General features: G+C 45.6%; 1 protein-coding gene across 1 annotated transcript; it reads right to left on the reverse strand.

The window, feature by feature from the left end:
- Window positions 1-14,119: 14,119 nt before the first annotated feature.
- On the reverse strand, window positions 14,120-58,080 carry LOC122935692. Its single transcript, XM_044291521.1, has 3 exons — window positions 57,936-58,080; window positions 54,497-54,618; window positions 14,120-14,861 (listed from the first exon to the last, which is right to left on the reverse strand). The coding sequence occupies exons 2-3, from the start codon at window positions 54,610-54,612 to the stop codon at window positions 14,300-14,302; spliced, it is 678 nt and encodes a 225-aa protein (XP_044147456.1). The 5' UTR covers window positions 54,613-54,618; window positions 57,936-58,080; the 3' UTR covers window positions 14,120-14,299.
- Between the last annotated feature and the right edge of the window lie 14,009 nt (window positions 58,081-72,089).

Here is a 72,089-nt window from a genome sequence, read left to right on the forward strand (position 1 = left end):
TATACTAATGCCAGAAGCCTGACTAATAAAACTGGTGAACTGGAATTGGTGATGTGTGAGGAGGACTATGACATAGTGGGAATAACTGAGACATGGCTGGATGATAGCTATGACTGGACAGTTAATGTACAGGGTTACAGTCTGTTTAGAAAGGATCGTCAAAACCGGAGAGGGGGAGGGGTTTGCCTTTATGTAAAGTCCTGTCTAAAGCCCACACTCATTGAAGATATAAGTGAGGGACATGAACATGTGGAGTCACTGTGGGTAGAGATACATGGAGCTAAAAACAACAATAAATTACTAATAGGAGTTTACTATAAACCACCTAATATACCAGAGTCCACAGAAAATCTACTACTAAACGAGATAGACGAGGCGGCAAATCATAATGAGGTGGTTATTATGGGGGACTTCAACTACCCAGATATAGACAGGGAAACTGAAACTTGTATATCTCATAAAGGAAACAGGTTCTTGGCAATAATCAAAGGCAATTACCTCTCCCAACTGGTTCAGGACCCGACTAGAGGGACGGCCATACTGGACTTAGTATTAACCAATAGGCCTGACAGAACAATAGACGTGCAGGTTGGGGGACACCTGGGAAATAGTGACCACAAAGTAATGACCTTCCAATTATCTATCAAAAAAGCGTTTCTACAGGGAGGAACAAAAATACCAAACTTCAAAAAAGCTAAATTTAGCCAACTAAGAGAGGCCATAGGCCGAACTAAATGGGATAAAGTCCTCACAAATAAAAATACAGCCACAAAATGGGATATCTTTAAAAGCATCCTAAAATCTCATTGTGAGAGGTACATACCGTATGGGAATAAAAGGTTAAGGAACAAAAAGAAACCAATGTGGATAAACAGAACTGTAAAGAAAGCATTAAATGACAAAAAGAAAGCATATAAAACACTAAAACAGGAAGGTAGCACGGAAGCACTGAAAAACTATAAGGAAAAAAATAGAATATGTAAAAAACAAATAAAAGCGTCCAAACTAGAGACCGAGAGATTAATTGCCAAAGAGAGTAAAACTAACCCTAAAATATTCTTCAATTATATAAATGTTAAAAAGTATAAATCTGAAGGATGTTGGCCCTTTAAACAGTAATGAGGGAGGAGTCGCAGAGAGCGACGAGGAGAAAGCAAAGCTGTTAAATATTTTTTTCTCCAATGTATTCACTGAGGAAAATAAACTGTCAGATAAAATGCTAAATGTTGAAATAAATTCCCCATTAAAAGTGTCCTGTCTGACCCAGGAAGAAGTACAACAGCGACTTAAAAAGATTAAAATAGACAAATCGCCAGGACCGGATGGCATACACCCTCGTATCCTAAGGGAATTAAGTAATGTCATAGCCAGACCCTTATTTCTGATATTTGCAGACTCTATACTGACAAGGAGTGTCCCACATGATTGGCGCATGGCAAATGTGGTGCCAATATTCAAAAAGGGTCCAAAAACAGAGCCTGGAAACTATAGGCCGGTAAGTTTAACATCTGTTGTGGGTAAACTGTTTGAAGGTTTTCTGAGAGATGCGATGTTAGAGCATCTTAATGGAAATAAGCAAATAACGCCATATCAGCATGGCTTCGTGAGGGATCGGTCATGTCAAACTAATTTAATCAGTTTCTATGAGGAGGTAAGTTCTAGACTTGACAGCGGCGAATCAATGGATGTCGTATATCTGGACTTCTCCAAAGCATTTGACACTGTACCACATAAAAGGTTAGTATATAAAATGAGAATGCTCGGACTGGGAGAAAACGTCTGTAAGTGGGTAAGTAACTGGCTCAAAGATAGAAAACAGAGGGTGGTTATTAATGGTACATACTCAGATTGGGTCACTGTCACTAGTGGGGTACCTCAGGGGTCAGTATTGGGCCCTATTCTCTTCAATATATTTATTAATGATCTTGTAGAAGGCTTGCATAGTAAAGTATCAATTTTCGCAGATGACACTAAACTGTGTAAAGTAATTAACACTGATGAGGACAGTATACTGCTACAGAGGGATCTGGATAGATTGGAGGCTTGGGCAGATAAGTGGCAGATGAGGTTTAACACTGACAAATGTAAAGTTATGCACATGGGAAGGAATAATGCAAGTCACCCGTACTTATTAAATGGTAAAACACTCGGTAACACTGACATGGAAAAGGATCTAGGAATTTTAATAAACAGCAAACTAAGCTGCAAAAACCAGTGTCAGGCAGCTGCTGCCAAGGCCAATAAGATAATGGGTTGCATCAAAAGGGGCATAGATGCCCGTGATGAGAACATAGTCCTACCACTTTACAAATCATTAGTCAGACCACACATGGAGTACTGTGTACAGTTCTGGGCTCCAGTGAACAAGGCAGACATAGCAGAGCTGGAGAGGGTCCAGAGGAGGGCAACTAAAGTAATAACTGGAATGGGGCAACTACAGTACCCTGAAAGATTATCAAAATTAGGGTTATTCACTTTAGAAAAAAGACGACTGAGAGGAGATCTAATTAATATGTATAAATATATCAGGGGACAGTACAGAGATCTATCCCATCATCTATTCATTCCCAGGACTGTGACTGTGACAAGGGGACATCCTCTGCGTCTGGAGGAAAGAAGGTTTGTACACAAACATAGAAGAGGATTCTTTACGGTAAGAGCTGTGAGACTATGGAACTGTCTGCCTGAGGAGGTGGTGATGGTGAGTACAATAAAGGAATTCAAGAGGGGCCTGGATGTATTTCTGGAGCGTAATAATATTACAGGCTATAGCTACTAGAGAGGGGTCGCTGATCCAGGGAGTTATTCTGATTGCCTGAGTCGGGAAGGAACTTTTTATTCCCCTAAAGTGAGGAAATTTGGCTTCTACCTCACAGGTTTTTTTTTGCCTTCCTCTGGATCAACTTGCAGGATGACAGGCCGAACTGGATGGACAAATGTCTTTTTTCGGCCTTATGTACTATGTTACTATGTTACTATGACATGGTGGAAGCAATATTCTTTGAGAGACTGAATCCGATTCCATCCTGGCTTGCGGATGTCCGGGAGTGAATGCACACGCACAGGAAGGGGATTAGCCGTTGTCCCCTTACTGGATCCGGCTCTTTGAAAGAGAGATTGTTCCAGGAAGACAGTGTACAGCGTGTGGGCAGAAGTCTTATTATCAAGCAAGGCCGCACGGTTGCTGAGAGGTTGGTGGCCATCTCGGGTAAGCGGCATCCCCGGGCCCAGAACGGACGCAGGTCAGTACACCTGGTTACTGATTGTATTCTACTGTGTGGCGCCTGAAGTAACAGAGACTAGCCTAGGCCTTATAGTAGTTAGATAGTTAGGGTTATATGTTTTGCTAGGCCTTACTGTACTGGACCGCGGTGCAGTATTTGACTTGCAGGCTCTGCTGCGTCCGCCACCGGCTAGGTGTGTCCTTTTTAGCGGCACAGCACGACTTGCAGGCTCTGCTGTGTGCGTCATCGGGCTAGGCCTGGGGTATAACTTAGTTGGTGTATACTTATATTGTTGTGTTTTCACTATTGTTAAAGTAAAGTTTCTGTTCTTGCATATAAAGCTGGTGTCAGTGTTACTTTTCTTGTCTGTGACTTCGGTGTATCCTGGGGAGCCCACCCCGGGACACGGCTTACATAGTGTGTGGCTTTCTGTGACATATACAGTAAGCCATCCGAAAAATGTTTCTTTAGCGTAAATCTAAATAATATGGGGCCGGTCCTCATCTACTGTCTCTGTAGTGTGTGCGTGTAATACACATCCATGACATATACAGTACTCCATCTGAAAACTTTTTTTTTAGCGTAAATTCCGGTAATCTGTGCATAATCTAGTGTCCATAGTTTGTTGTTTTCTGTGACATATACAGTACGCCATCCGAAAACAGTTTTTTTAGGGCAAATTCCAATAATCTGGGCCTAATCTAGTGTCCATATTCTGTGGGTTTCTGTGGCATATACTGTCTTGCATCCGAAAACTGTCTTTAGTGACAAAACCATTACTATGAAGAAGGCGAGCACTAAGGGACGGGGAAGTGGGCGTGATGCTGATGGTGCACGCAGAGGCCGTGGCCCTGGGGGCAATGGAACTGTGTCTGCTGCCAGTGCACCAAAAAAAATAAACATCCACTGTAACTGTACCCAGCTTCATGTCCAACTTAGCTGGGTGGTGCAGGACAACACTTTCCAGGTCGGACCAGTGTAAACAGTTGGTCGGTTGGATTGCTGAAGATAATGCTTCCAGTTGGTTAAGCACCACCCTCTCTTCCACCAAGTCCAGTCTCTGTAGCCAAGAGTCTGGTCAACCGAATCCTTACTCTGATCATCCTTCCTCTCACTATGGAGAGTCTTGCCAAACGAGTGATCCCACACTCAGCTATTCCAAGGAGTTATTTCCAGCGCCAATATTACATTTGGCCCTCGCTCCCAGCATGCTTGAAGAGGGACCTGAGATATTGTGCCCTGATTCCCAACCTCTTGAGCCTTCACAGTCTCAAGAAGATGACGGTGGTGAACGCAATCACTTGTTTAAGAGGTGGATGATGATGAGACACAGTTGTCAATCACTGAGGTTGTGGTTAGGTCAAGTCAGGAGGATGAGCAGAGTGAGGAAGTGGAGGAGGTGGTTGACGATGAGGTCACTGACCAAACATGGGAAGGTGAAAAGCCAAGCGAGGACAACAAAACAGAGGGGGAGGGATCCACAGCACCACAACAGGCTGGAAAAGGCAGTGGGGTGGCAAAAGGGAGAAGCCGGCCCACACCAAACAGGCCCGCAACCGTTACACTGAGCACCCCCATGCGTAAATCTACCTTGCCAAGGGGTAGGTGTTCCGCAGTATGGTGCTTTTTTGAGGAAAGTGCAGACGACAAAAGTGTGGTAGTTTGCAACCTGTGCCGTACCAAAATGAGCCGGGGCGTGAACACTAGCAACCTCACCACCACCAGCATGATCCGCCACATGGCATCCAAGCACGCTAACAAGTGCGAGAGAGAGACATTTAAGGGAGGTATTAAATCTACTTTATTCCCCCCTATGCCGGCCGGCAGTGGCATCGACATCTTCCATAAGCGTGTGGTGAGAGACATTAAAGCCCAAATATATCCCACAATTAATGATAATGTTCCCAACCAGCCAATTTATTGAAGAAGCACTTACCTTTATTCTTTCCAGCAATGTCTTCATGTTTTGAGATCAATGGTACAGGCAGAGACTAGGAACAGCAATGGGTACGCCTGTATACAGTACATATGCTAATCTTTTTCTGACCGTTTTTGAGGACAGATACGTTTTTACTACAGATAACCCATATTTACAGTATGTACAGCTGTTTCCGAGATATGTCGATGACGTATTTATGATTTGGCGGGCACTGAGATGCAATGTGGGGAGTTTGTCTCTTATCTGAATAATTGTAACAATATGAACATGAGATTCACCCTCAATTTTGGGGGTCATTCTCTTGAGTTTTTAGATGTGCACATAGAAGCTGGAGAAAATGGCATGTGAACTAGTGGCCAACGCAACCCTACAGCCACAAACTCCCTACTGCATCACAAAAGCTTCCATCCAGATAACGTCAAGAGGTCAGTACCCTATGGCCAATTTATACGGCTAAAGCGCATAAATAATACTGAGGAGGGGTACAATAGACAATCAGAAGAATTAAAAGGTAGATTACTTAACAGGGGATATAGAGAAAAGGACGTAGAAACAGCGAGAAAAAGAGCAGGATCCTTCACTCAGCAGGAGTTGTTATATAGAAATAGAAGAAATGCCCATGATAAAATGGAAAGATTCTTATTCATATACAAATACAGTCCAGCAGCTGAACTTATCAAACGCACGATTTGTAATAATTGGGATATTTTGAAAAATGAGGAAGGGTTAGAAAGGACTGTAAATAATAGACCACTGATAGCCTTCAAAAAATGCCATACCATTAAAGACAAAATAGTGAGGAGTAGATTTAGGAACAAAAGGGCAAGCAATTGGCTGTCATCGAGCAGACCCGTGGGCAATTATAAATGTGGCAATTGCTCCTTCTGCAGCTATAATAATTAAAAAATAAATACCTGTCATTTGGTGGGGTTACACACTTGGTGACATAATTTATTACCTGCAGAAGCAACTATGTTGTCTTCTTGGTCACATACCATTGTGGTGCCTTTTATATAGGGAAAACCATTCGTCCCCTATTTGAAAGGTTCAGAGAGCACTTGTATTCTCTAAAGACAGGTAAAGGATGCACCATGCTTGTTGAACATGTCCGCAATGCGCATGGTGGAAATCCGCAATGTATTTCCTTTGCTGGGATAGAGCAGGTGCCATTTATGCCCCAAGGCGGGGGACAGGCACCGCACACTCCTGCAAAGGGAATTAAGATGGATAATTAGAGCCGATGCCTTAGGTCCCTTGGGACTAAATGATATAAATGACCTAAGTGTTTTCATTTGACCTGTTCAATTTGATACCTATTGACCGCATAGATGCGATTTTATTAAGCTGTGCTAGCACATACTCATGGATACAAGGGAGATTAGCGTCTAGGTTGCCTAAGCAACCGGATGCATTGACGTCTATAAAGTGCGCGTGATAGCGCAATGAGGTCATTGGCCTGACAAAGCGGACGTCACCACCTACTCCTTTTGTGTACACCTGCACTGTATGCTCTAGCCCAGGGTTCCCCAACTCCAGTCCTCAGGGCCCACTTGCCGGTCGGGATTTAGGAGTATCCCACAGAATGAATACCTGTGGTAAATCCTGATGCAGGGACACTAATTATATCAGCTGCCCAATACTAAGGAAATCCTAAAAACATGACTGGTAGGTGGGCCCTGAGGACTGGAGTTGAGGACCACTGCTCTAGCCCAAAGATTTTACACATGAACGAATAAAGCATCTTTTTATCTACACTGGTGAGTGCAGCCTTTTCTACTGTTCTCTTCTTGGTTGTTATACCTGTTTTTTAGGCTGTGCACCACTGTATGTGTTCTTAAAGAGACAGGTAGTTGAGGAATTTTCCTCTACTATTGCTGTTTCATGACTTCATGTTAGGCTGCCTTTCCCGCGACCCACGCGTATATGCATTTTAGACAACACAGATTACTGGTTGTTCACCCTTCTCGACCCCCGCTCCAAAGAGAACTTCTCGTCTCTCATTCCTTTGGTGGAGAGGACAAGCAAAACGGTTCTATACCAGAAAGTCCTTGTTGAAAAATTACTCCAAAGTTGATAGGGCAAACATCCAAAAGGATTGTCGCCGTCACGGGGACGTGCGATCGCCTAGAAGTTATCTAGAGTCCACAAAGCGGCAGAAGGCCTGGTCAACACAATCCTCACCATGATGGCACACTGGGTGAACGTTGTGGAGGCCTGGAGCAAGTTGGCTGCTGGCACCAGACTTGCCCTTCAATAGATCCTCATTAACGGAAAGTGTACTCATTCCAATAAAAGGGCAGCTTAGAAGTGCTGTATTGTTATTTATCGTCACTACCTCCCCGAGTCGGGAGTGGGCAATTGCCGCGCGCCTGCTGCCTTCCTTCGATGTTTCTGCTTTAATATCTTGACCCACCCTCTCCACCCAATCAGATTTCAGCCATTGACCTCCCTTGGATGTCATATCCCTTTCTCAAGCTCCCTCTCCGGTATCGAACCCTGATTGCCCGTTACCCGTGATCACCATGGTAGGCGCAGAAAAGAACATCGAAATTGATAGGGCGGACATCCAAATGGATCGTCGTCGTCACGGGGACATGCAATCGCCCAGAGGTTATCTAGAGTCACCAATGCGGCAGGGGCTCCAGATGTTTTTGAGGGTCACCAGCAGGCCATCAATCATAATTTTTCAATGGTGTGTATGATGCCCTCCTTTATGTGTAACAAAGGGTGATTTGGAGTGCCGGTTCCTTGTAATTTTTGGCAGCCCTTTCACTTAGTGCATAGGCTTTATGAGTGTAGGAGTCCAACTACCTGAACAATTGCACCACAATGTGAATGAGGCCCTCCTTTATGTGATATACAGGTTGTATCGGAGTGCCTCTTGCTTGTAATTTTTTGCAGCACTTGCACTTTATATACAATTGAATATACAGGAAAGAATGTTTCCTAACAATTTTTCCTGTAAAATTTATTTTTTGGGGGGTTTTGTGCGTATTTTTGTCAGTCTGTAAAAGTGGCGTACAACTAGGACTATATGGTTCCCAGCAGCGACCTGGGAGTCCAAGATGCATCCAGACATCGTCCCCATGGTGTTCCCGATCCATTTCGGTGGTGTTTCTGTCACTTTCTGACCTTTTCCAATAGACCAGGCACCTTCCCCTCTTCAGAGCAGGGGGTGCCTGGTTGTCTCCCATTGACATTATACTCGGGTGCTCGGAATATAGCAATGTGTTCTGCCCGAACACCCGAATACTTTGGTGCTCGATGATCACTAGTTATATCCTCTATGACTTATAGCAGACATATTTTATGCTAGGAGCATAGCTTTCTGCCTCTATGTGCCGTCATACAGCTTCCATACTCATGTCCCTGTCCTGCCATGGCTCTAAGCTTTATTTCTATATAGGCAAAGCACATTATAATAAAGTGGTGGCTGATGTGATGGACACCAAGCTCTTGTGCTTTGTCATTGTGATGATGGGACTTTTTACTAAATAGATCCAATACCGCAGGTAAAATCCTTCAATCTTTATTTAAATCCATGGAACCGACCAGAGTCACAGAACTGTCAGCGGGTTTCGATGTGTTGTCCTAATCATGTCCTGAACGTTAACTGTTCTGTGACTCTGGTCGGTTCCATGAATTTTAGAAGCATGAAATAAAGATTGAAGGATTTTACCTGCAGTATTGGATGCTGGAAAATAGCTTTTTACATATGCCATCCCAGGTCCACGGTTCCCGTGCACATACTGCTGGAAGCTTAGGTAAGGTGACACTTTTGTTTACTTGTCAGCAGTCGATGTTAGTGTTGGGCGAGCATGCTCGGCCGAACACCATTTTGACTCGAGCATCGCGATGCTCGGCACATCGCGGTGTTCGGCCGAACACCGCATGTGCTCGAGCGCGATGCTCGAGTCTCCTCCCCACATGTTTTGTGGCTTCTACGCAGCCAATAAATGTCCTGTGAAGTACTGCCACTCACTGTAATGCCATAGCCATGTTGGTTACTGGCATTACAGTGATTGACTGGCTGTATAGCACCCGATGACACGTGGTTCGGCTCAGTCTTAGTCAGGGAGAGCTGCAGCAGAAGGGACAGATAGTATAGGGACAGGAATATATTTTTTTTCTTTTTAGGCAGGGTTTAATGTTGAAAGGTGTTAGAGTTCCAAAAGTCCTTTTAAGGAGTATTGTCTTATCTGACTGCAATATATATTATTAGCGCAACCTAAATTGCATGCAATTGTTTGGCCGCTACTGACACAACCTCTGCTACATCTGTTGTGTTACATTTGCGCATCTTAAATATCTGTGAGATTCAGCGCAATTGTTTGGCCGCTGCTGACAGTGACATTTCCTGCGCTACATCTCCTGTATAACGTTTGCGCATCCTAAATATCTGTGACATTCAGTATATTTTTTTCTTAGCCGCTGCTGACACTGACACAACCTCTGCTACATCTGTTGTGTTACATTTGCGCATCCTAAGTATCTGTGACATTCAGTGTAATTTTTTCTTAGCCGCTGCTGACAGCGACATTACCTGCTCTACATCTCCTGTATAATGTTTGCACATCCTAAATATCTGTGACATTCACTGTAATTTTTTCTTAGCCGCTGGTGACAACGACATTACCTGCGCTATATCTCCTGTATAACGTTTGTGCATCCTAAATATCTGTGACATTCAGTGTAATTTTTTCTTAGCCGCTGGTGAGAGCGACATTACCTGCGCTACAAGCAGAGGCCATGGCCCTAGGCACGGTGAAACAGCGCCTTCTGCCAGAGCACAAAAAAAAACACTCATCCACGATACCTGGCTTCATGTCCCAGTTTGCAGGGTGGTGCAGGACACCACTCTTGAAGTCACACCAGTTACGGTTGGATTGTAGCAGACAGGCTGGAAGAGGCAGTGGGGTGGTAAAAGGGAGAAGGCGGCCCACAATAAACAGGCCCGCAACTGTTCCCTCGGGCACCCCCTTGCGGCAATCTCCCTTGCCAAGGGCTAGGTGTTCAACAGTCTGCCGCTTTTTTGAGGAAAGCGCGGAAGATAAAAGAATTGTCATTTGCAATCTGTCCCGTACCAAAATGAGCAGGGGCATGAGCTCTAGCAACCTCACCACCACCAGCATGATCCGCCACATGGCATCCAAGCACTCTAATAGGTGGCCCGAATACCTGAGTCCACAATCAGTGTCTGCGGGTCAACCCACTGCCTCCTTTTCCCCTGTGTTACGTGCTGGCCAATCCGCTGTCCAAGATGCAGGCCCGGATGCCTCCCGCCCTGCACCTGGACCTTTGCAAGCACCATCAGCTAGCACATCCACTTCTGTGTCCCAGCGCAGTGTACAGATGTCCATACCCCAGGCCTTTGAACGAAAGCACAAATACCCAGCTACCCACCCACAGGGCATAGCACTAAATGCACACCTTTCCAAATTGCTGGCCCTGGAAATGTTGCCATTTAGGTTTATGGACACTGAGGCTTTCCGCAGCCTGATGGCGGCAGCGGTCCCTCGTTACTCAGTCCCCAGCCGCCACTATTTTTCCCTGTGTGCCGTCCCTGTGTTAGACTAGCTTGTGTCCCGTAACATCACCCGTGCCCTGACAAAAGCAGTTATTGAGGTCCACTTAACGACTGACACATGGACAAGTGCTTTTGGCCAGGGACGCTACATTTCCCTGAAAGCACACTGGGTGAACATTGTGGAGGCCAGGAGAGACTTGTACCCTGGGATGGCACAGGTGCTATTAAAGCCAAGGATTGCGGGCCCTACTTCCATCAGGATTTCCGCCATCACCTACATTAGTGGCTGCAACTCCCCCTTTTCCTCCTCCACCTCCTCCTCCACTTCCACCTCTGAATTCTCATTTTGCAGCACCAGTCAGCCACCAGTCAGTAGCTGGAAGCAGTGTAGCACTGCAGTGGGGAAGCGGCAACAGACCATGCTGAAACTAATTTGCTTAGGTGACTAACAGCACACCGCCGCAGAGCTGTGGCAGGATATAAGGGACCAGACTGAGCTGTGGCTCTCGCCACTCAACCTACAACCAGGCATGGTTGTGTTTGATCATGGCTGTAACTTGGTGGCGGCTTTGGAGCTCGGCAAGCTCACACACCTCCCATGCCTAGCCCACGTCTTTAACTTAGTGGTTCAGGGGTTTCATAAAACCTACCCTAATTTGCCTGAGCTACTGGTGAAGGTGCGCCACATGTGTGCACATTTCCGAAAGTCATCTACAGCTGACGCCGATCTAGCAACACTGCAGCAGCGCTTGCAATTGCCAGCTCACCGACTGTTGTGCGAAGTGAGCACGCACTTGAACTCCACGTTCCACATGTCGGCCAGGCTTTGTGAGCAGCAGAGGGCAGTAGTGGATTACCAGCTTCAACATGGTCGTCGCCTTTCCAGTCAGCTTCCGCTCTTCACAAGCGACAAGTGGGCATGGATGTCTGACCTCTGTGAGGTTTTACGCAACTTTGAGGAATCAACACAGATGGTGAGCGGCGATAATGCTTAACCATCCCACTTTTGTGTCTATTGACTTGCTCGCTGCTCACAATGAAGTCAGACGCTTTGCATGTGGAAAAGGTGGAAATGGGAGAAGACAGTACACAGGGTGATAGCCAGACCACCCTCAGTTTGTCTTCTCAGCGCGAATTGGATGAGGAGGAGGAGGAGCTGGAGTCGGTTGCGTCCGCTACAGAGGGTAGTACCCATGGCTGGTTTATTCCATCTGTTCAGCGTGGATGGGCCAAAGAAAAGGAAGAGAATGAGGAGATTGAGAGTCATCCTCACCCCTATTGTTTTAGACGAGCAGCAGACCCTTACTCCTAATTTTTTAGATGGTCAGCTCAGCAGCAGACCTCCACCCCGCCTCCTCGGATGTGTCTCTGCCGCCTTGAGGGCTCATCATCATCACTAGATGATGAGGAGAATGAGGATGACAACAGGAAAGTGGGGCTCTCTGAGTCAAAGAGCAGCTGGGCATATGCCTCCTCGGCCGAGAACATCCGGCGGGCCATCCTCTAAAGCTAAAGGGGAGTGTGTGTGTGTGTGTGTGTGTGTAAAACTTTATTTAGTGTGTGTATGGGGCGGGGGACGGTTTGTTTTTACGTATACCCTACCCTAACCCACCTTAACCTAACAGAAAAAAATATATAAAACTAAATTTAAAAAAACGCAAGCCCCAAAAAGTGGTACAAAAAAACCCCGAAAACGCTTCAACCCCCGAAAAGTTGCTTACACCCCAAAAACTCGCTAATCAGCGGTACCAAGCTGATCAGTGGTGGGGTGGACGATGCCCTAACAGTGGCCGGACGCTCTTTTATGGCTAAGCGTGCCGGCCACAGTCAGCGCACCTACAAAAAGAAAAAAAAAGCGCTTGCACCCCAAAAAATGTGGGGGAGGGCAAGCTGCAGCACCCCTGGGGAGTTGGGGGTCTCACAGCTGAGGGTGCTGTTAACCCCAGACACCCTCAGATCAGGGTGCTGCAAACTTTTTTTTTTCACCCTTCCTGCCTAACTAAAGCTCTCCCTAAATGTTTATGTGCCAGATGGCACTTTATGGTGGCTCAGCGGCCACGGATGGCGGGGGATCGTGTGGAAGGCAGAGGGACCGACATGGGGCTCCTCTCTCCTTGCTCACACTGAAGTCTGTGGGCGGGGAGAGTGGAGCTCTGGGACGTTATCCCCCCGTCCATCCATCCATCCAGTCACAGGTGATCCTGAGAAGTGGCGTCACCGCCACCTCACAGGATCTACAGAGGGTGATTGGTGGTGTATATTACACCACCGATCACCCTCCTATTCCGGGTAATAGGGTCACCGGAGACCTGAATGACCCGGAAACGCTGCAAACCGCAGGTTTGAATTGACCTGCGGTTTACTGCGATCGCCGGTATGGGGGGGTCACAGGACCCCCCTCGGCATTGTTACATGGAGCCTGCTGAATGATTTCAGCAGGCACCCTGTCCCGATCACCGCACGCCACGCGGCGGTGATCGGAAATACACATGGCGTACATGTACGCCCTGTGTAATTAAGGACTCAGACATCAGGGCATACATGTACACCCTGTGTCCGTAAGAGGTTAAAGGCTATGTACACCTTTGGGGGCAATCTTTTAAGATTATTATTGCATTATACTTATTTTGAGCTAAAAATATTTTTTTCAGTTGGTCTTTATTGGAATCCTTTTTTCTGTACAGAGCTGAGATGCTCTACTAGCTGCCTGTGGATTTTCTCTCTTTTCCGTCAGTTGGGGAGCTGACGGGCTCCTTATTTCTGCTCTCTGACAAAATAAACACTAATTACAGCTCAGTTCTTATCTTACTGATAAGAATATGGCTTAAATAAGTATTTATTACCTCTTTTTAGTTTATAGATATGGGTAATTAGATGACTGGCACAAAGTGAAAGTGAAAGTAGCACTCAGTTAGAAAAATAGTTAACCCTTTGTGACTGAACAGCTCATTATTTTTTATAAAGGCCAATTGAAAATATGATTTTTAGCCAAAAATAAGTTAAATGCAATGATAAAAAATGTTTTACTCCAAAGGTGTACATAGCCTTTAAGGGGGTTATTTATGAAGACCGGCCGTTTTTAGACGCTGGTCTTAAAAACCCCTTTAGCTGCCGGTGGATCTGGCGGAGTTATGAAGAGGCGCTGTCAGTTTTAAATGTAATACAGCTTTCTTGCTGTCTTACATTTAGACCATTTTGTACGCCTAAAACAGGCAAAGAAAATGATGAATAAAAAAGGCCTTCCGGCCCGACCCCTCCGCCGCCACTCCATGGCCACTTTTGTTTAGACCTGGTTGGGAAAAGTCACAGATTGTGGCGTAAATAACCTTTTTCGCTGCAATCTCTGCAGGAAATACGCCTAATATAGGCACATTACTGGATACTAAATGACCCCCTAAGTGCAGTGAAATGGAAATTAAACATCAGAGATTTTGAGATTCAAATTTCAGCAGTTTATTTTCAGCATAAGGTATTCATTTATGTATTTATTTCATTTGATATACAAAAAATGCTAAATTAAAAAGGAAAAGCAAATCTTATAGTTAATATGCTACTGGGAAGATGTGTAATAGTTATAAGCAAAGCAGCAACGTAATCTGATCATCTAGACTAATCCTTATAGCAGGCCTCATCTTTTACTCTATTATTAAAGCATTTAATGCAGTTATTTCCGCTACACCGAAGTAAAGTCATTTTGTCATTGAGAGCTCCCCAGTTTTTCCAAACCTCATCTTCTGGTTTCTTCTTATCCTTGTCGAACACTTTGGTGTAAGCGAAGGCTCGGCTCGTGGGAAGGTCGTGTTTATTAAGTTTGTCGATAATGTTGTACTTCCCCTTGGGATCAGTGCAGGTCTGTACACAAGGGGAGTTCAGGGAGAAAAATACAACACAACCAGCGGCAGGGGTCCCCTCCAGTAGTTTGCTGATGGGAGACTTTATAGGATCAGGGTTTAGTAGGCGAGATTCGGCATGTATGTCAAATTTCTTCTCCTTTATGTAGGATGCGGCCACCATTCGAACTCCATTATAGATTTCTTTATCAACCACTTTTTTACTTATGCCGGCAGATTTATCCTCTTTCAGAATCACGTCAAAATCTTTGGTTTGTAAATCTTTGTTGCATTCTTCATCAGTAAACTTAACAAAATAGGCATACTGATCCTGCAAACCCCTGCCAGATAATAAAACAAACCAGATTATATACTTAAAACCAATTTTATATGTAAAATTAATAAAATAGTAGTGATGAGCCATATTCGATTGAATAGTCGTCTTATATTCGTCAAAATCGAATATTCGTCATTATGCTATTTATCGCAAATAATATGCAATTTAATTAATCGCGTATTGCGATTTTGTGTATTTTACAAATATTCGCCATATTGCTATCTATTCTTGTTTTAGAATATGACGAATATTCTAAAAAACAAAGTTATAGCAATATAGCGCATATTCGTAAAATACACATATAGACTGCAATTTCACTAATGTAGTGCTATAATCTTTTCTTTTTTTTTTAAGTCTAATGAATCAGAAAGAGACAAAAAAATTGACAAAAAAAATGATTATAGCACTACATTAGTGAAATTTCAGTCTATATGTGTAATTTACAAATATTCGCTATGTTGCTAAATATTCTTGTCTTACAATATGACGAATATTCTAAAAAACAAATATATAGCACTATATCCCAAATATTTGTTTTTTAGAATATTATTTTTTTCCCCCAATTAGTACAGTTATTGCCCTTCGGCATACTCCTCCCCGACAAGCGTCCCCGTCACCATGGGAACGCCTGGTGATTAGAATATACCATCGGATCTGAGTTTTCATGAGCTAACTCAGATCTGATGGTATATTCTAACCACCAGGCGTTCCCATTGTGTTGGGGACGCTTGAAGTTAGAATATAATGCCAGGGCACTGTGATCCGCGCAATTAACCCTTCAGGTGCGGGTTAATTGCGTTGATCACAGTGCCCTGTGCGCCCGATCGAGTCCCAGTGTAATGGCCAGGCTTCGATCGGTTACCATGGCAGCCAGGACGCTACTGAAGTCCTGGCTGCCATGGTTAGTTAATCACTCAGCAGCATTTACTTGCGTGCAGGGCTCTCCTCCTTCTGAGAACTCACAGGTCTATGCGGCGCATTGCTGAAGGCATATGCGGCGCATAGACCTGTGAGTACTCAGAAGGAGGAGAGCCCCGCAGGTAAGTAAATGCTGCTGAGTGAAACTGCCTGCTGCCACCAATGACGGAGGGGGGGGAGGAAGGGGGACCCTGTGGCCACTGCCAGGGGGGGAGGGGGACCCTGTGGCCACTGCCACCAATGATTTTAATACTGGAGGGAGGGGGGGCTAGGGCGCACTGGCCACCAATTATTTTAATACTGGGGAGAGGGGGGCACACTGGCAACCAATTATTTTAATACTGGGGAGGTGGGGGGCAGAGCGCACAGGGCACTGTGATCAGCGCAATTAACCCGCACCTGAGGGGTTAATTGCATGGATCACAGCGCCCTGGTGGTATATTCTAACTTCAAGCGTCCTCATCACCATGGGAACACCTGGTGGTTAGAATATACCATCGGATCTGAGTTAGATCGCGAAAACTTAGATCCAATGGTATATTCTAACCACCAGGTGTTCCCATGGCGACAGGGACGCTTGTCGGGGAGGAGTATGCAGAAGGGCAATAACTGTACTAATTGGGGGAAAAAAAAAGAATATTCAATAAAAATGAATATATGTGATATAGTGCTATATATTCGTTTTTTAGAATATTCATCATTTTTTACCATCTAAACTCATGATTCCTCCCTGCTTCTTGCTTGTGGGCCAATGAATCATTGGCCCACAAGCATTTTAAGCAGGAAGATATCAAGTGTTCAGATGGAGAAAATGACGAATATTCGATATAATAAATATATAGTTCTATATTCCCAATATTGGCGAATTATCGAAGTTGCGATATTCGCGATTAATATTCGATATGCGAATATTCGCGCTCAACACTAAAAAATAGTACAGTAATTACTGTTAAAAGTAAATTTTATTTCATACTTCTTACAAGTTAAATTATTTTGTATAATTCAGAGCTGCACTCACTATTCTGCTGGTGCAGTCACTGTGTACATATATTACATTACTTATCCTGTACTGATCCTGAGTTACATCCTGTATTATACTCCAGAGCTGCACTCACTATCCTGCTGGTGCGGTCACTGTGTACATACATTACTTATCCTGTACTGATCCTGAGTTACATCCTGTATTATACTCCAGAGCTGCACTCACTATTCTGCTGGTGCAGTCACTGTGTACATATATTACATTACTTATCCTGTACTGATCCTGAGTTACATCCTGTATTATACTCCAGAGCTGCACTCACTATCCTGCTGGTGCAGTCACTGTGTACATACATTACTTATCCTGTACTGATCCTGCGTTATATCCTGTATTATACTCCAGAGCTGCACTCACTATTCTGCTGGTGCAGTCACTGTGTACATACATTACATTACTTATCCTGTACGGATCCTGAGTTACATCCTGTATTATACTCCAGAGCTGCACTCACTATTCTGCTGGTGGAGTCACTGTGTACATACATTACATTACTTATCCTGTACTGATCCTGAGTTACATCCTGCATTATACTCCAGAGCTGCACTCACTATTCTGCTGGTTGACTCACCGTCTACATGCGGTACATTACATTACTTATCCTGTACTGATCCTGAGTTAAATCCTGTATTATACTCCAGAGCTGCACTCACTATTCTGCTGATGGAGTCACTGTATACATACATTACATTACTCATCCTGTACTGGTCCTGAGTTAGATCCTGTATTATACTCCAGAGCTGTACTCACTATGCTGCTGGTGCAGTCACTGTGTACATACATTACATTACTTATCCTGTACTGATCCTGAGTTACATCCTGCATTATGCTTTACATATATACCCTACACATGTAGAGGCGCTTATATTCTTTTTACATTTAGTGCTAGACTACTGATTGTCTGCTCTTGACATGTGTATTTTTTCTTTTGGTATTAAAACTTAACTTTTATTATTCCCTTTTTTTATATATATATAGCTTATTCCTATCTAACCTACTGCTAAAACTATCTACCGAGAATCCTTGTGTGCTGTGCTTGATTGCTTTCTATGGCTATTGTTCTGGTAGCTGCGCGCTTACTCCAGTTTCTGCCTATTATTTCTCAATGTCTGCTTTCTATCACACACGATTAGGGTCTCCTGTAGCTTAAAATCTTATGCACTGCCCCCCCGACATGTTTCGCCATCTACATGGCGTCCTCAGGGGTTCGGGCAGTCTGCAATGAGATTAGGGTGGTGAGGTCTATTTATTACCTCCTATTTTGTGACGCGATCATGTACTAGCTTATCGCTTTGTTCCTTGTTGAAATGCTTTTAGTTACAGGTCACTTGATTCGTTTATCCTTCCGTTAGATCCTCCTTTTTTCATGACGTGCCTGTTCTCGCGATACGATCTAAAGCCCCGCGCATGTCTCCACACTTCGAAATTTTTCCAAGTTCCGTTCGATAGTTTACTCGAATTTATAACTATCGACTATTCTTACATTTCAGTATTGGCTGAGCTGCTTTCGATCCTCTTTCGAAATTATTATTTTTTCGGATAACTTTGGCTTTTATTCTCTAATGCCCGGGGACTGATTCTCGTGATGATTGACTTATTCTCGCGCATGTTTGGACACTTTGCCTGTGAAATTGCCGGTCTACTATTCTGCGCATGTTCTGGCACTTTGATCTAATTTCGGCTAGTATTGAACTTTGCTTTTATTCTTTCGATTTTTTCCTACCTCTCTTGCGCATGCTCAAGCACTTAATTTTTATTTCATGCTTTTCTGGCTGGTGTTTTACTGTGCACAGACGTCTTTACTTATATTTTGAGACCTAATTCTTTACAATACTTATATTCTGTTTGATTTAATAGAGATATTAATATATATTTCATTATTTCTTTTCTTTTCTCTGATGTATAGTTATTATTTTTTATTATTACTTATCTTTTGACTAATTGCTTTTATTTTCATCCTGTTCAAGATTAGTAACAATTTTTAGTTATATATATATTATTATTGTATCCCATGGTATTAGTTTTGTATTTTTATTGTTTATTTATTTATTTATTTTTTTACACATGTCTATTCTGCACAAGGTACGGGCAAGTCCTGTGGGTTCCCTGCTTGGTTCATTTTAATGAACTTGAGCTTGTCCACATTGGCTGTGGACAGGTGGCTGCGCTTGACTGTGATAACGCCCCCTGCTGTGCTAAACAAACGTTCAGACAATACACTGGCTGCAGGGCAGGCCAGCACCTCCAAGGCGTAAAGGGCAAGCCCAGGCCATGTGCCCAATTCGGAGACCCAGAAGTTGAAGGGGGCAGACCCATCAGTCAGTACGTGTAGGCGTGTGCACATATACTGCTCCACCATGTTGCTGAAATGCTGCCTCCTGCTAAGACGTTCCATATCAGCTGGTGGTGCTGGTTGTTGTGGCATGCTGACAAAACTTTTTCAAATTTCGGGCCATGGTAACCCTGCCTTCTTATATGCTGGCGGTGCCCCAGCTGCGTTGGCGACCTCTTCCTCCTCCTCAGCCTTCGCCTTGTGCTTCCACTGTGCCCCCGCTGTCAGGTGGGAATGCCATCAGCAGCGCGTCTACCAGCGTGCGCTTGTAGTCGCGCATCTTCCGATCATTAACAGACGTTTTTACAAAATTTAGTTCACTGTCAGCAATGCAGAGCAGGGATTTTTCATCGGCAAAAATGGGTTAATGTCAACCATCAATATAACAGATGAATTTTAGGAATTTAAGTCCCTGTCACCTATGCAGAGTAAGGGTTTGTATACGGCAAAAATAGTAAAATGTCACCCAAGAATGTAACAGACAATTTTTAGAAATTTAGGTCCCTGTCACCTATGCAGAGCAGGGGTTTGTATACGGCAAAAATGGTAAAATGTCACCCTGTTCCCTTTTTTGCTGTGCTGGTGGCTCTGTGCGACCACAGCTTCTTCCTCCAAACTGCACAGGTCAATCTCATGACCTTGATTCCATGTGGGGTCGAGGACCTCATCGTCCTCCACATCATCTTTCACCCAGTCTTCACCCCAGCCCTCCTCATCGGTCTGCATACTGCAGAAAGCCACAGCAGTTGGCACCTGTGTTTCGTCATCATCCGAGATGTGCTGCGGTGGTCCTCCCATGTACTCATCCTGAAACATAAGTGGTTGGGCATCGGTGCGCTCAATCTCTTCCACTTCTGGGGCAGGGCTAAGTGGATGGCCCTGGGAAACACTGCTAGAAGAGTCATCAAAAAGCAGAAGAGACTGCTGCATGACTTGGGGCTTAGACTGCTTGGCTGATTTGCAAGGGGGTGAGGTGAAAGACTGAGGGACATGGGCTGCAGGTGCCAACTCTGATCTTTCAGCAGGGGACTGGGTGGGAGACAATGTGAAGGAACTGGAGGTACTGTCTGCCACCCAATCTACTATCGCCTGTACTTATTCTGGCCTCACCATTCGTAGAGCCACATTCGGGCCTACCAAAAAATGCTGAAGATTTTGTCGCCTACTTGCACCTGAGGAAGGTGTTTCACTTGTGCGTGTAGCTGGCACAGATCGACCACGTCCTCTCCCTGCAACAGGAGCCCCACCAACACCAGTAGCACCACGACCAGGGCCACGTCCCTTGTTTGACGCTGTCTTTATTTTTTGCGGTCACCCACCGAAGTAACAGACATTTTTACTAAATTAAGTTCCTTGTGAACAATGCAGAGCAGGGGGTTTTTGATGGCCAAAACGGGTTATTGTCACCTATCAATGGAACAGACGAATTTTAGAAATTTAGGTCCCTGTCACCTAGGCAGAGCAGGGGTTTTTTGATGGGAAAAATGGGTTAATGTCACCCAACAATGGAACAGGTTAATGTCACCCAACAATGGAACAGACAAATTGTTTTACCTTATAGCCCGGTCTGCTATGCAGTGCAGGCAGCAAAGGTACTATATTGCCAAAAAAAGATTTTTTCTCACACACAGTAAGACAGATGGATTTAACTATATTTCTTTAACTACCAGAAATGCAGCACAGGGCGGGGGGCGGAGCCTGCACCGGAGTTGGATGGTTGTGTGAGGTGCAGCTCTCCTGTCAGCATATCCCTCATAGCTCCTTATCTTCAGCGCGCTGGACCTCAAAATGGTCAAAATCGGTGGCCAGAAACCCGCTGACCAGATGGGATCTCTGAGTCAATCCTGAGAAATGGAGAAATTTATAAAAAAAGCGCCTGCAGCAGCGGTGAACAGGGAATCCAAGATGGTGCCCGGAACACCTCGCTCAAGCCACAAGCAGGCAACGGCTACAGGCGGCGATAAGGTTGGGGAAGATCCCAATGAATCAGACTGTCTACCCATCTCAAGAGCTTACCTTAAAGAAGCTCTGGCAGACGCCCTGGGACCCCTTAGCCTGGACCTCTCCTCAATAAAGGAGGATGTACGCCACATAGGCCGGAGGGTGGAAACCTTAGAGGAAACCCAGGCCGCAATCCTGCATCATCAGAGCGAGGTAACCTCCAGCTTAACTTTAGCCCAGAACCATATTAACTCTCTATATACCGCAATGGAGGATCAAGAGAACAGGAGTAGGCGGAACAACCTCCGCTTCAGAGGCATTCCTGAAACGATCCCAGCAGTAGATATTCCTGAAACGGTGATACAGATCTGCCTTAAACTACTAGGTTCGGACTCTGTACATGAGGTCCTAATTGAGAGGGCCCACAGAGCACTTCGCCCAAAGCCGCAAGCTAATGAACCCCCCAGAGATGTGATTTGAAAGTTTTTGCACTTCCCAGTTAAAGAAGCTATACTGGCGAGCTCCAGAAACTCCAGCTCAGTAGAGTGGGAAGATAATGCCATCACCATCTTCCAGGATTTAGCTCAATCAACGCTTAGAAAACGCAAGGCTATGAAGCCTCTCACAGACTGGCTACATTACCACAAGATCATCTATAGATGGACGTTTCCATTTGGACTTTCCTTCCTCCATGATGGTCGTCGCATCCACATTTCCTCCTTCAGTGACCTGGAAAAAGCATACAATCTCCTTCAGCTTTCTCCACTGCCCATAGAAAACAATGGTCCAGAATCTGACCACCCTACCAGACCTGCCTACAGTGACACCCTGGGAACCTCTCCGCACCCTAAAGCTCCAAAGGCTCAGAAGAGGGAACCTTTCTTCCACCCCTAAGCGTCTAGATCTGGCAGATAAGTGACGAGCTTCCAGCTTTCCTCCCTAAAGAAATGAGAGCTACAGGACTTATGCTATGGGACTTTCTATCACTACTTTAATTATACGATATTCTCCACTTGACTCTGCTTTCTATACTGAGTGGCGATACAGGTACTCATACTCACATTCCATCTAGTCACGTCCTATCTCCACTCAGTATTGGACGATGAGACAGTAGGGATCTTTTCCCATCTGTTCTTAAGCCAGGATAGCTTTACAACTAAAAAGTAATCTATGTGATATATATGTTATCTCCCGTATCATAGTGTCCTACCTTCCACAAGTCACAAAGGGTGGAGTCCATACCCATGTACCTTTACCTCCATCAACAACCTGCTAAGCTCCTTCTCCTTGATGGAACAAAAAAGGCTAAACCCCCCCCCCCCCCGCCCCCTTCTCCACTCTCTGTTAGTACAGCTTTAAAAAAATGGGTGCTCCATGCTTCAATGTAAACCCATAGGTCCCCCAACATTAATAATCTCCAGTAACTCTGATCCCATAGAGGGAGCTGCTGCTCCTAGGTACTTTTCCTTTCCCCCCCCTTATGTTGCTTAGCCAGGGAGACATAGTGGTCAAGTCCTCCCCTGACTGGCGAATAGCCAGACATTTTTGGTTTCTATTTCTTGTTACATTTTATGTTTTTTACTTTTACTGTTTTGACAGGTACTCACGAACACTTTTACTAATCTCTCATATGTGTGAACTGAGGGTAGTGCAGAGAAAGAAAACACAGAGTTGTGGCCGTCTGGGATGGTGGCTATTGGAGTGCTCTCCTTGAGGTGGCACCCTCTCTCTCCTTCTAATGCGGGTTGGTCATTGCCCTTTTATTAAGCTATTTACAACCCCCTGTACACCCTTTGACATACCCGAATATGTCTGATTTCAGACTAGTATCATACAATGTCAAGGGGCTGAGATCCACCTCCAAAAGATGTGAGATCCTCTCTCTGCTAAATAAAGAGAAATGTTCAGCAGTCTTCCTCCAGGAAACACATTTCAAACATGATAAATACTCCAACCTCTCTTACTCTAAATTCCCTAGCTGGTACCACTGTGGGGCTGGGGGTGCCACCTCGAGAGGGGTTAGCATAGGCTTCCATAGAGGCCTTCCCTTTCAATATAAATCCCACATTCAAGATCCAGACGGTAGATATCTCATCCTCAAAGGCCAGGTGGGTCAATCACTGCTCACATTTGTGAATATATATGCTCCTAATATAGACCAGATTAATTGGCTCATAGCTATCCTCGCTCTAGTAGAAACCCATAGGGAGGGCTTTCTGATCATAGCCGGAGATTTTAATTTAGCCTTCAACCCACTCATTGACACATCTTCAAAAAAAATCCCCCGTATCAGCGAGAGCTCTTAAATTGTTGCATACAAAACTCTACAACTTGGGTATTATAGATATTTGGCGCTGTCTTAACCCTGAGACAATAGATTACTCCTTTTACTCCCCAGCGAATAACTCGTATAGCAGGATAGACTACATTCTAATCCCAAAAGAAAAGCTACAATTCTGTTCATCCTCTCGGATAGGCGACTTACTTTTTCTGACCATTCCCCTATATATTGTGATATACGCCCAGATGTCAAGTCAAATAGACACACAGGTTGGAGGTTCAATGAGTTTCTGCTGGGCAATGCCAAACATAATTCACAAATATCCTCCTTCCTGGAGGAGTATTTCTTAACCAATAATACTCCTGAGATATCCCCTCAGGTCCTCTGGGACGCCCATAAGGCATACATTAGAGGCAAACTAATCAGTCTCTGCTCCTTTCTTAAGAAAGAATCTGAGAGAAAACTCACTACATTACTATCAAAAATACATATGGCAGAAAAAGCCCATAAGCAATCTTTACTTGCCCACCAACTATCGGAACTCTCTTCTCTCAGAACTCAACTAAAAAATTTACTGAATGAGCATTCAGCCAAGTTCTTCTTGTCTGCCCAACAAAAAATCTTCGCTCATGGCAATAAAGCCTCGAAATACATGATGCAAAGGATAAAGCAGAGAAGAAACTCCCGATATGTTCAGTGCATCAAATCCCCTCTTGGCACTCAACTATTTAAAGCAGAAGAGATTGCTGAACAATTTAGACTATTCTATGAGTCACTTTACAATCTTTCATCCCCTGATCTTCCAAACCCTTCCCTGGGAAGAGAGGCCAACATTGAATCCTTCCTTGACACTCAATCTCCCGTCCCTAACTCCATCACAACAGAAATCCCTGTCTAAGCCAATTACTATCTTAGAACTAACAACAGCCATTAAGTCAACCCCTAAAGGTAAATACCCCGGCCCTGATGGTCTCCCCATATCTTACTACTCGACTTTCAGAGATATATTACTGCCCTTTATGCTCCCTATTTGTAACCGTGCAATGGCCAGCCACCCACTCTCCTCTGATATGACAAATGCCACTATCACAATTATACCCAAAGAGGGCAAAGACCCCACGTCCTGTTCCAATTACTGTCCTATATCTTTACTCAATGTGGACCTCAAACTTTTAGCCAAAATACTAGCCACAAGATTACAAAACTTACTACCCAACTTGATCCACCCTGATCAGGTGGGATTTGTTAAGGGACGTGAAGGGAAAGACAATACCACCAAGATATTAAATGCTCTATATTATGCCTCTCATAAAGCCACCCCCCTGGTCATGATTGGCACGGACGCCGAAAAAGCATTTGACAGAGTGGACTGGACATACATTAGGATGATCCTCTCAAAGTTTCAGTTGCCAGAACCGTACATCAATGCTGTGTTCTCTATGTATAACCACTCTTCGGCGTCCGTGTCAGTCAATGGGCTCTTGTCCTCCCGTTTTCCAATTAGAAACAGAACGAGACAAGGCTGCCCACTCTCACCTCTTATATTTGTCTTGGTGATGGAATCACTTTTACAAGCACTTAGACAGGATAAAGAGATTAGAGGTTTGACTGTTGGGGGCCACGAATTTAAACTGGCGGCATTTGCAGATGACATATTGATCCTTACCACAAACCCACATGAATCCATGCCCAAAATACTATCAAAACTTAACCTCTTTGGTTCTCTGTCCAATTTTAAAGTTAACCCCTCCAAATCCCAAATCATGCATGTTGGCCTCTCTCCCCCTAGTCTCTCATCCCTCCAGACAAACTCTCCATTTAATTGGCAAACCCAACAACTAACATACCTAGGGGTAAAGATCTCCCCCCACCTGCCAGATCTATTTCAACTGAACTATAAACCCCTTCTACTATCCATGCAGGCCCAGCTGGACTCAGTGGACTTTCCATACCTTTCCTGGTTTGGGAGAAAGAACATTCTTATGTCTTTGGTTATACCGAGACTCACTTATTTGATGCAAGTGCTTCCTATTGAGATCCCTAAATCCTACTTTGCTTCCCTAAATAAACACATTCGTAAGTTCATTTGGCAAGGTAAAACCCCCCGTATCTCTTATGATACACTAACTATGCCTAGAGCTAAAGGGGGAATAGAACTTCCTGACCCAGAGACGTATATGAAGGCTATCCAGCTTTCAAGAGTCGTAGATTGGATTAGAAGCCCAATTCATAAATCCTGGCTCATACTGGAAAATACTCTATTGCCCTCCCCTATTCGGGCCCTTCTGCTGGCCGACAGACCACCTCCAGCACCAGGCTCAATACCTAATCCCCTCATCCGGAATACTTTAAAGGTCTGGAGGTGGTTCTCATCCAGCTCTGGGGCCTTAACACTACCCTCTACTCTCATGAGTATAAAGGATGTTATCAACTTAGCACCCAAGGATCTGAGGGAAAGCTGCCCTATTTCCCTGAGATCTTCGGAGGCTGCCATTTCACAAATTCTGGATCAGGATGGCTGCATACTCCCAGATCTTGAAATCTGCAAACCGCTTAATACACAAATCCGCAACCCTATCCTTATGCACTTCCTTAGATCAGAATCACTCCCTCTCACAAGGAAAACCCCTCCTTCAATCGAATCTAGCTGGTTTGAAGAAATGATAGGCAACAAAAGATACCCCCCTAAAATTATTTCCACAATATATAAGCAGCTGAAATCACCTCCTTCTATGCCCAAGCCTGCAGTAATTGGTCTTTGGGAAAAACACCTTCATCGACCCTGACACCCCCCGAGATAGCTAAAACACTGATCTCTCCTCATAAGATCTCCAGATGTATGCGTATCCAAGAAAACAGTTACAAAGTCCTCACGAGATGGTACAGGACCCCAGATAAGACATGTATGTATAAACCAAATGCCTCTGATATCTGCTGGAGGTGTAACAAGGCTAAAGGCTCCTTTTTGCATATCTGGTGGTCGTGTGAACTAATCAAACCCTGGTGGCACAACATAATTAAGCTGAGCAATCAGATTTGCCAGACCTCTTTCCCCTGCTCCCCTGAACTAACCTTGCTATCCTTGGGAATAGGGGGAGTGGGCCCCTACAAATCAGCACTCTTCTCTCTCTTAGTAGCAGCAGCCAGACTACTCTTACCGACTCATGGTTCTCCCCCGAGATCCCCAGTATTAAACATTGGGTTAACAAAGTAGATCAGATATATAGACTAGAGGAAATTTCTCACTGGGAGTCACGCTCCATACCCACCTTCCGCCAAATTTGGCCTCTTTGGAGATCCTACAGAGGTTTCTCCTAGCTCTCATCCCCCGCTACCTATAGACCTATTACTTAAGCTTAGGACTTTTCCTGCGCTAGTCAATCTCTACCTCACAATACACTAATTGTGCCTCAGTACTTCTGTCATACTGTTGATTTAAATAAGTGTTAATGTTCACTCTTATTTGATACCTGTCTTTACGGGGCCATGTCGGCCGTGTTTTATATGACCAAATACCATTTGGACTTATGATCGTTACTTTTTGGCATTTCATATGTAATGTTATCACATTATGTCTTTGGCAATGACCAAATCTATGAAAAAGAAAAACAATAAAAATTGTCAATATAAAAAAAAGAAAAGAAATGCAGCACAGGGCAAAAAGGTACTTTAACCCTAAATGAAACAGATGGATTTAACTGCGATTATATTTCACTCTCACAAATGAAGCACAGGGTTTTTTTACATAAAAAATTGTGAATATGTCCCCCCTACAATGATACTGATGGATTTGCTGAATTTATGTGCCTGCCTATCACATGTGCAGGCCTCAGAGGTATTGTACATCCAAAAATGGGAATTTGAAGCCCAAAAATGTAACATCGGAATTTACTGGTTTTATTTGACTGACAGGAATTCAGCGCAGGCCGCAAATGTACTTTCTAGCAACAAAAATTAGAATTTTTCAACAAAAATGTAACTGCAGTATTTGGCTGTTTTATTGGACTGTCAGAAATGCAGTACAGGGAAAAAAGGTACTTTATTGCCCAAAAAAGGGTTTCTTTAACCATAAATGAAACAGATCGATTTAACTGACATTATATTTCAATCTCACAAATTAAGCACAGGGGTTTTTTACATAACAAATTGTGGATATGTCACCCCTACAATGGAACAGATGGATTTGCTGAATTTATGTGCCTGCCTATCACATGTGCAGGCCTCAGAGGTACTGTACATCCAAAAATGTATGGATTTATGAACAGATGGATTTGCTGATTTTATGTGCCTGCCTGTCACATATGCAGTGCAGGTCTCAGAGGTACTTTACAACAAAAAATGTAAATATGTCACCCCACAATAAAACAGATGGATTTAACTGATTATAGTTCACTCTCAGAAATGTAGCACAGGAGTACTTTACAGAAAAAAATGGGGATATGTCATCTCCCTGAACTCACATATGGTATTATTTTCCCTTCCCCTGGCACATATCCAGTGCAGGTGCTCTTTTAAAATGGGTATATGTCAGCCACTAAACTACAAGAACAGGATTGAATGATTGTCCCTGGCACATATGCAGTGCTGGTGCACTGCTGTTGCACAAAATGGCCACCGACGCCCACCTAACTAACAGACGGATTCAAACTTTTTTTTCTGTCTCACTGGGCTCAGGGCAGGGTACAAAAAGGTTGCATTGCACCCCAAACAAAAAATGCTGTAGATCGCAGACTTCACACCAAGTGCAGATATCAGAGTCTTTCCTAATCTCTCCCTCACAGCAGCAGCATCCTATCACTACAACTAGTGAGAGCAGAGTGACGTGTGGCGCTACGTGACTCCAGCTTATATAGAGGCTTGGTCACATGCTGCACTTGGCCAATCACAGCCATGTCACAAATCTGTCTAAATCTTTGTTAGTGAGCCCTTTTCCTTTGCTGAGATAATCCATCCCATCTCAAAGGTGTGGCATATAAAGTTGCTGATTAGAAAGCATGAATATTGCACAGGTGTGCCTTAGACTGCCCACAATAAGGGGCCACTCTGAAATGTGCACAGTTTTGCCTTACGGGGGGGAAGGGGTCAGAAAACCAATCAGTATCTGGTGTGGCCACCATTTGCCTCACGCAGTGCAACACATCTCTGTCGCATAGAGTTGCTCAGGTTGTTGATTGTGGCCTTTGGAATGTTGGTCCACTCCTCTTCAAAAGCTGTGCGAAGTTGCAGAATATTGGTAGGAACTGGAACAGGCTGTCGTATACGCCGATCCAGAGCATCCCAAAAATGCTCAATGGGTGACTTGTCCGGTGAGTATGCTGGCCATGCAAGAACTGGGATGTTTTCAGCTTCCAGGAATTGTGTACAGATCCTTGCAATATGGGGCCGTGCATGGTCATGGAAGAATGGCACAACAATGGGCCTCAGGATCTCGTCACTGTACGGTATCTCTGTGCACTCAAAATGCCATCAATAAAATGCAAATGTGTTCATTGTCCATAACATACGCCTGCCCATACCATAACCCTATCGCCCCCATGGGCCACTCGATCCACAATGTTGATGTCAGCAAACCGCTCACCCACACGACGCCACACACGCTGTCTGCCATCTGCCCTGAACAATAAAAACCGGGACTCATCCGTAAACAGAACGCTTCTCCAATGTGCCACATTCCATCGAATGTGAGAATTTTCCCACTCAAGTCGGTTACGATGATGAACTGCAGTCAGGTCCACACCCCGATGACGAGCATGCAGATGAGCTTCTCTGAGACGGTTTCTGACAGTTTGTGCAGAAATTCTTTAGTTATGCAAACCGATTGTTGCTGCAGCTGTCCGGGTGGCTAGTCTCAGACGATCATGGAGGTGAACATGCTGGATGTGGAGGTCCTGGCCTGATGTGGTTAAATGTGGTCTGCGGTTGTGAGGCCGGTTGGATGTACTGCCAAATTCTCTGAAACGCCTTTGGAGACAACTTATGGTAGAGAAATGAACATTAATTACATGGGCAACAGCTCTGGTTAACATTCCTGCAGTCAGCATGCCAATTGCATGCTCCCTCAAACATTGCGACATCTGTGGCGTTGCGCTGTGTGATCCCACTGCACATTTCAGAGTGGGCTTTTATTGTGGGCAGTCTAAGGCACACCTGTGCAATATTCATGCTGTCTAATCAGCACCTTGATATGCCACACCTGTGAGGTGTGATGGATTATCTTGGCAAAGGAGAAGTGCTCACTAACACAGATTTAGACACATTTGTGAACAATATTTGAGAGTAATGGGTCTTTTGTGTATGGTAGAAAATGTTTCAGATCTTTGAGTTCAGCTCATGCAAAATGGGAGCAAAACCCGAAAGTGTTGCGTTTATATTTTTGTTCAGTATATATTGTCCTTGACCATGGTTACAGCTACCGACCAATTTTAAAAAAAAAAGGCTGTATCATACAGAAGAAGGTCTACACTCACCCATCAATTTTCCCCATAAAGCCTGTTTCACAAAAAAATGGCACCAATGAATGGCTAATCAACGTAATTCGGTTCATAGAGAAGAAAGTCTAACAGCTAATAGGACGTACTTATCTATCCTATTAATACACCTTGTAAATGGCTGTAGTACAATGGAACTTCACCGCTGAATGGCAAATATTTTTCTTTTGCCACTATTACACGCCAAAAAGGGCTTTAGAACATATAACTGCACCGCTGAATGGCAAATATATATTTATTTTGCCACTATTACAAGCTAAAAAGGCTTTAGAACATATAACTGCACGGCTAAACGGCAAATAGGGCCTTATTTTTTTCCACTTATACACGCCACAAAATGCTTTAGAGCATATATCTGCACCGCTGAATGGCAAATATATTTTTCTTTTGCCAATAATACACAACAAAAACGGCTTTAGAACATATAACTGCACCGCTAAACAGCAAATATTTTTTACTTTTGCCACTAATAAATGCCAAAAAGGACTTTAGAACATATAACTGCACTTCTGAACGGCAAATAGGCCCTTTTTTTATCCACGTATACACGCCACAGAAGGCTTTAGGACATGTAACTGCACCGCTGAACGGCAAATATATTTTTACTTTTGCCACTAATACATGACAAAAAGAGCTTTAAAACATAACTGCACCGCTGAACGGCAAATAGGCCCTTATGTCTTTTTCACCTATACACGCCACAAAAGGCTTCAGAACATATAACTGCACCGCTGAAAGGCAGATATATTTTTCTTTTGCCACTAATACATGACAAAAAGGGCTTTAATTTTCGCACTTCACCACACAACGCTAATAAGCCCTTTTTTCCCACTAATACAAGCCAAAAAATGCTTTAGAACATATAACTGCACTGCACAAGGGCAAATAAGATATAGAAATATTTCCTTGTAAAAAACCCTGTTAATGGCTGTATCAAACAGCACTTGCAGCCCAACAACAAGAACAGTTTGCTGGAATTACAGAGCAGTATAATGGCAATTTGGGTCCCCAGTCAGCGTAGCAAGGTGTACTAGGATTGTTTCTATTACCCAGGCTCCCTACTGAACGATGTTCAACATAAATTCTAAGGAATGATACCTGCCTATCCTTTCCCTACACCTTGAATAATATTTTGCTGAACTTGTAAATCGTTATTTTAGCACAATTAAGTTTTTTTTAGCACTGTCCCTAGCGGCTGCTAACGTCTCTCCCTGCACTAAGTACACTGGAAAATTGTAGAATCCAAGATGGCTGAGGCTATTTATAGGGCTGTGACATCACAGGGCTGGCTGGCTGCTAATTGGCTGCATGCATGGCAATATGGGTGATCCCGCCTTCCCAGAATTCCTTGCTTCATGTCCTCACACGTGCAGCAGCCATTTTAGGAAAAAATGTGATTCGTTACCACTAGAGTTGAGCGAACACCTGGATGTTCGGGTTCGAGAAGTTCGGCCGAACTTCCCGGAAATGTTCGGGTTCGGGATCCGAACCCGATCCGAACTTCGTCCCGAACCCGAACCCCATTGAAGTTAATGGGGACCCGAACTTTTCGGCACTAAAACGGCTGTAAAACAGCCCAGGAAAGGGCTAGAGGGCTGCAAAAGGCAGCAACATGTAGGTAAATCCCCTGCAAACAAATGTGGATAGGGAAATTAATTTAAAAAAAAATTAAATAAATAAAAATTAACCAAAATCAATTGGAGAGAGGTCCCATAGCAGAGAATCTGGCTTCCCGTCACCCACCACTGGAACAGTCCATTCTCAGATATTTAGGCCCCGGAACCCAGGCAGAGGAGAGAGGTCCCGTAACAGACAATCTGGCTTCATGTCAGCAGAGAATTAGTTTGCATGTCATAGCAGAGAATGAGGCTTCACGTCAGCCACCACTGCAACAGTTCATTGGCATATATTTAGGCCCAGCACACAGGCAGAGGAGAGAGGTCCCGTAACAGACAATCTGGCTTCATGTCAGCAGAGAATTAGTCTGCATGTCATAGCAGAGAATGAGGCTTCACGTCAGCCACCACTGCAACAGTCCATTGGCATATATTTAGGCCCAGCACACAGGCAGAGGAGAAAGGTCCCGTAACAGACAATCTGGCTTCATGTCAGCAGAGAATCAGTCTGCATGTCATAGCAGAGAATCAGGCTTCACGTCAGCCACCACTGCAACAGTCCATTGGCATATATTTAGGCCCAGCACACAGGCAGAGGAGAGAGGTCCCGTAACAGACAATCTGGCTTCATGTCAGCAGAGAATTAGTTTGCATGTCATAGCAGAGAATGAGGCTTCACGTCAGCCACCACTGCAACAGTCCATTGGCATATATTTAGGCCCAGCACACAGGCAGAGGAGAGAGGTCCCGTAACAGACAATCTGGCTTCATGTCAGCAGAGAATCAGTCTGCATGTCATAGCAGAGAATCAGGCTTCACGTCAGCCACCACTGCAACAGTCCATTGGCATATATTTAGGCCCAGCACACAGGCAGAGGAGAGAGGTCCCGTAACAGACAATCTGGCTTCATGTCAGCAGAGAATTAGTTTGCATGTCATAGCAGAGAATGAGGCTTCACGTCAGCCACCACTGCAACAGTCCATTGGCATATATTTAGGCCCAGCACACAGGCAGAGGAGAGAGGTCCCGTAACAGACAATCTGGCTTCATGTCAGCAGAGAATCAGTCTGCATGTCATAGCAGAGAATCAGGCTTCACGTCAGCCACCACTGCAACAGTCCATTGGCATATATTTAGGCCCAGCACACAGGCAGAGGAGAGAGGTCCCGTAACAGACAATCTGGCTTCATGTCAGCAGAGAATTAGTCTGCATGTCATAGCAGAGAATGAGGCTTCACGTCAGCCACCACTGCAACAGTCCATTGGCATATATTTAGGCCCAGCACACAGGCAGAGGAGAGAGGTCCCGTAACAGACAATCTGGCTTCATGTCAGCAGAGAATCAGTCTGCATGTCATAGCAGAGAATCAGGCTTCACGTCAGCCACCACTGCAACAGTCCATTGGCATATATTTAGGCCCAGCACACAGGCAGAGGAGAGAGGTCCCGTAACAGACAATCTGGCTTCATGTCAGCAGAGAATTAGTTTGCATGTCATAGCAGAGAATGAGGCTTCACGTCAGCCACCACTGCAACAGTCCATTGGCATATATTTAGGCCCAGCACACAGGCAGAGGAGAGAGGTCCCGTAACAGACAATCTGGCTTCATGTCAGCAGAGAATCAGTCTGCATGTCATAGCAGAGAATGAGGCTTCACGTCAGCCACCACTGCAACAGTCCATTGGCATATATTTAGGCCCAGCACACAGGCAGAGGAGAGAGGTCCCGTAACAGACAATCTGGCTTCATGTCAGCAGAGAATCAGTCTGCATGTCATAGCAGAGAATGAGGCTTCACGTCAGCCACCACTGCAACAGTCCATTGGCATATATTTAGGCCCAGCACCCAGGCAGAGGAGAGAGGTCCCGTAACAGACAATCTGGCTTCATGTCAGCAGAGAATTAGTTTGCATGTCATAGCAGAGAATGAGGCTTCACGTCAGCCACCACTGCAACAGTCCATTGGCATATATTTAGGCCCAGCACACAGGCAGAGGAGAGAGGTCCCGTAACAGAGAATCTGGCTTCATGTCAGCAGAGAATCAGTCTGCATGTCATAGCAGAGAATGAGGCTTCACGTCAGCCACCACTGCAACAGTCCATTGGCATATATTTAGGCCCAGCACCCAGGCAGAGGAGAGAGGTCCCGTAACAGACAATCTGGCTTCATGTCAGCAGAGAATTAGTTTGCATGTCATAGCAGGGAATCAGGCTTCACGTCACCCAACATTGGAACAGTCCATTGGCATATATTTAGGCCCCGGCACCCAGACAGAGGAGAGGTTCATTCAACTTTGGGTAGCCTCGCAATATAATGGTAAAGTGAAAATAAAAATAGGATTGAATGAGGAAGTGCCCTGGAGTCCAATAATATATGGTTAAGGGGAGGTAGTTAATGTCTAATCTGGATAAGGGACGGACAGATCCTGTGGGATCCATGCCTGGTTCATTTTTATGAACGTCAGCTTGTCCACATTGGCTGTAGACAGGCGGCTGCGTTTGTCTGTAATGACGCCCCCTGCCGTGCTGAATACATGTTCAGACAAAACGCTGGCCGCCGGGCAGGCCAGCACCTCCAAGGCATAAAAGGCTAGCTCTGGCCACGTGGACAATTTAGAGACCCAGAAGTTGAATGGGGCCGAACCATCAGTCAGTACGTGGAGGGGTGTGCACATGTACTGTTCCACCATGTTAGTGAAATGTTGCCTCCTGCTAACACGTTGCGTATCAGGTGGTGGTGCAGTTAGCTGTGGCGTGTTGACAAAAGTTTTCCACATCTCTGCCATGCTAACCCTGCCCTCAAAGGAGCTGGCATTGACACAGCTGCCTTGGCGACCTCTTGCTCCTCCTCTGCCTTGGCCTTGGGCTTCCACTTGTTCCCCTGTGACATTTGGGAATGCTCTCAGTAGCGCATCTACCAACGTGCGCTTGTACTCGCGCAGCTTCCTATCACGCTCCAGTGCAGGAAGTAAGGTGGGCACATTGTCTTTGTAGCGTGGATCCAGCAGGGTGGCAACCCAGTAGTCCGCACAGGTTAAAATGTGGGCAACTCTGCTGTCGTTGCGCAGGCACTGCAGCATGTAGTCGCTCATGTGTGCCAGGCTGCCCAAGGGTAAGAACAAGCTGTCCTCTGTGGGAGGCGTATCGTCATCGTCCTGCCTTTCCCCCCAGCCACGCACCAGTGATGGGCCCGAGCTGCGTTGGGTGCCACCCCGCTGTGACCATGCTTCATCCTCATCCTCCTCCACCTCCTCCTCATCCTCGTCCTCCTCGTCCTCCAGTAGTGGGCCCTGTCTGGCCACATTTGTACCTGGCCTCTGCTGTTGCCAAAAACCTCCCTCTGAGTCACTTCGAAGAGACTGGCCTGAAAGTGCTAAAAATGACCCCTCTTCCTCCTCCTCCTCCTCCTCCTCCTCCTGGGCCACCTCCTCTTGCATCATCGCCCTAAGTGTTTTCTCAAGGAGACATAGAAGTAGTATTGTAACGCGTCATCGCCACTGGCCATGTTGGTGGAGTACTCGAAACAGCGCAACAGGGCACACAGGTCTCGCATGGAGGCCCAGTCATTGGTGGTGAAGTGGTGCTGTTCTGTAGTGCGACTGACCCGTGCGTGCTGCAGCTGAAACTCCACTATGGCCTGCTGCTGCTCGCACAGTCTGTCCAGCATGTGCAAGGTGGAGTTCCACCTGGTGGGCACGTCGCATATGAGGCGGTGAGCGGGAAGGCCGAAGTTACGCTGTAGCGCAGACAGGCGAGCAGCAGCAGGATGTGAACGCCGGAAGCGCGAACAGACGGCCCGCACTTTATGCAGCAGCTCTGACATGTCGGGGTAGTTGTGAATGAACTTCTGCACCACCAAATTCAGCACATGCGCCAAGCAAGGGATGTGCGTCAAATTGGCTAGTCCCAGAGCTGCAACGAGATTTCGCCCATTATCACACACCACCAGGCCGGGCTTGAGGCTCACCGGCAGCAACCACTCGTCGGTCTGTTGTTCTATACCCCGCCACAACTCCTGTGCGGTGTGGGGCCTGTCCCCCAAACATATGAGTTTCAGAATGGCCTGCTGACGTTTACCCCGGGCTGTGCTGAAGTTGGTGGTGAAGGTGTGTGGCTGACTGGATGAGCAGGTGGAAGAAGAGGAGGAGGAAGCCGAGAAGGAGGAGGTGGCAACAGGAGGCAAAGAATGTTGCCCTGCGATCCTTGGCGGCGGAAGGACGTGCGCCAAACAGCTCTCCGCCTGGGGGCCAGCTGCCACTACATTTACCCAGTGTGCAGTTAGGGAGATATAGCGTCCCTGGCCGAGCTTACTGGTCCACGTATCTGTGGTTAGGTGGACCTTGCTACAGATGGCGTTGCGCAGTGCACACTTGATTTTATCGGATACTTGGTTGTGCAGGGAAGGCACGGCTCTCTTGGAGAAGTAGTGGCGGCTGGGAACAACATACTGTGGGACAGCAAGCGACATGAGCTGTTTGAAGCTGTCTGTGTCCACCAGCCTAAATGACAGCATTTCATAGGCCAGTAGTTTAGAAATGCTGGCATTCAGGGCCAGGGATCGAGGGTGGCTAGGTGGGAATTTACGCTTTCTCTCAAATGTTTGTGAGATGGAGAGCTGAACGCTGCCGTGTGACATGGTTGAGACGCTTGGTGACGGAGGTGGTGGTGGTGTTGTTGGTGGTACATCCCCTGTTTGCTGGGCGGCAGGTGCCAACGTTCCTCCAGAGGCGGAGGAAGAGGCCGAGGCGGCAGCAGCAGAAGAGGCCTGAGGCGGCAGCAGCAGAAGAGTTAGCAGGGGGAGCCTGAGTGACTTCCTTGGTTTTAAGGTGTTTACTCCACTGCAGTTCATGCTTTGCATGCAGGTGCCTGGTCATGCAGGTTGTGCTCAGGTTCAGAACGTTAATGCCTCGCTTAAGGCTCTGATGGCACAGCGTGCAAACCACTCGGGTCTTGTCGTCAGCACATTGTTTGAAGAAGTGCCATGCCAGGGAACTCCTTGAAGCTGCCTTTGGGGTGCTCGGTCCCAGATGGCGGCGGTCAGTAGCAGGCGGAGTCTCTTGGCGGCGGGTGTTCTGCTTTTGCCCACTGCTCCCTCTTTTGCTACGCTGTTGGCTCGGTCTCACCACTGCCTCTTCCTCGGAACTGTGAAAGTCAGTGGCACGACCTTCATTCCATGTGGGGTCTAGGACCTCATCGTCCCCTGCATCGTCTTCCACCCAGTCTTGATCCCTGACCTCCTGTTCAGTCTGCACACTGCAGAAAGACGCAGCAGTTGGCACCTGTGTTTCGTCATCATCAGAGACATGCTGAGGTGGTATTCCCATGTCCTCATCATCAGGAAACATAAGTGGTTGTGCGTCAGTGCATTCTATGTCTTTCACCGCTGGGGAAGGGCTAGGTGGATGCCCTTGGGAAACCCTGCTAGCGGAGTCTTCAAACAGCATAAGAGACTGCTGCATAACTTGAGGCTGAGACAGTTTCCCTGGTATGCATGGGGGTGATGTGACAGACTGATGGGGTTGGTTTTCAGGCGCCATCTGTGCGCTTTCTGCAGAAGACTGGGTGGGAGATAATGTGAACGTGCTGGATCCACTGTCGGCCACCCAATTGACTAATGCCTGTACCTGCTCAGGCCTTACCATCCTTAGAACGGCATTGGGCCCCACCATATATTGCTGTAAATTCTGGCGGCTACTGGGACCTGAGGTAGTTGGTACACTAGGACGTGTGGATGTGGCAGAACGGCCACGTCCTCTCCCAGCACCAGAGGGTCCACTAACACCACCACGACCATGTCCGCGTCCCTTACTAAATGTTTTCCTCATTGTTATCGTTCACCACAACAACAAAAATATTATTTGGCCCAATGTATTGTATTCAAATTCAGCTGGATATAAATTTGACGCCTAGTATTTAGGCGCTGGGTGACAGGTATGGGTTTAGTGACAGAATTTGACTTGGAAATGCACAGTAGCGTGTGTGTGAAGTTATTCTGAATGACCCTATGTGCACCTTGAATATTATATACCCTTTTAGGGATAGATTTCAAATAGCTCTGATATAGCAGAAACCACTAAATTATGAAATTGCTAAATTGGGAATTGTATTTCAACCCAGAACAAAAAATGTGCTTTGACGGACACTAAATAACTTTCCCAGCCACAACAGGACAGCGGTAACGAGAGATTTAGCGGGATATAAATTTGAGGCCTAGTATTTAGGCGCTGGGTGACCGGTATGGATTTAGTGACAGAATTAGACTGGGATATGGCCAAAAAATAACCACACTATTGCTGGTTAAATGCACTTGGTGACGGGCGCAGCTTGCCCCTGATGTAGTATATGGCCAAAAAATGAACAGACTATTGCTGGTTAAATGCACTTGGTGTCACAGCTTGACCAACCACACTACTGAGGGTTAAATGCACTTGGTGACGGGCGCAGCTTGCCCCTGATGTAGTATATGGCCCAAAAATGAACAGACTATTGCTGGTTAAAAGCACTTGGTGACGGGCGCAGCTTGCCCCTGATTTAGTATATGGCCAAAAAATGAACAGACTATTGCTGGTTAAATGCACTTGGTGTAATAGCTTGACCAACCACACTACTGAGGGTTAAATGCACTTGGTGACGGGCGCAGCTTGCCCCTGATGTAGTATATGGCCCAAAAATGAACTGACTATTGCTGGTTAAATGCACTTGGTGTGATAGCTTGACCAACCACACTACTGAGGGTTAAATGCACTTGGTGACGGGCGCAGCTTGCCCCTGATGTAGTATATGGCCCAAAAATGAACTGACTATTGCTGGTTAAATGCACTTGGTGACGGGCGCAGCTTGCCCCTGATTTAGTATATGGCCAAAAAATGAACAGACTATTGCTGGTTAAATGCACTTGGTGTGATAGCTTGACCAACCACACTACTGATGGTTAAATGCACTTGGTGACGGGCGCAGCTTGCCCCTGATGTAGTATATGGCCAAAAAATGAACAGACTATTGCTGGTTAAATGCACTTGGTGACGGGCGCAGCTTGCCCCTGATTTAGTATATGGCCAAAAAATGAACAGACTATTGCTGGTTAAATGCACTTGGTGTGACAGCTTGACCAACCACACTACTGAGGGTTAAATGCACTTAGTGACGGGCGCAGCTTGCCCCTGATTTAGTATATGGCAAAAAAATTAACAGACTATTGCTGGTTAAATGCACTTGGTGTGACAGCTTGACCAACCACACTACTGAGGGTTAAATGCACTTGGTGACGGGCGCAGCTTGCCCCTGATTTAGTATATGGCCAAAAAATGAACAGACTATTGCTGGTTAAATGCACTTGGTGTCACAGCTTGACCAACCACACTACTGAGGGTTAAATGCACTTGGTGACGGGCGCAGCTTGCCCCTGATTTAGTATATGGCAAAAAAATTAACAGACTATTGCTGGTTAAATGCACTTGGTGTGACAGCTTCACCCTGATGTAGGCTTTAGCCAAAAAACAAACGCACCATTGAGGGTTAAATGCACTTGGTGACAGGCGCAGCTTGCCCCTGATGTAGTATATGGCCAAAAAATAAACAGACTATTGCTGGTTAAATGCACTTGGTGTGACAGCTTCACCCTGATGTAGGCTTTAGCCAAAAAACAACCACACCATTGAGGGTTAAATGCACTTGGTCGCAGCTTGTGCTGGCGCACCACAAGACACAAAATGGCCGCCGATCACCCCAGAAAAATGTGACTGACAAACGGTCTGGGCAGCCTAAAAACAGTGAGCAATTGAGGATCAGCAGCTCAATGATCCACAGCTGCAGATCGATCAGTTAATCAAGTCCTTTGGAGGAGTTAATCTGCCTAATCTCGCCCTACTGTCGCAGCCGCAACCTCTCCCTATGCTGATCAGAGCAGAGTGACGGGCGGCGCTATGTGACTCCAACTTAAATAGAGGCTGGGTCACATGGTGCTCTGGCCAATCACAGCCATGCCAATAGTAGGCATGGCTGTGATGGCCTCTTGGGGCAAGTAGTATGACGCTTGTTGATTGGCTGCTTTGCAGCCTTTCAAAAAGCGCCAAGAAAGCGTCACAAAAGCGCCAAGAAAGCGACGAACACCGAACCCGAACCCGGACTTTTACGAAAATGTCCGGGTTCGGGTCCGTGTCACGGACACCCCAAAATTCGGTACGAACCCGAACTATACAGTTCGAGTTCGCTCATCCCTAGTTACCACGAAGCACGAAAAAATTCGGATTTGATGCAAACCATTTTTTTCCTGAAATTCGGATCGAATTCCACTTCGTCAACTTCGATTCGCTTATCCCTAATTATAAGCTCTCTTCCATGGACCGTGTTCGATGGACCGCATATTGCGTTCAACCAGCCCGGCATATCTCTCCTTACCCGTGCGCTTCATTCATGGCTGTATGATGCACTTCCGGTGCGACGGACCGCACTGTGAGTTCCATTGCCTCTATGCCTCCTAGTTAGGCCTGTTTATATATATTTTTTTAAAATATGTGGCCGGCGGATAGCTATATTAGTATATTTATATGAGGATCTTCTACTTCTTTATCCATTTTCTGGACCACAACTTATGTTTATTGCAACCGGAAGTGCGTCATCGGCCGGAAGTTTAACCACATGCTTCAAGCTGTGCAGACCACGGAACTGTAAATGGGGGCACCTTTCAAGATGCGGGTGCGCCCATATTATCTAGGTTGCCATTCTCTTTTTTTCTTTATATTTATTAGTATTTTTATGAGTCCCTTGATAAACCACTTGTATAACGTCAATTGGGGAAAAGCGTTGGGACTGGCCTGTTAATGCTAAACGTAAAGATACTTCTAGGGCCTTCCAGTGGGGTTGCCTCTTTTGGAGCGAGTGCTCCGCTTTCAGGCAGGGATAGCTGTACGGCTATTTTAGGGATTTAATCGTCTCCTGACTCCACTTGTCGAATTGGCATCCCATTGGACACAATTGGGTATCAAGCAACCGTAAGTCAAAACCTAGATATTCACCTGTTATCCAGTTTATAGGAGAGCAAGGCAGGTGGTTTGACTCCGCAACCAGAAAAGAGTGCGTACGCAGAAGTCAAGATTAAGAAAATTGCATTTACTAAAATATAATAAAAGCAGGTTAACAGTGAAGTTACAGAGATAAAGACAAGCAAAATATTCAAAACAGTATAAACAATACAAGTCAAATACTGCAACAATTTTCACCTTTACTGTGTCCGTATTCGCAGTGCGGACACTAGGAAATAACAGTCCCACAAACTGTCCCTAACTGACCCTAACTTTCAAGCGGGTGCGCACCCCCCCTTATCCCAGTGGTCCAAGTGGACCGCTTACAGTTTGTGGAAGTGCACGGTGGGGCCCGATGTCGTCCTTTTCTTCAATCAGCGCAGGATCCGCAACAAAGAAGTCCTCCTCAGCAGGCCGGAAAACCAGTTGAATATAATCCAGGATTATTATAGTTACTGTCCGGTACCTCAACAGCACTGTGAGTCTCTTTACTGTTTGGGGCAATCCACTCAGCCCAATGTCGGCTCCACAGGTTAGTTGCTACACAGTCCTTTTTAACTTGGCTTCACTAAATACACGGTTTCTTTATACTCCATCCGTCTCTAGACTGAAGTTCACACAGCTTGGCTGCACAGGAAAGTCCTTTAGTATCTCCACACACGTCTTACACAGCACAGAACTTGTTTTCTATCTTGCCAATATGGCAGCCGTTGTAGTTCCAGTCTTTCTTCCTCTATCTTTCTGCTCACACTGAGGCAGGCTGACATCATAAGGGGCGTGTCACTTCAACACTTAGCTGCTGCCTTAAAGAGCCATTATCACATTAATACACTTTCTCTATGGTAAACTTCAATGCAAATTGGTCCTATGCTGCCATCTACTGACCAAACAAATACTGCAGGCATTTTACATTTATCTGTATTACTGAAATAGCATTATACATTAAATTTTAACACAGTTTACCAGGATAATGAAACTTAGAGACATCACATGACTGTTTCTTACATATTCCGCACCACTTTAAGATTGGCAGTCCCTGCCAATGACTGAATATCCAGAGGGCTGTACTCTTATACGTAGAGTGGTAATGTACCGTTATATGGCAGGCCAAATAAACTCGTCCTGCGCATACCGAACAGGGGGAGTGCCAGCATTTTGTCTAGTGGTGCGTCTGAGAACCACTGGTATACTCTGGGGTACTGTAGCCATAGGCTGAGAAGGACCAGCAGACTCTGCACCAGAGGGGGCACAGGCTGGGGGCACAGTAGTCACAGGTGGAACATCCTCAGGAGTGGGGATTGGCCAACAATCATCTTCATCATCGTAAGCCCATTCCACACCACCAGTCTCGGACTGTGGGAGCTCGTTGACATTATCAGTTCCATCACAATTTGCTTCTTCAGATTGACACAGGCGCAACATATTTCTGTGAAGTACTCGGACACAATCAGTTCCTTCCTTCTGGACTTCGTACACTGGCCCATTTGCATACTTGCGGGCAACTACACGATACGGCACAGCCTCCCACCTGCTTTCCAATTTTCCTTGAGGCTTCTTGACACGTACCAGCACCAGGTCACCTGGCTGCAATGGTGCCCTTTGCACCGGGGTCTTATCAGGATGAGAATTTTCTTGCAGACGCTGTTGCACCAATCGATGAACTGTCTCAAGTCTCTGCCGGTGTGCCCGCACCCAGGAGGCTGGATCTCTTGGAGGGAACCCATCCACATCATTTAACTGTAACTCTCCGACACTTCGCCCAGACCGTCCAAAGAGGAGAGTATAAGGAGAATACCCTGTTGTAGAATGGACCTGATTGTTATAGGCCCACACCATCTCAGACAAGAACTGAGGCCACTGTAACTTCTTGTCCTCCTCCAAAGTCCGCACCATCTGTAGCAGAGTTCTATTAAATCGTTCGCAGGCTCCGTTTCCTTGGGGACGGTATGGAGTCGCGTGCGACTTCTTTATCCCGTAGATACGTTGAACCTCTTTCATTACATGTCCCTCAAAGCAAGCACCTTGGTCAGAGTGGATGCGTTGTGGACACCCATACACTCGGATGAAATCTTGGCATAGGGCTCGAGCTGCCGACTCAGCGGTCTGGTCCTTGGTGGCGGTCACCACCGCAAATTTGGTGAAGTGGTCCACCATTACGAGGCAGTACTGGTGCCCACTGCTGGATGGGCCCACCATTAGGTAGTCTATCATGACGATTCCCAAAGGTTCCTGGGTCACTATGGTTTGTAGGGGAGCTCTTTGTTCGATCGCCTTATGGATCTCACAAGTTCGACATCTATGACATACTTCTTCGACCATTTGACGGAGTCCTGGGCAGTAAATCAGTCGCTGTAGCCAACGAAAGGTCTTCTCATGACCAAAATGTCCATTCTTATTATGAGCCTCAAGAGCCAATGATTGAGCCAGTTCACTAGGCACTACGATTTGGTAACAAATGTCGATTTCAGAAGGTAGATATACCTTTCGGCATAGCACTCCATTTTTCATCTCTAACTTTTCCCACTGACTCAGGACTGATAGCATTTCACGTGTCAGTCGTTCTCTTTCCTCTTTACAGGGCTTCTTGCCTTTTTCAACACACTTGATCATTTTCGCCAGCCCCTCATGGGCCTGCTGTATTTGCACCCATTCCTGTCGTGAGGGGCCAAAGAAAGGAGCCGTTTCGGTCCCTTCCACTGCACACTGCATAGCAGTGACCAAGGCTTGTGAAAATCTGCTGAAGTCAGGCACCTCCACATGCTCTAACTCATGATCCACGTCTCTGCTGGGGGCCTGGGTAGTTACCCTAGAGAGTCCATCAGCATTTTGGTTCTCTGTCTTGGACCGATACTTAATGCGGTAATTGAACTTAGACATTCGGGCTATCCACCGCTGCTCCAAAGCCCCGAGCTTGGCATTTTCTAGGTGAGCTAATGGGCTGTTGTCAGTCAGTACTAAGACTTCAGCTCCGGTCAAATACTCAGAGAATTTCTCAGTCATGGCCCATACCAGTGCCAACAGTTCTAACTTAAATGAACTATAATTGTCAGGGTTTCTTTCAGAATCTCGCAAAGATCGGCTGGCATATGCTATGACACGCTCTTGGCCATCCTGAAACTGAGAGAGAATTGCTCCGAGACCATACAGGCTTGCATCCGTATATAGCTGGAAAGGCAAGTGGTAATCAGCATACGCCAGGATTGGGGCCGTTGTAAGAGCATCCTTCAATGCCTGGAAGGCGTGTTCCTGTTCAGGGCCCCATTTCACGGACCGGTTCTTCGGACCCCCGGCGGTGCCTCGTAGGAGAGCATTAAGTGGTGCTGCTACTCTAGCAAAGTCCTTAATAAACCGTCGATAGTAGCCGGCTACTCCCAGGAACGCTCTCACCTCTCGCAGGGTAGTCGGTGTCGGCCAATCTTGAACAGCCGCTATCTTGTCCCTCGATGGCCTTACCCCTTCTCCTGATACACAATGACCCAAGTAATCAATTTCAGATTGGAACAACCGACATTTACTGGGTCTCAGTTTGAGCCCATGTTCCTGCAATCATTTAAACACTTGTCCCAACTGGTGGAGATGGTCCTCAAAGGTTGCAGAGTACACTATAATGTCGTCCAAGTAGATGAGAGTGAACTCAAAGTTGAAGTCACCAAGACATTTCTCCATCAATCGTTGAAACGTTCCAGGTGCATTTGTCAACCCAAAGGGCATCCGGTTAAATTCGTATAGTCCCATGGGCAAGATAAAGGCTGTCTTTTCCTTATCTTTCTCGGCCATTGGCACCTGCCAATACCCACTAGCCAGATCTAGCGAGGAGAAGTACCGGGCTCTTCCTAGTGCCGAAAGGGACTCCTCAATCCGAGGTAAGGGGTAGGAATCTCGTACGGTGCAGGTGTTCAACTTTCGATAGTCTACGCAAAACCGAATGGACCCATCTTTCTTCCTTACTAGTACCACTGGAGCTGCCCAGGGACTTTGGCTTTCTTGAATGATCCCACTCTGCAGCATCTGGGTCAACAGTTCTTTCATCTCCTGATACATCTGTGGAGGAATTTGTCGGTAGCGCTCTCTGATTGGAGGGGTGTCTCCTGTGGGAATCTCATGGTAGATCCCTGTTGTACATCCAAAATCTTCAGCATGACGTGCAAAATTTGTGCGGTCTTCCCATAACAGTTCATCTACCTTCCGGATCTGTTCCAGAGAACACGAAGAAGTCTCTATCTTCATCTGTTCTCGAATTGCACCGCCATTCCATTTAGGGGTGGGGTTCTCGCCTTCCCCCATAGACACGGTTATGGCCCATTCACCTCGTTCAGCCGGCCTCAACTGCATCGGGGTCGCTTTCCTCACTTCCTCCGGAGTCACATAGAGGTTAGCCAGCAGCCTTCCTGGGGCTAGGTCTACACTCTGATCCTGGGTGTTCACACATCGGAGGGGTACTCTCCCATTGCGGACTACTGCCAAGGAACGGGCTACTAGCGGATCAACACTTCTTCCGGCTGTGGGCAGTGGTTCTATCAACACAGCTATGCCCTCTAGTTTCCTACAGGTGCCTACAGGCATGGACACTATCATCTCCCGTCTGGGTGGCAACGTAACTTTTGTATGCAGAGGGACCGAAATTCGAGCAAGAGGACACTGTGCATCTGAACTTTTCTGTAAGCCACATGTTCGGACCAGCCGCTGGAAGGCCGTTTGAGTAGGCCGATGGCTAGTGGTTTCTCTCCAATAAGCGTGACCTTTCTTTTCAAAGAGAATCTGATCCAATTCTTTTAGCACATTCATCCCCAAGATGACAGGGACCTTTACTTCATGTGACTCCTGTACTACCACAATGCCTTTCTTGCCTAGATCTTGGCCACATAATCTGACATTCATCCAGGCCACTCCTACCACCGGTACTGGTAACTGATTAGCTGCGACCACTCATATGAATGTATGGGGATCATATTTCACATGTTGCTGAAAGTACCGTTCGTAACAGTCTCTACTCAGGGTCGTTACTTGGGAACCTGTGTCAATCATCCCGGGAACCGGAATACCTTCCAATTCCATCTGTATGATGGGACTTGCAGCGATCAGGTCCTCTTCAGGGCATTCTCTCCTCATAGTCTCCTTCTCAGTTTCCCCTACTGCCCGCCCTACTGCAGCAGGGGATTTCAGTTTAACGACGGTCTCTCATAAGCTTGTCGCTGCTCTGGACATCTAGCAGCAATGTGGCCCACGCGTCCACACTCCCAGCAGCGTATTTCCCGTCGCTCTGGCCATCGGTTGGGGCCCCTTCGGTAAGCCCCATCGGTCTCTCCTGAGAGTTGTACTACATTATTGGGACCCCTTCGGTAGGTCCTATCCTCATCCCTCCAGCGGGGTTGTGGGTGATCCTGACCTTCTTGGTGTGAACGGCCCACCCCTTCGTCTCTAGTTTTCTGGAGGCCTGCAATTCTCATAGAATTCTCATTACAATTGGTTTGTAGGTATTCCATTTGCTCTTGCAATTTCTGCATTACTGTAAGTATCTCTTTAACTGTCTCTTTTTCCACTGTTTCTGGGCCAGAGCTAGCCCCCTGCGACAATGTAACTCCAACTGCGGTCTGAGGCTTCTGAACCATACTATTGGCACGTGAGATGGCCTCTACCTGTACGTCATGAAATTTAGCATCAGTCTCCCGTCGTATAAAGTCCTGCATAGCAACAGTCAAACTGCCATCACGGATCCCCAGAACAAACTGGTCACGGAGTGTCCGATCAGGGTTACAGAAGGCTGGTGAGCCCCCTCTTTCCTTCCCTTGAATATCTCGGAGCAGTTCTTGTAGGGCATTTGCATACTGAGGGAGACTTTCATTCTCCTTTTGTACCCTCTGGAAGAACCGTGCCTGCAGGGACCCCAGCAATGCGGTTTCTCCATAAATAGTTTCTAGAATCTGGACAACTTGCTCAAATGTCTGCCTTTGTTCAAATGGCCGCAATATCACTGTAGTCTTAGCATCTCCTTGTAACGTCAATATAGCTAGCTCTACTAGTACATCTGGTGCGGTCTGGTACATGCGCTGTACCATTCGTATCTGCTCTGCCCACACACTCACAGACATATTATTGCCATCAAACTTTGCTAACTGACTCATTACAGCCCCTGCTGGCATTCTTCCTCCAGCACCATCCCTCCTAACGGGTGCGTCGCCGTCCATTCTGGTAGGCGGATCCTGCCGACTACGCCAATTTGTGAACCGAGATCAAGGCAGGTGGTTTGACTCCGCAACCAGAAAAGAGTGCGTACGCAGAAGTCAAGATTAAGAAAATTGCATTTACTAAAAATTAATAAAAGCAGGTTAACAGTGAAGTTACAGAGATAAAGACAAGCAAAATATTCAAAACAGTATAAACAATACAAGTCCAATACTGCAACAATTTTCACCTTTACTGTGTCCGGATTCGCAGTGCAGACACTAAGAAAAAACAGTCCAAGAAACTGTCCCTAACTGACCCTAACTTTCAAGCGGGTGCGCACCCCCCCTTATCCCAGTGGTCCAAGTGGACCGCTTACAGTTTGTGGAAGTGCACGTGGGGCCCGATGTCGTCCTTTTCTTCAATCAGCGCAGGATCCGCAACAAAGAAGTCCTCCTCAGCAGGCCGGAAAACCAGTTGAATATAATCCAGGATTATTACAGTTACTCAATAAATATATAAATGTCGCACTAGGGCACTGAAACCACACCAGGTGCTCCTGTAAATTGAGACCACTCTCTCAATACAGCAAATAATATAAAATGGATAAACAGGGCACTCACGGATAGCCGAGACCAAGTATTAGAAGCAATTATTAGCTTTTATTACTACAACAAATAAAGTCGATAAAACAATGTAGCACAATGTGGCACAATAATAATAGATAAAACAATGTATCACAAAAAACAGTATCGTAGGTGAGCTGTAGATAGGATATATTATAGTCTATTGACCAGCTGAAAAATGTTCAATGATGCGATCTAATATATCTCCAGTCCAATGACGTTGCATCCGAAAATGCTATCAATGAATCATTCACTGCAGTGTTTCAATTGAGAATGGCGGCGTCACGCCGAAGCAATAAGGTAGCGGCGTCCCGCTCCTGAATAGCTTGCAAAGAAAGATAATCCGTTACCTTTACATCGACCTGTAGTTCGTCCGGAAATGTCACTTTAAGCCTTCAGATGTTTTGTTCCCAGAATATGCCTTTTGTTGTATTTTAGCACTATTCCATCAGGATATTGAATTCGGCTCGTTTTTTTCCGTTACGGTCGGTTAGTTGGTAACTCCAATATTTCAGTACAGCAATGGGGTGTAGCACCAGACGCGTTTCGGGGTCCAAACCCCTTCCTCAGTGGCAGTGGTGCTACACCCCATTGCTGTACTGAAATATTGGAGTTACCAACTAACCGACCGTAACGGAAAAAAACGAGCCGAATTCAATATCCTGATGGAATAGTGCTAAAATACAACAAAAGGCATATTCTGGGAACAAAACATCTGAAGGCTTAAAGTGACATTTCCGGACGAACTACAGGTCGATGTAAAGGTAACGGATTATCTTTCTTTGCAAGCTATTCAGGAGCGGGACGCCGCTACCTTATTGCTTCGGCGTGACGCCGCCATTCTCAATTGAAACACTGCAGTGAATGATTCATTGATAGCATTTTCGGATGCAACGTCATTGGACTGGAGATATATTAGATCGCATCATTGAACATTTTTCAGCTGGTCAATAGACTATAATATATCCTATCTACAGCTCACCTACGATACTGTTTTTTGTGTTTTTTGTGATACATTGTTTTATCTATTATTATTGTGCCACATTGTGCTACATTGTTTTATCGACTTTATTTGTTGTAGTAATAAAAGCTAATAATTGCTTCTAATACTTGGTCTCGGCTATCCGTGAGTGCCCTGTTTATCCATTTTATATTATTACAGTTACTGTCGGGTACCTCGACAGCACTGTGAGTCTCTTTACTGTTTGGGGCAATCCACTCAGCCCAATGTCGGCTCCACAGGTTAGTTGCTGCACAGTCCTTTTTAACTTGGCTTCACTAAATACACGGTTTCTTTATACTCCATCCGTCTCTAGACTGAAGTTCACACAGCTTGGCTGCACAGGAAAGTCCTTTAGTATCTCCACACACGTCTTACACAGCACAGAACTTGTTTTCTATCTTGCCAATATGGCAGCCGTTGTAGTTCCAGTCTTTCTTCCTCTATCTTTCTGCTCACACTGAGGCAGGCTGACATCATAAGGGGCGTGTCACTTCAACACTTAGCTGCTGCCTTGAAGAGCCAGTATCACATTAATACACTTTCTCTATGGTAAACTTCAATGCAAATTGGTCCTATGCTGCCATCTACTGACCAAACGAATACAGCAGGCATTTTACATTTATCTGTATTACTGAAATAGCATTATACATTAAATTTTAACACAGTTTACCAGGATAATGAAACTTAGAGACATTACATGACTGTTTCTTACATCTTTATTATACCAAGATCAGTTTTATAGGAAGGTCTCCTTATTAGTTTCTTCCTCACTATAGTGTTGTCATTCATTCTTTGTGGACACCAGATAATTTGTGTGGTTTATATAATCATCTAATATTTGTTGTGGGGTTTATTTATATATTTTTAAATGATAAAATATATTTTAGAGGGTAATTTCCTTTCAGTGATATTCTTTATTTATCCCTGTTTGTACTATATGTATTTTGTCCGTGATCTCACTGTGTACATACATTACAGTACTTATACTGTATTATACTCCAGAGTTGCACTCACTATTCTGCCAGCGCAGTCACTGTGTACATACATTACATTAGTTATCTTGTACTGATCCCAAGTTACAGCCTGTATTATACAGCTCTTTAGAGCTGGAGTTTTAGAGGGACCTTTGCTAACTGGCTGGAGCACTAGAGAGGGGTCTTAGTACTATTTGGGACATTTTAGGGTGAATTATTACTACTGGTGGAACAATGGGGGCATTATTATTGGGCATAATATGAGGGCACTACTATTATCAGGAACATTCACAGGGAGCTTTATCATTGTAGGGGACGCTGTTAGTAATGAGGGCATTCTAGGATATAATTATAATTGGTGTACCTTTGGGGTGCACAATTAGTATGGGCAGACTATCTGTATGGTACTGTTATTTCTGAAGTATGGTATTTGAGGGCATTGGTTAGACCGGTGGGCACAGTATTGGGATAAGCAGGATACCATTGTTCTAGCACCAGTAGGGAAGGATTTTGAAAATGTGAGGAAAGATGTCTGTGTGGTAAATTTTGCAGAGACGAGACGGCTGATAGATGTCCTCATTATGGTGTGCTCCCAATGGTGAAGATGAGGAAGGAGAACATCTACATCAGAGAAGATGTCACTTAAAGTAATAGGTTTGTAGTATTGTTGAGATAGCATGCTCGGCCGAACTTCTGTTATTATATTTTTGTAATTATATTTCACTACATCACAGAAACAACTGTAACAAATATCTAAAAGCAGTTTAGCAGCAAACTTTATGAAAACTAATATTTATGTCATTCTCAAAACTTTTGGCCACGACAGTACATTTTTTCCAAAACTGAAGTTCAGAAGAGGCCAAAAAAATTTGATTATAGCACTATATTAGCTAAAGTACAGTGTATATGTGTATTTTACGAATATTCACTATATTGCTATAACTTCGTCTTTTAGAATATTACGAATATTCTAAAAAACAAAGTTATTGCAATATGGAAAATATTCGTAAAATACACATATTAGCCTAGCCATAGCCATAGGAAAGTTGCCTTATACAGTTAAAAGAAAATTCGCAAAACGCAAATAATTAAATCGCATATTATTTGTGATAAATAGAATAATGACGAATATTCGATTTCGACGAATATAAGACGAATATTCAATCGAATATTCACAAAATATTGCGAAATCGAATATGGCACCTCTCGCTCATCACTACTTGACAGTAATAATCCTCATTGTGCCCCTTTCATAGTAATAATCTCCATTGTGCCCCCTTCACAGTAATAATGTCCACTGTGCCCCATTCACAGTAATAATGCCCACTGTGCCCCCTTCATTGTAGTAATGCCCTCTGGCTCTGTGCCCCCTCCATAGTAGAAATGCCCATTGTGCCCCCTTCACATTAGTAATGCCCACTGTGCCCCCTCTAGAGTAGTACTGCCCTCTGAGCCCCCTCCGAAGTAATAAAGACCCCTGTTCCCCCTCCATAGTAATAAAGTCATCTGTGCTACCTTCATAGTAATAAAGACCTCTGTGCCCCCCCCATAGTAATAAAGTCTTCTGTGCCCCCTCCATAGTAATAAAGTCCTCTGTGCCCTCTCCATAGTAATAAAGTCCTCTGTGCCCCTTCCATAGTAATAAATTCCTCTGTGCCCCCTCCATAGTAATAAAGTCCTCTGTGCCCCCCTCTGTATTAAAAACAAAAGAACACAGTAACTACTCACCTTGTCCCGTTCCTGAAGCTCACAGACCTCTTTTCCCTGCAGGCACAGATCGCTCTGCAGCGCTGTGTTGTCGGAGCCTATGCAGATTACCGGGCTGCAGGCTCCGCCCATACAGGCGGCAGCGTGATCTGTGTCTGCAGGCTGAATGGTGAAGCGGGGAGAAGTCTTCCTGCTTCACCATTCAGAGCGCCACCGGCCTGAAGAAGTGAAGGAGCGCGGGGAGCTGAACGGTGAGTGACAGGACCCAGCTTCCTGCGCTCTAGCAATGAGCGCTTCCATCTGTATTGATGAAAGCGTTCATTGCTTCTGGCCTCTGGGAGATATGCTGTGGGCCCCCGCAGGAGCTGTGGGCCCTGGCACTTGCCCTGGTATTCCAGGTGCTGATGCCAGACTTGGATGGGACCATACAGGCCTTACAGCTGCTACACAGACAGGATCTGTTGTTGGTCTCATTTTTCCTTCCTTCTGACAGATCAGAAGAAAGGTCAATTAAATGATGATGTCATCCAGGATAAAAAGGAAAAATGGTGGCCCAGTCATGGAGTGGGGAGTGTGGGAACAGCTTGAGAAGTCCACAGAGTGGCCCAATGACATAGTGGTGAGGTGGAAGCAGCAGCAGCATGATGAGGGCCACAGAGTGGCATAGTGACAGAGTGTGGAGGTGGCAGCAGCAGAATGAGGAGCTCACAGAGTGGCACAATGACAGAGTGTGGAGGGGCAGCCGCAGCAGCATGAGGAGGCCACAGAGTGGCCCAGTGACATGGTGTTGAGGAAGTAGCAGCATGAGGCCACAGAGTGACACAATGACAGAGTGTGGAGGTGGCAGCAGCAGCATGAGGAGGCCACAGAGTGGCAAGGTGACATAGTGTTGAGGTAGCAGCAGCAGCAGCATGAGGAGGCCACAGAGTGGCAAGGTGACAGTGTTGAGGTAGCAGCAGCAGCATGAGGAGGCCACAGAATGGCAAGGTGACATAGTGTGGAGGTAGCAGCAGCATGAGGAGACCACAGAGTGGAAAGGTGACATAGTGTGGAGGTGGCAGCAGCAGCAGCATGAAGAGACCACAGAGTGAGCCGGCGACAGAGTGGGGGGGGGGGGTGTGGCAATAACAGTGCCCGCTGATGATGGTGGATGTAGGAAGGAGCACTTGGCATCAGATGTGTGGCATCAGGTGGGTGGCAGGATCAGAATAGTAGCTGAGGCAGGTAGCCAGAAGAAACCGGTCCCTTTTGTCAAGGTTTGGATGAGGCAGCATGGATGATCTAATCTTATGCATCAGGCATTGGTGGGTGGAAATCCTGGCTGATCCACACCTGATTCATCTTGACAAAGGTCAGTCTCTCCACATTTTGGGTGGACAGGCGAGTTCTCCTTGGGGTAACTATGGCCCCTGCCGCACTGAACACCCACTCTGATGCCACACTACTGGCCGGGAAGGACAGCTTTTCCAGGGCAAACAGCTACAAATCCAGTTTCACTGCCCAGTAGTCCAACGGATCATCGATGACGGATGGCAGGGTGCACTCCAAGTATGCCACCACCTGCTGGTTCAGGTTCTGCTCTATGTCTAGCTGCTGGTGAGTAGTTTCTTTACTATGCAGGTGAAGAAAGCTGCTCATCAGTGACTCTAGACTCAGCAGCCATGGCAGTGGGACATGAGCGCAGAGGGCCCCCCTTCCGGTCAGACATGCGAGAGGATGGATGATTGCGCAGATAGGCAGCGGCCAACATACTACATAGGATGTCTATATAGTAGTTCAGTTTGTCCTCTCTCTCAGCGGGTGTAAAAACGGCCCCCATTTTGGACTGGTAGCGAGGGTCTAACATGGTGGAGAGCCAGAAGTAATCCCTCTGGCGAATGGTGACAATTCGGCTGTCACTTCGCAAGCAAGTGAGCATGCAGCAGGCCATTTGTGCAAGTGACTTGGAGGGACTCCCTGCCTCCATCTCTACTGCATACTGCCACGGTGTGCCTGGGTCATCTGCCTCGTCTTCCTCATCTCCCTCTTGCTTCTCCGGCTGCTCCTCCTCTCCTGTAACCTGTGTAGAAATACCACCCATTTCGCTACACATTGCTTGTGCTCCAATGTCCCCCTCCTCCCTCTCCTCCATTTCATCCCCAACAGGGCTCATGTGGCCATGAGATGTAGCCGCCACATCTCCAGTCCAATGACCAGCCAGATTTACCAGCATATTTTCCAGGATATGAATCAGTGGAATGATGTTGTTCATCCCGTAGTCCAGACAACTGACAAATAACGTGGCCTCCTCAAAGGGCTTGAGCAAACGGCAGGTGTCACGCATGAGCTGCCACTAGCTAACATCGAAGTTACACAGGGTAGTACCTCTATCCGCTTGGATCATCAAGAAATCGTTTATGGTCTTTCTCTGTTCGTATAGTCAGTCCAAAATATGGAGGGTGGAATTCCAACGGGTGGAAACGTCGCATATCAGCCTATGTTGGAGGACACCGTTCTGACGGTGCAGCTCAAGGAGGGTGTGCTTGGCGGTGTACGAGTGGCTGAAGTGCATGCAAATTTTCCTGGCCATTTTTAGGATGTCTTGCAGGTGGCTGAAAGACTTCAGGAACCGCTTTACAACCATATTGAACACGTGCGCCATGCAGGGAGCATGGCTCAGCCCTCCTTGACGCAGCGCCGACACCATGTTCTTCCCATTGTCGGTCACCATGGTTTCCGATTTTGAGTTGTCGTGGAGAAAGCCAGGATTTTATTTCTTGATGAAGGACATTGAGCAGTTTCTCCCCTGTGTGACTCCGTTCGCCTAGGCAAATGAGGTGTAAAACAGTGTGACACCGCAGTGCCCTGCACATGTGTTATGCTGGTGGGGCACTGTAAATTGTCCCTGCAGTGGAGGCTGAGGACACGGTGGAGGATGAGGAGGCAGAGGCGGACATTGTCGCAGTACCAACGGTGTGAGAACATCGAGGCGGAAGCAGCGTCACCTGGCCAAGTTGCTGGTATGGCTGGGTAGGAACCACATTTAACCAGTGGGCCATAAAGGACATATATTGTCCTTGACTGTAGTTACAGATACTGACCAATTTTCCCAAAAAAGGCTGAGTCACAAACACATTTCAACACTGAATGGTGAAACATCCATGATCGGCATTATTTCCAATCATGGACTCTGCATTTGGGCATCTGATGTTTAAAACTCCGTGGCTAAGGAGCCCACTCAGCTCTTTAGCAGGCATCATCTTTAAAACCCTGACTTGTGCAGTACATATAAGGTGCAAGTTAGGAAGAGGTTAAGTATGTTTGACATGTTTAAATAAAAATAACATTTTGATAGCTTTTCTTGTACAGAATTTTCTATCACGGTGGATTAGAGCACCATGGTGGCTTGACATATAGTTACCCTGAACACACAACAGATTTCCTCAAATCTACCAGGACTGGTAATGGAAGCTCTGAATGTAGCCTCTCATGGCACTGTCATAATAAGAAGTTCTCCTGATTCATAAAGTAAGTGAGGTGAGTGCAACTTACTGGAAGATGTTTTGCTCAATGTAATTTGTGATTCTTCCTACTTGCTCTTGGCTTATAGGTGTCACAGTCAGCACACAGCTCCACAGACAGAGGGCGGTCAGGATCGCGGGTCCCATCTTCACCTGTAATGGTATGGAAGATTTTTAAAGAGGAGCTGTCACTCACTGTCATGTCTGTTCTAGTAACTTCCTGCATTCCCCATGTAATGTAACAATTCTGGAACATCTATTATTATGACTTAATGTTGCATCATTCCTCTATTATTCCTTTTATAAATTATGAAGGAATCACTAGCTGTCAGCAATAAGGGTCCAGCTGGGTGTTACCAGTTAAAGGGGGTGTCCTGTCACAGTCTTACACTGGCAGCACTGATTGGATAGTGCCAGACTTTGAAGGGGCACACGCCCAACTGGTTACACCCAGGTGGACCTTTCATAAACGTCTAGCAGCAATTACAGAGGAATGGTACAAGGTGGAGTCATAAGAATAGATGCTCCAGCATTGCTGTATTTTGGAAAATGGCATCAGGAGAGGTGACGGATCCTCCTTAATACCAACATATCAGACATTTCTGACCGATAGATGTGCAGATTAGTGCCTAAAGGGTTAGATGCTGAGTTATAAAGTGTATACCGCCACTTGGTGGCACTACAGAGATGGCTGCTTTTCTCTTGGAAGAGAGATAATCTGCATATTCCTTTACCCAGGATGCACTGCATGGCCTATAAGACTCCCTGTGCCATCTCTGGTGCTCTCTTCAAGGAAAAACAGAACCTCCCGGATTTAGCAGATGAAAAAGACCTGACAAAGATCTCAGTCAATATGTCAGTCCTGGCTCAGGAACATAGAATATATAATTATCTGTAGGATTCTTCTGGAGACTCCACCCAAATGTCTCAAAACACAGAAGATAATTGACTTCCTCAAAAAATGTGTGGACATGTCTGATATGAGGAAATCATAGAGCAGCTGGTGCATGAGGGCAGCCTCTGTGTATACCTTCTGTACAACGCCATTATAGCAGAACATATTATCTCAGTCAGTGAAAAAAGGCGATAAGACATTCTTCAGAGACATAAATGAAAAAAGGAAACTAAAACAAGAAATTGCCAAATTAAAAACAAAGGAAGGAAGGCCTCGATGGTAAGGTGGTTTTTTTTGCTGATGACACAAAGATTTGTAACAGGGTTGGTGTTCCTGGAGGGAAACGCCAAATGGAAAAGGATTTAGGAAAACTAGAAGAATGGTCAAAAATCTGGCAGGTAAAATTTAATGTTGATAAGTGCAAGATAATGCACCTGGGGCGTAAAAACCCAAGAGCAGAATATACAATCAGTGATACAGTCCTAACCTCAGTATCTGAGGAAAGGGATTTAGGGGTCATTATTTCAGAAGACTTAAAGGTAGGCAGACAATGTCACAGAGCAGCAGGAGATGCTAGCAGAATGCTGGGGTGTATAGGGAGAGGCATTACCAGTAGACAGAGGGAGGTGCTCATGCCACTCTACAGAGCACTAGTGAGACCTCATTTGGAGTATTGTGCTCAGTACTGGAGACCATATCTCCAGAAGGATATTGATACTTTGGAGAGAGTTCAGAGAAGAGCTACTAAACTGGTACATGGATTGCAGGATAAAACTTACCAGGAAAGATTAAAGGACCTTAACATGTATAGCTTGGAAGAAAGATGAGACAGAGGGGATATGATAGAAACTGCTAAATACATAAAGGGAATCAACAAGGTAAAAGAGGAGAGAATATTTAAAAGAAGAAAAACTGCTACAGGAGGACATAGTTTTAAATTAGAGGGGCAAAGGTTTAATAGTAATATCAGGAAGTATTACTTTACTGAGAGAGTAGTGGATGCATGGAATAGCCTTCCTGCAGATGTGGTAGCTGCAAATACAGTGGAGGAGTTTAAAGTATGTTTAAAAATAGCAATGTTGAATAAAGTACCTCTTTACCTACATGGGTCTTCTTTCTTTTATTCCACTTTACATTCTTTTAAAAAAGCGATTTTTGTGATATGCAAATGAGTTTCCAAGGTGCCCAGAGGGGCGTTATTACTCTGCCCCCTGCAGTGCCCAGCCGGCCTCCTCATAAATAAATGTCCTCCCACATACTTCCTGAACGGCGCCGCCCCCTCCCCACCACGTCATTTAATTTATTCATGCAATATTATGCTTCCTCCTCTTTTGGACTACGGCGCCGCCCCCTCCCGATTACATCATTAAATGTATTCATACCACCAGCCCTCCCGTCCTCCTCTCTTGGTCCACTGCGCCGCCCCCTCCTGATTACGTCAGTAAATGTATTCTTAGCACCGGACCGGCCCTCCCCTTCCTCCTCTCTTGTCCTCCGGAATTCCCGCGCAGGCGCAGTATGGGTGAGTGCCTGCGCCTACACGATTCTCCTGTGGCAGAGGGCAACAGCCTCAATATTGTCACTGGGCATGGGCCGAGCCCAGTGACAAGAGAGGAGGAAGGGGAGGGCCGGTCCGGTGCTAAGAATACATTTACTGACGTAATCGGGAGGGGGGCGGCGCAGTGGACCAAGAGAGGAGGACGGGAGGGCCGGTGGTATGAATACATTTAATGATGTAATCGGGAGGGGGCGGCGCCGTAGTCCAAAAGAGGAGGAAGCATAATGTTGCATGAATAAATTAAATGACGTGGTGGGGAGGGGGCGGCGCCGTTCGGGAAGTATGTGGGAGGACATTTATTTATGAGGAGGCCGGCTGGGCATTGCAGGCGGGCGTTACTGGGCACTAGAGCAGAGTAATAACGCCCCTCTGGGCACCTTGGAAACTCATTTGCATATCACAAAAATCGCTTTTTTATAAGAATGAAAAGTGGAATAAAAGGAACAAGACCCATGTAGGTAAGAAGGTACTTTATTGCACATTGCTATTTTAACAGTTTTATATGGTCAAAATAGGTGACAGATTCCCTTTAAGCATGCATGGGATAGGCATAAGGCCATCCTTCATATAAGATAGGGCCAGGGGCTATCCATAGTACTTAGTATATTGGGCAGACTAGATGGGCCAAATGGTTCTTATCTGCCGACACATTCTATGTTTCTATGTTTCTATATCACAGTCATACAGAAGTCTGACGATATAGAAGGAGTATAAGTAGGAAACATAAGGAGTCTAAAAACAGACAAAACCTACTGATAAGAAAAGACGTTAATAACATTCCCAGTGAGAGGAATGCTAAAGTAATAAAATGGTGATTATGATTATATAATAATATTCTCAATATTAACATTAAAGTAAAGAATAAAATAAAAAATAAATACTGTAACCTGAGTCTATAATAATAAAGTCTAGAGAACGACACTAATAACAGGTGGCGGTTCCCACCCTCCAGTCCTGCTGAGGATTTCATGTTATGGATGATGGGCACAATATCAATGACTGGGGTTCATTACTCACAGGATTGGGGTCACACAAGTAACGAGAGGGGAAGCCGCCGTCTGGGTCCCTGTAAGGTAGTGGAACCACAGAGCGCAGCAGCAGAGCGTCTCGTGTGACTGCTGAGCTGGGAGCCACCAGGAAACACTTGTGTCCGAGATAACAATGTCTGGGACGGTTTTAGTTTCTAACTGTTACTTTTATTTGCACTTTATTTATTTGATTTACTAGAAGCTAATTGGTCAATCATAAAAGGGACTGGTCACCAGGAAAATGCAGTGAATCTGCAGGCGGCATGTTGTAGAGCTGCTCTTTCTGAGCTCGATAATATGTGAGCGTCTCTAATAAATGACTGATACCGTTCCTTGTATAAGTTTCTTGCATATACATAGACAGCTGTCAGTCACTGATCAGGACTGCTTTCGAATCCTGAGTTACATCATGTTCTGTATTTCTTTTATTATAAAATTATAAAACATAACAATAACACAATGTAACAATATAACAATAATATTAAACATAATCGGCATAAAATATCAAACACAACCAAACGGTAAATAAATAACACTGGTCCAGCCACTCTCTCCAATATTAATATTGTATTATATACATACACCAACTATACATATATACACTCACCCTACACCAATTGTATACAACTATACATACACAATATCCACCCCATAATATTATATACATACTACCACCCTACAACATCATGTTCTGTACTATACTCCAGAGCTGCACTCACTATTCTGCTGGAGGAGTCACTGTGTACATACATTACATTACTTATCCTGTACTAATCCTGAGTTACATCCTGTATTATACTCCAGAGCTGCACTCACTATTCTGCTGGTGGAGTCACTGTGTACATACATTACTTTTCCTGTACTAATCCTGAGTTACATCCTGTATTATACTATACTCCAGAGCTGCACTCACTATTCTGCTGGTGCAGTCACTGTGTACATACATTAGAAAAAAGAAAAATGTAGCAGCACTACAAAAAATAATTGTTGTTCCTTACTGTGGTGGTGCCCGCTGTGTCAGAAGCCAGTCTTTTACTTCCCAAATCCAGATGCAATTGTAACAGAAACTGCAGCACTCTCCAGCCTTGGTCTTTTCAAACTTTTATGCACCAGTACAAAAAATGCGACGTTTCGATCTGTGTGATCTTTCTCAAGCAATACAATAATGTGAACTAAACCGGATACTTATACTCTACACAGCCGGTCACATGGCTCAATCAATTTAAACAAAAAAACATGTGACTACCTCCCTCTTCCCATGTTCAACCCACAACAGGTTTAACCCAATGCGTCTTTCTCAAACATCCTAAACTGTGTATATATACTCATATTAATACATACAACTCTGTCAACTTACTGTGATGCATCGTGTGAACCAGGGGATAACGCCACTGCGGTAGATTTCAATGACACGTGCGGCCGATAGCATCACTTCCTCAGCGTTCCTCCATGTCAACTGTGCCTGTGTGTCTCCTCGATGACGTCAGCCGCAGGACACTCAGTTGGTGCCATGGAGACCGGGCGCCTCCCCCCCCCCCCCGTCACCGTTAGAGTAAGTCCTCCCCCTTTGGGGGCTTCTTCGGATCATTGCATAGGGGGCAGACTCCTTCATTTTTTCCCTGCTTGGGCGGCAATAACATCCGACCCTTGGGTTTTATCCACGATAGAAGGTTTCCAAGTGGAACTTGTGGGGTCTCCGGACCTTATTTCCCCCCCACCTCCCTACTGTCTCGCCCCGACACCGCTCTGGTAGATCTAGAACTCATGTCCCTCTACCACAAGCGGGCGATCGAGCGGGCCCCACCATCCCCAAGGGGGGTCGTCAGCTCTATTTTTCTGGTCCAGAAGAAAGAGGGTCAGATGCGCCCAGTCATCAATCTGCAAGCTCTGAATGCGATTGTCCGCTACCGCCATTTCAAGATGGAGGGCATCCATCTGCTCCGAGATCTTCTCATGCCGAACGATTGGTTAGTAAAGCTGGACCTCAAGGACGCTTACTTGACGGTCCCCATTTCCGTCCCCTCCAGAGATTTGCTACGTTTCCTCTGGAAGGGAGAGATCTGGCGGTTCTCATGTCTCCCGTTCGGCCTTTCGTCGGCACCGTGGTGTTTCACAAAGCTAATGCGACCGGTCGTGGCCTGGCTCCGCAGTCGTGGGGTCCGCCTTATAATATACCTGGACGACATTCTTCTCATGCACCAGTCGGCCGCGACCCTGCTGGATCACCTTCGCTGGACGATGGATCTTCTCTCCCGTCTCGGGTTCCTCGTCAACCACGAGAAGTCGTGCTTGGTGCCGTCGCAGAGGATGGAGTTCTTGGGATTTACCGTGGACTCGGTGTCGGAATCCCTCTCCCTGCCCACGACGAAACTGCTTTCCATACGCAAGGATCTCAGACATACCCTCTCCATGCCTCGGTTGTCTCTACGCCATCTAGCCAGGGTCATCGGCCTCCTTGCATCTTCGATCCAAGCGGTGTTTCCGACCCCATTGCACTACAGGGCCCTTCAGCGCTTGAAGATAGCGCACCTCCACTCTGGCGCTGTGTTTGCAGACACTCTGACCCTGGACCCGGAATCACGGGGAGAACTCACGTGGTGGATCGACAACCTGGAAGCGTGGAATGGCAGGGCGATCTTCGGTTTCCAACCCGAGTTCACTGTCAAGTCGGACGCGAGTCTTCACGGCTGGGGTGCTCACTGCAATGAGATCTCCACGGGCGGCCGGTGGTCCACGGACGAGGCGCGCCTACATATCAATGCGTTGGAGCTTCTTGCCGAGTCCTTCGCCATTCGGAGTTTCACCAACGGAATTGCTCAGGCGTGCATCCGTTTACGGATGGACAATATCTCTGCCGTGCGCTACATCAACCGGTTGGGAGGAACGCGCTTGGCGACCTTGGCTCGGTTGGTGAAGGATTTCTGGTCGTTTTGTCTCTCCAGGGAGGTCATGGTTCAGGCGGAATATCTCCTGGGACTTCACAACAGTCGGGCAGATTGGAGCTCACGCTACCTTACAGACAGCAGCGATTGGATGCTGGCACCAGAGACCTTCTCCGAGTTATCCGGGAGCTGGGGTCCATTTGCTATAGACCTATTTGCTTCGCGTCTCAATACCCAACTTCCACGCTTTTTCAGCCGGCGCCCGGATCCGGAGGCGGAGGCAGTGGACGCATTCCTTCAACCCTGGTCCGAGTCTCTGATGTATGCTTTCCCGCCATTTGCGATAATCCCGAGGATGCTGTTGCACGCTCATCGTCAGCTGGCCGAGTTGGTGGTGGTGGTTCCCTTTTGGGGGACTCAAGCTTGGTTTCCGTCTCTCCTAGGTCTCCTGATAGATGTCCCTCTTCTTCTCCCGAATCATGTGGATCTCCTCCAGGACCCTCAGGGTTTTCACCACCCGCTCCTTTCGGACGGATCCCTGCGACTGATCGCGTGCCGGATCTCAGGACGCCCGGAGAGGTCGACGATATTTCGGAGGCAACTAGATGCCTTTTGGACAATGCATGGGCTCCCGGCACCGGAAAATCTTATCGGGCAGCCTGGCGATCTTGGTCTGGCTGGTGCGTGGAACGGGACTTGGATCACGTTTTGGCCCCTGTGACCCATCTTTTGCAGTTTCTTACTTCCCTTTTTGAGGCGGGTAAGGCTTATCGGACTATTAATTTGTTCCGGTCCACTATTTCTTCTACGCATCAAGGTTTTGATGGTGTTCCTGCGGGTCAGCACCCTTCCGTGTGTCGTTTGCTTCGCGGCTCCCGCATGTCTCGTCCTCACCGTCCTCGTTTCACGACGACTTGGGATGTGTCTTCTGTTTTGTCTTTTCTCTTCGATTGGCCAGGTAATTCGGATCTCACGTTACGGCAGTTGTCTGCCAAATTGCTGGTTCTCTTTTGTCTCATATCCTGTAAACGGGTCTTGGATGTTCGGGCTCTTGATCACAACGCCAGGTCATTTACTCCTGAAGGGGTCACCTTCAACATCTCCAGGCTTACGAAGACCAACATTAGGTCTGTATCTTATCCATCTTTTCCATCTTCGCCGGCTCTTTGTCCGGTGGCTTGTTTGAAGGAGTACGAATCCCGGACGCGTGCTTACCGATCGTCTTCGGTCCTTCAGCTCTTCCTGTCTATTCGGCATCCGTTCGGTCCGGTGTCCAGTCCTACTCTTGCTCGTTGGATGAAGTGGGTTATGTCCTTAGCAGGAGTAGATACCTCCATTTTTACCACTCATTCCACTAGGGGCGCATCGGCTACCGCTTTAGCTGTTTCGGGGGCACGTTTGAAAGATATTCTGCGTCTTGCTGACTGGTCTTCGGCTTCAACATTCAGGGAGTATTATTTTCGGCCGCCTCCACATTTGTTTTCAGCTGTTATTGCTCAACTTTAAACTTAGCAATAGGAGCCTCTGTGTCTTGCTGTAAAACTACATGATTTTCCTAGTCTATGACGTAAAGTCATGGTTTTATTAAAGACACGGAGGCGAGTATTGCCAGCCCTTTTGTTCCCTCCCTTGGAATTTATATTAGAGTTTTCTGTGGTTATCAGTTTTGATTGCATGCTCTGTTTGCATGATTTGCTTTTTATGCTTCTTCTAGCAGGATCGCGTATGATTTGCGCTGTCTGCTCCTGCCCATTATTTAATCTGGCTATGTATATTGTCTATTCCTTTCAGGTGGAAGTTGAATCTCTTCGGGCTTCAGTTGCTCTGTTCCGGTTATAGCCACGTTGGCTTTCAATGAAGATGTTCAAGTGGATCCGAGCTGATCGTTCCTAGGTTCAAGGTTCCGGTCTCGTTTTTGGTGGTTTCCGGTCGTGGTGTCAGGCTCATAAAGAAAAAAGAGGATCTATAGGAGGAGCCGTTTGTTATATAGACTGTGAGGGGAGGGTGTATGTTACTATGGTTACGTTCTGTTATGTAAACTTTTATTTGCTGCTATTGGTGGACAGTAAAGAAGGAGATAGCAATACTCGCCTCCGTGTCTTTAATAAAACCATGACTTTACGTCAAAGACTAGGAAAATCATGTAGTTATATCCTGTATTATACTCCAGAGCTGCACTCACGATTCTGCTGGTGCAGTCACTGTGTACATTTATTACTTATCCTGTACTGATCCTGAGTTGCATCCTGTATTATACTCCAGAGCTGCACTCACTACTCTGCTGATGGAGTCACTGTGTACATACATTACATTACTTATCCTGTACTGATCCTGAGTTATATCCTGTATTATACTCCAGAGCTGCACTCACTATTCTGCTGATGGAGTCACTGTGTACATACATTACATTACTGATGCAGTACTGATCCTGAGTTACATCCTGTATTATACTCTAGAGCTGCACTCACTATTCTGCTGGTGCAGTCACTGTGTACATACATTACATTATTTATGCTGTATTGCTCCTAAATCACTGCGTTCATTCATTGCATTGCTTTCCCTGTACTAATTCAGATTTTTGTTAGGTTGGTATTCTGTTCTGTAGAGGTACTGTACAGAGGTAATGTAGAAAAAGAGGGTTCATCAGAAATGTTTTGAGAAGGAGAGACTGTGAGAAGGGGATGTGCTACAGTATATCATGATTTAAAATTTACTGGCAGTAACATCCTCTCTTCCTCTACAAATGTGACCATCAACATCAAATGTAAAAAGGTTAGCTGAGTCATGAACAAAAATTGGGGAAGGACATAAAAGGAACTGGTCACCAGGAAAATGCAGTGAATCTGCAGGCGGCATGTTGTAGACCTGCTCTTTCTGAGCTCCATAATATGTGATCGTCTCTAAAAATAATTGATAGCATTCCTTGTGTAAGTTTCTTGCATATACATAGACAGCTGTCGGTCACTGATCAGGACTGCTTTCGGATCCTGAGTTACATCATGTTCTGTATTTCTTTTATTATAAAATTATAAAACATAACAATAACACAATGTAACAATATAACAATAATATTAAACATAATCGGCATAAAATATCAAACACAACCAAACGGTAAATAAATAACACTGGTCCAGCCACTCTCTCCAATATTAATATTGTATTATATACATACACCAACTATACATATATACACTCACCCTACACCAATTGTATACAACTATACATACACAATATCCACCCCATAATATTATATACATACTACCACCCTACAACATCATGTTCTGTACTATACTCCAGAGCTGCACTCACTATTCTGCTGGAGGAGTCACTGTGTACATACATTACATTACTTATCCTGTACTGATCCTGAGTTACATCCTGTATTATACTCCACAGCTGCACTCACTATTCTGCTGGTGCAGTCACTGTGTACATACATTACATTACTTATCCTGTACTGATCCTGAGTTACATCCTGTATTATACTCCAGAGCTGCACTCACTGTTCTGCTGGAGGAGTCACTGTGTACATACATTACATTACTTATCCTGTACTGATCCTGAGTTACATCCTGTATTATACTCCACAGCTGCACTCACTATTCTGCTGGTGTAGTAACTGTGTACATACATTACATTACGTATCCTGTGCTAATCCTGAGTTACATCCTGTATTATACTCCAGAGCTGCACTCACTATTCTGCTGGTGGAGTCACTGTGTACATACATTACTTATCCTGTACTAATCCTGAGTTACATCATGTATTATACTATACTCCAGAGCTGCACTCACTATTCTGCTGGTGCAGTCACTGTCTACATACATTACTTATCCTGTACTGATCCTGAGTTACATCCTGTATTATACTCCAGAGCTGCACTCACTATTCTGCTGGTGCAGTCACTGTGTATATACATTGCATTACTTATCCTGTACTGATCCTGAGTTACATCCTGTATTATACTCCAGAGCTGCACTCACTATTCTGCTGGTGTAGTCACTGTGTACATACATTACATTACTTATCCTGTACTAATCCTGAGATACATCCTGTATTATACTCCAGAGCTACACTCACTATTCTGCTGGTGTAGTCAATGTGTACATACATTACTTATCCTGTACTAATCCTGAGTTACATCCTGTATTATACTATACTCCAGAGCTGCACTCACTATTCTGCTGGTGGAGTCACTGTGTACATACATTACATTACTTATCCTGTACTGATCCTGAGTTCTATCCTGTATTATACTCCAGAGCTGCACTAACGATTCTGCTGCTGCAGTCACTGGGTACATACATTACTTATCCTGTACTGATCCTGAGTTACATCCTGTATTATACTCCAGAGCTGCACTCACTATTCTGCTGGTGTAGTCACTGTGTACATACATTACATTACTTATCCTGTACTGATCCTGAGTTACATCCTGTATTATACTCCAGAGCTGCACTCACTATTCTGCTGGTGTAGTCACTGTGTACATACATTACATTACTTATCCTGTACTGATCCTGAGTTACATCCTGTATTATACTCCAGAGCTGCACTCACTATTCTGCTGGTGTAGTCACTGTGTACATACAATACATTACTTATCCTGTACTAATCCTGAGATACATCCTGTATTATACTCCAGAGCTACACTCACTATTCTGCTGGTGGAGTCACTGTGTACATACATTACTTATCCTGTACTAATCCTGAGTTACATCCTGTATTATACTATACTCCACAGCTGCACTCACTATTCTGCTGGTGGAGTCACTGTGTACATACATTACTTATCCTGTACTGATCCTGAGTTAAATCCTGTGTTATACTCCAGAGCTGCACTCACTATTCTTCTGGTGCAGTCACTGTGTACATACATTACATTACTTATCCTGTACTGATCCTGAGTTCTATCCTGTATTATACTCCAGAGCTGCACTAACGATTCTGCTGGTGCAGTCACTGTGTACATACATTACATTACTTATCCTGTACTGATCCTGAGTTACATCCTGTATTATACTCCAGAGCTGCACTCACTATTCTGCTGGTGTAGTCACTGTGTACATACATTACATTACTTATCCTGTACTGATCCTGAGTTACATCCTGTATTATACTCCAGAGCTGCACTCACTATTCTGCTGATGGAGTCACTGTGTACATACATTACACTACTTATGCTGTACTGATCCTGAGTTACATCCTGTATTATACTCTAGAGCTGCACTCACTATTCTGCTGGTGCAGTCACTGTGTACATACATTACATTACTTATGCTGTATTGCTCCTGAGTCACTGCGTTCATACATTGCATTGCTTTCCCTGTACTAATTCAGATTTTTGTTAGGTTGGTATTCTGTTCTGTAGAGGTACTGTACAGAGGTAATGTAGAAAAAGAGGGTTCATCAGAAATGTTTCGAGAAGGAGAGACTGTGAGAAGGGGATGTGCTACAGTATGTCATGATTTAACATTTTCTGGCAGTAATATCCTCTCTTCCTCTACAAATGTGACCATCGACATCAAATGTAAAAAGGTTAGCTGAGTCATGAACAAAAATTGGGGAAGGACATGTTTATTATAAAAAAAAAACACCTGCACACATTCCGACACATGTGACCACTAAAGGCAACAGTGATAATGGCAAATTACACTTCTGGTCTGGAGGGGGACGGCAGTGTCAGGGGCAGGAGCCATGCTGCCGTAACTGGGAGGACCCAATTAGATTAATATACTTTTTTTTTGTTTGTTATTTTGACACCATGCTCGGCCATCTGAAAAAAATTTCCAGGTCTAGGAGCACACTTTTAGTGTAGTTTTACATGAGGTTTTACATGAGGGGGAAGGTTAACGCAGATTGTGCAGCAAATTTTTTAATGTCAAAAGTGGATCCAGCAGAAAGGAGAGTTATAAGTCCTTCCTGAATGTTTCCAATTCCTTAAAAATACACTTCTGGCTTTGGCTGTAAAACCTGCTGAAAAACCTCCTCCAAAAACTCAGTATGAACTTCGCCTCACCGATTAGACAGAGTCTGAATCCAAACATCACAAGTCTAAGAAAGTTTTTCTTTACTTTAACTTTACATATTACAAAAGGCTAAAGTTATTTTAGGAGTTGAGAAAGAAGAAGTTCTAACATTTATGTTGACATCAGCTTTCTCAACATCTTTAATTTTCAACTCTAAAGAAAAAAAATAGTGTCCAGTAGAAACCAGATTGAATTGTTTACAGTATGGCTTCTCCAACATTTTCTACCAGGTTCACCAGCCAGAACATCATGGTGCTGGAGCTTCACCACTTGTGGCCAAAGTCCTGGTCAAAATTGTTAATATTGTTCGATTTAACCGTCAATTTTGTAGAACATTAAAATAAGCTACTATGCTCAGATGTAGAATTTTACAGGTTAGAACATCTACAGTCTAACGTTGAAAATTAATGTGACAATCATCATCTGTCCTAGACTAAAATGTTATTGGGTTATATGGCAAAATGATGTGCTAAAAGTCTTAACGGCAGAAGACCATAAACATGGACTTTTTAGATTCAGCTCTGACATGAGTTCAACCTTATTGTTGTGTTAGAACCCGAAACGTGCAATTCCTGCAGGTAATCCTTCCAATATATCTGAAGAATGTCCCTTCGAGAAATTCATCTGTTGGGGTTGAATAATAGGATGGAGGTTTATTGTAAATATTGCTCGTAAAGATGATGCCAGTGTGGGGCAGGTAGAGCAATTACTTTTGCTAATCAGTGAAATCAGTTGAGCTCAGATACATTTTTAAATGAATAAATACAGTTGTAATACAAATCTGTATTATTCCATAAATCTCAGCTAGTGGAACCATCAGAAATCAGTACCAGTGAATGTCTGGAAGGGCGTGGATCGTTTTCATATCACTGCACTGAAATTGAAATGGGACTGACACCTGCATGGATAGCAAAGCATAAAATATTAGATACTAAAGTCTCTAAGTTTGATATGATCAGATCTGTACTTCACCTGAGAGAAGTGCTTCTGCTGGCGAAGATATGACCGTGACCCAAGATCTGAAGACCTCCGCTCAGTATTTGTGTGACGTAGGATTTCTATTTTCAGCAGTTAGTTTCTGAAGGCGACCAGCTTCCTGTGTCACAACGTAGAAAAAAAATTGTTACACATCTTGTAAGAAAACCACAGAAGACAGATTTATATAGTATATAGATGCAGTATATAGATGCAGTATATCGAGACATGTCAGAAAATAACATCATTGATGGTCTGGGGCTGAGATTCCTACCAGTTACTAGAAAAAAAAACGTCAATGGCATTGTCAGATTGTAAGCTCTTGTGAGCAGCGCTCTCATTCCTCTTGTTACTATGTAATTTATTTATTTTATGCCCTTATATAGCGCTACTATATTCCGCAGCGCTTTACAGACATTAGCATCAGGCTGTCCCCAATGGGGCTCCCAATCTAAGTTATTTATGACTGTTTGTACCCCCTGATTGTAAAGTGCTGCAGAATATGTTGGTGATATATAAAAAAAGATTATTATGGATAAAGGATAACTGAATTGTGTAAAACACTATTATTATTTTAATTACTTGCATTTACAATGGTTGGGGGACACTGCATGTTGCTACGAGGTGACTTTTAGCACAAAGTGATAGAAAAAACTACACATCTTTTACATACACAATTCTATTGGTATATACACGTACATTACTATATCCCTGCTTCTTCATATAAAATGTACTACAAAGAGTACTGCCTCCCTGTCTCTACCTATAAACTGATGTGGGTATAGACAGCACTTCCTTGTTGTCTCTCCTTGAAAGTGATGTAGGTGCAGATAGTACTGTCTCCCTGTCTCTCTATAAATTATGTAGATACAGATAGTACTGCCGCCCTGCCTCTATAAATGATGCAGGTGCAGAAAATACTGCCCTCCTGTCTCTATAAATGATGTAGGTACATGTAGTACTGCCTCCCTGTCTCTCTATAAATTATGTAGGTACAGATAGTACTGTCTCCCTGTCTCTCTATAAATTATGTAGGTACAGATAGTACTGCCGCCCTGCCTCTATAAGTGATGCAGGTACAGAAAATACTGCCCTCCTGTCTCTATAAATGATGTAGGTACAGATAGCATTGCCTCTCTGTCTCTCTCTGTAAATAATATAGGTACAGATAGTACTTCCTCCCCATCTCTCCTTGTAAATTATGTCCGTACAGAAGACCCCCTCCCTTTCTCTCCCTGTATTCTAGCCTATGTCTCTTCATGTAAATGATGTAGGTACATGTAGTACTGCCTCCCTGTCTCTCCCTGTGAATTATGTAGGTACACAAGTATACAGTGCACCACAAGGATATGCAACTGACAACACTGGCTAATCCCTCAGGCTGATGTTAAAAACTGAGACTTTAGCTAATGTATTCCAGTCAGGAACACAACAAAGCCCTTTTGCACCACCGTCAAGGTATCTCGGTGTGGCATGGGTCCTACCACTAGACTACCTATGGTGTGTGAACATGGTCTGAATGGTGCTAAGATCTAACTCACAGCCAAGCTCCCACATACCTCCATAGTAGTGGGAGAAGAGATAGAGCTGCAAGCCCCCCCTATAACAGGCCATGTGACACAGGCTACCAGGTGCAGCCCTATCTCTTCTCCCACTGCATGAGTGATCTCACTATGGAGGTATGTGGGAGCTTGGCTGTAAGTTAGATATTAGCACCATTCAGACCGTGTTCACACACCATAGGTAGTCTAGTGGTAGGACTGTCATGGAACCATGAACCAGACGTACAACAGAGATAGGTGGAATAAGAAGGCTTTATTGAAAATCAAGCCGTAGCTAAAGTCCAAACGGATGGCTAAACTGAAGCAGGGTCTTGCGTAGACGGAGGTCAGGAACCAGGAGGGTAGTCAGACGTAGCCAGGGTCAGGAACCAACGGGGTAGTCAGACGAAGCCAGGATCGGGAACCAACGGGGTAGTCAGACGAGGCCAGGATCAGGAACCAAAAGCAGCAGCAGTCTTTGAAGCATGTGCACACAGGAGGACCAAGCAAGGAACTGAAGCCACAGACCTTCTATATATATGAGCTAGGCATCCAGCTCCTCCCAGTGGGAAGGAGGAGCCGCAGGGTGGGAGGCTACAAGAAACCCAGAAACCAAGATGGCCGCCAGCACATGTCAAACGAAGGAGAACAGTGAGAAGGTAAGACCATGACAGTACCTCCCCCTCAAGGGCCCCTCCTCCGCGGAGTAAGGAACGGTTTCAGAGGGAAGCGTGCGTGGAAGGCTCGGAGCAACGCAGGAGCATGGACATCTGTGGAGGGAACCCAGGAACGCTCCTCTGGACCATAACCACGCCAATGGACCAAAAACTGCAACCGACCGCGGACCAGGCGTGAGTCCAGGATATTGCTCACCTCATATTCCTCACGATTGCCCACTTGGACCGGACGGGGCCGAGGAACCGAGGAAGTGAAACGATTACACACCAATGGCTTCAACAGGGAGACATGAAACACGTTGGAGATCCGCATGCCAGGAGGAAGCGCAAGGGCATAGGCTACCGGGTTTACCCTGTGAAGCACTCGGAAGGGACCAACAAAGCGAGGCGCCAGCTTGGGAGTGGGCACTCGAAGGTTGAGGTTGCGGGTGGACAACCATACACGGTCTCCGACCTGGTAGGAAGGAGCGGGCGCTCGTCTGCGATTAGCCTGGAGTCTCTGGCGTTGCGCAGAGACCTCAAGGGACCTCTGGATCTGTACCCAAGAAGTACGTAGGACGGAAAGGTGATCCTCCACAGCCGGAGTATCCTGGGGAGAGAATACCTCCGGTAACACGGCAGGTTGGAACCCATAATTGGCCATGAAGGGAGACGTCCCAGAGGAAGAGTTCACCGCCGTGTTCCTGGCAAACTCAGCCCAAGGCAGGAGGTCAACCCAATTGTCTTGGTGATCGGAGACATAGCAACGAAGGAATTGCTCCAAGGCCTGATTGGATCGTTCTGCGGCCCCATTGGACTGAGGGTGGTAGGCCGAGGAGAAAGAGAGATGAATCCCCAACTGGGAGCAAAAGGCGCGCCAGAACCTGGACACAAACTGACTCCCCCGATCCGACACAATCTCCTTGGGCAAACCGTGCAACCGGAAGACCTCCCTGGCAAAAATCGAGGCCAACTCTTGTGCAGAGGGTAACTTCTTGAGAGGAACACAGTGGCACATTTTGGAAAACCGATCCACAATCATGAGAATGACCGTATGGCCTCGGGATGCAGGAAGGTCCACAATGAAATCCATCCCCAGGTGTGACCATGGACGCTCCCCGGTGGCTATGGGTTGCAAAAGGCCCAACGGAAGGTGCCGAGGGGACTTACTCTGGGCACAAACGGAGCATGCCGCTACATATGCGGCGATGTCGGAACGTAGAGAAGGCCACCAGAACAGACGTGAAACCGCCCAGGACAGCTGATTCTTTCCAGGGTGCCCCGCGGCCTTGGAGTTATGGTAGGTTCGCAACAACCGAGTGCGCAACTCCTCAGGCACAAAACATCTGCCGTTGGGTCTCCCAGAGGGAGCACCAGATTGAGCCGCCAAAATCTGCACACCCAGAGGAGAGGTCAGGCTGGTGCGAATAGCAGCCAGGATCTGATTCGGGGGTATGACCGTAGTCGGAATCGACTCCTCCCCGGACAGCTCGGAGTACTGCCGTGATAAGGCATCCGCTCTGATGTTCTTGGAGCCGGGTAGGTAGGAGACCACGTAATTAAAACGTGACAAGAACAGAGCCCATCTGGCCTGACGTGGTGTCAATCTCTTGGCCTCAGAGAGGTAGGTCAGATTCTTGTGGTCCGTCAGGATGAGAACCGGAACCACCGAGCCCTCGAGCAAGTGCCTCCATTCTTTAAGGGCCTGCACGATGGCCAATAACTCCCTGTCACCAATCTGATAGTTGCACTCCGCGGAAGACAGTTTCCGGGAGTAAAACCCACAAGGAAGCAGAGGACCCTCTGGTGTTCTACGCTGAGACAGGAGGGCGCCTACTCCCGTCTCAGACGCGTCCACCTCGAGGACAAAAGGCAACCCAGGGTTGGGATGCGACAGAATCGGAGCCGACAAAAAGGCGGACTTTAGAGCCTCAAAAGCTCGGATGGCCTCGAGCGGCCAGACCTGAGGATTACTGCCCTTCCTGGTCAGATCCGTGAGAGGCTTGGCTAGCATGGAAAAGTCCCTGATGAACTTCCGATAATAATTGGCGAAGCCCAAA

Source organism: Bufo gargarizans, chromosome 4 (genome assembly GCF_014858855.1).
Source record: "Bufo gargarizans isolate SCDJY-AF-19 chromosome 4, ASM1485885v1, whole genome shotgun sequence".
NCBI lineage: Eukaryota > Metazoa > Chordata > Amphibia > Anura > Bufonidae > Bufo > Bufo gargarizans.

Excerpts from the sequence above, each read along its gene's own strand:
- LOC122935692 (XM_044291521.1), bottom strand. The coding sequence starts at position 54,612 with ATGGGACCCGCGATCCTGACCGCCCTCTGTCTGTGGAGCTGTGTGCTG. Across the intron at positions 14,862-54,496 it reads ATTGAGCAAAACATCTTCCA|GGGTTTGCAGGATCAGTATG; the intron begins GTAAGTTGCACT and ends ATTATCTGGCAG.